This window comes from Arachis hypogaea, chromosome 1 (assembly GCF_003086295.3).
Source record: "Arachis hypogaea cultivar Tifrunner chromosome 1, arahy.Tifrunner.gnm2.J5K5, whole genome shotgun sequence".
Taxonomy (NCBI): Eukaryota; Viridiplantae; Streptophyta; class Magnoliopsida; order Fabales; family Fabaceae; genus Arachis; species Arachis hypogaea.
The window spans coordinates 104,850,595-104,921,834 of NC_092036.1; the positions used below are offsets into that span (position 1 = coordinate 104,850,595).

The following is a 71,240-nucleotide window of genomic DNA, read 5'->3' on the forward strand; positions in this document are numbered from 1 at the left end:
CTAAGATGGAAAGATTGGTTTTCACGCTATAAATTCACAGTAAGACACATCAAAGGACACCACAACACCATAGCTGACTACCTTTCCAGACCAACCAAAGAACCTCCACCCAAAGTTCTTCACATCCTAGCCATGGATAGAGCTTCACCACCAACCTTCCCTCTTCCAGACTGCCCTCAAGACCACAAGTTCTATAGAAGAGAACCTGGACCTTTTCCTTTTTCCCTTCGACCTAGGACTGCTGATGAGGTCAAGACCCTAGCTGAAGAATGCCTGTTTTACTGGTTACACAGGCTCCTCCTTGTTACCCAAATCACAGCAAAACCTCAACACTTTCACCCGAAAACACCTTATCATATCATACCCATCATCAAAGGTGAAATTCCTGAAGAAATGCTGTGGTTCATGTGGGCGCTCACTGTCCAGTATGATTGCGCCATCATAATTCCTGGAATTGCTATGTACAGGTTTCTCTGTGACAAGAGCTTCTCAGGAACAAATCTTGAGAAACTTCTTAAGATGTTTGCACCTATTCCTTTTTGGAGAGGAAAACTCTTCAGTGCACTAACAGATCATGATGTTTGGAACATCCCTGATAGGCTGAAACACAGGTTTTATTATGCCTTTGTCTTAAGAAGGCTATTTGCCTATCGTAATGAGATCCTCTACACCAGAAATAACTTTAACATTGTTGGTTATTCAAAGATATGGCCAACAGATGAGAAACACTGTCTCAACAATCTGGCCAAACATCTCACCTTCCACAACAATCCTAATGTTGATGTTCTCACAGGAGCCATTGAAGGACTCTCACTTCCATCAGAAGAGGAAGCTTCCTCTTCCAGGACCATACAAGAAGAATTAAGAGAATTCCAATCCAATTTTCTTGCTTCATCTGTGATTTATCCTACCCCGCCACTCCACCAGAATGAACACCCATGGAATTCTCCTCTTGTAGATCAAACCACGTATGGCTATGAAAACATTGACGATGAAGAACCAGGATCAAGGGTCTATCCACTACTGCCAAGCCCTACATATGTGGATGCTGGAATTGAAGATGATGACACTGAGAATCAATACACAGAAGGACCACATAACCTTGTGGATAACATTGATGAACATGAGCCCATTACGAAATACAGTCCGTGAAGAATGGGACCCAGCAACAACTATGATGTCCAAAAATAATTATGGTATTTTGTCTTTTATAATCATGTAGAATATGGTGTGACATAAAGTAAGTTTGTCCTTTTATAATCATAAAAAGGAGTGATGTGAGATAAAGTTGTCATGATGTGACCAAAGATAAGATTCCTTCTTATCTCTTAGTAGTGCAGTCCATGTGTCTGTATTTGAGTAGTTTGCTTAAAGTTGTTTGTCTTGTTGTAATGATGGATAAGATTCTTTCTTATCCTCCACTACCTAAGAGCCTCTATATATAGAGGGCTCTCCCATTGTAAAAATCAGAACTTGATCTTTCAATATAACCATTGTAAGATATTCACCATGAATACTCTCTAAATCTATCTCTCTCTGAAATCTTGAGTCCCCAATATGCTTATCTTTGCTTACTAGTTTCACGTATGCTCTAGGCTTGCCTCGTTCTTGAGGATCCTGCCTATCAGAAATGAAACTGATCCGATCTATGAGAAGTTCCAGTATTGGAAAGAAAGAACATATCGGCATCCATGACACTCTTGTCATAAGGTCCCTTGAATCCCCAATTGAGATGAGTTTAGTGGGAAATCGGGATAGAGATGACAAGAGGTATTGGTCCCTTGGTATGTTCTTTCAGAAGTACGTCTGGATGCACCCCATGGTATCAGAGCCTAATGAACTAAAGCAAAGAGAAGGTATATTGGAGATAATAGAGAGTAAGAGAGACTTTGAAATATTCATGTCAAACCCTGAATCTAGCCAACCTATCTTTCATAATATAGAGCTTTCTCTTGATCGTTTACCACCATCTGTCCATAAAACCCTATCCAACAAGATAGAAAACCTTGTTGAAATCACCCATGTACCAGAAGACTCAAAAATCCCTGCTACTCAACAACCTCTCATAAATCCATACTCTTTCTACCACCGAAAAAAGCAGTTTAGTATTCGCCACCTCAATGGCCATTTCATATGGGATGTTGATCACAATATGTGTGACTCAGATTGCGACTGTGACGCTTGGGGAGAATCAGAAGATGAGGACTACTACAAAAAGAAGAAGTCCAAGAAGAACAGGAAGCAGAGCTGTACTGCTCCTCCAAAGTTCTATCCACCAGATGAGCCGGAAGAACCACCAAAGTTTTATCTAAGGAAGAAGAAAAAGAAGATCCTTAGGCCCCAGTTCTCAGATCCTATTGCTGTACCATGCATAGCAACTCTCAAGCCTTATGAACAAGAGTTTCCTCCTCTACAGGTTTCCACTGACAGTCAAAGGATTACTCGACGGCCATACATAGCCCCAAGAGGAATAACTCCACAAGGAGTCCAGTCAACTTCACCTCAAGATGAGGTCCTGAATTGGCAAACGGAAAATGCTGTTAGCCAAAACAAAGTCCTGTTGAGAATCGACCACACTTTGGAAACACTCGTTGAAAAGACAGACAACCTGTCCTCACAAGTGTACTCAGTCCAAACACAAGTTGAGGAGCTAAAAAATAGATTGACCACACAAGCCCAAAAACTCAACCAAGACCTAAAAGCTTACATCCAAACCCATTACTTTGGCCCAGAATTTCAAAAAAAGGACCAAGAGCTTACCCGTATCAAGGCCCAGATCAGACAGATTGAACAAGATCAAGCCAGACAACCCAAGCCACAAGCTTTGGCCACAGATCCATTAGCCTTATATCCACCACAGTATCCCATGTACACACCCACTTACATTCCTCCACAGCAGCCAACCATAAATGAGCCTGACTATGACAACATCTTTAAAACCCATTACCATCTTGCCCGACGACTTCACACAAAGCCTAAGCCACACCCGGTTCAACCTACAGGACCTTCACAAAAAAGGATGCATAATCCACCATGGTCAGAAAGAGAATTTCTCAGAGGAGAAATCTCTGGAGAAAAAACTGAGGCAATTTCCAAAGGAAAAGAAGAAGAGGTACCAGAAAAGAGGACAATCGGAATGATTAATGCAGACGTCACTTCAAGTGACTCGTTTGAAGAAGTAACGTCTGACTCGTCAAACTTTTCGGTTGAAGAATCATCTGAAGAAGATCAAATTGCAGATCTTTCTGCAATAGCAATGGTTGATCAGGCTAACCCAACCTCAGAAGAAGAAGGAGAGGGAATAGTCGTAGAAGAAGAAGATGATGATCTCCCACAGACTAAGCCCACTCAGACGAAAGCAGGCAACCATTATTTCACTTTCGATAACCTTCCTCCTCACAAATACAGAGAAAGGTTGAATGATTTTGGAGCCTGGATTGATACCAAGATGTCCATCCCTAATGCAGATATCCAGCAAGTACTCTCTGAGTTTGTCACCAGGATGACTGGCAATCTTAGAGAATGGATAAACACGCTAAGTGAGTATGAGCGTATGCAACTCACTGGTGGAAGTGCTGCTCAGTTTCTAGGAAGATTGCATAGAGAATTCCTAGGAGACATTGGGATTATCCAGCAGAGAAATTCCCAAGAATACTATGAGATGAAATGCTGTTCACTTAATAAGAAAGATCTGGAAAAACATTTCAAAAGAATGCAGGCCAAATACTACCCTCTTGGAGGACAGAGCAATTCAACACTTAAGGAAGTGTATCTTGCTTCACTCCCAAAAGAGCTCCTACCAGAGATACGAAGAACAATGGCCATTTACCAGAAGGATATTCCAACGATAACCTTTGGAGAAATCTATCAATTGGCTCTAGCAGCTCTTGACAAGCTCTGCAACCAGCAAGACTTGTTCAAACAGCTAGCCAAGAATTCCCTTAAACTAAAGGGAGCATGTAAAAAGTCTTATCTGCAGATCAAATGCAAGGATAAAGACTCATGTGATTGCCACACAAAAAAGAAGCACCACTACAGAAGAACCAGACGATCAGATTTCGATCAAAGCTATTTCGGCAGAAGAAGAAAGTTCAAAGGAAAGAAACGGTTCTTCAGAAAAAAGACTTTCAAGGACAAGCGAACTAACAAATGCTTTCTTTGTGGACAAACTGGGCACTTTGCCAAGAAATGTCCCAATAAGAAGCAGACAAGCAAAAGAGAAATCAAGATGCTTCAATCTTTACAAGATGCTGTCTTAACCCGAGATGATGAAGATCTTGAATCGATCCTTGAAGAACAGTCAGAAGCAGATGAGTACACAAAGTACATGCTTCATGATCCTGAAGATAGTTCTTCTGATGATGACTACAGACCAATCCACTATATGGCACCTGCTCCGCCTCAACAAAGGATGACAGAAGGAGGATGTCTAGGAAGCTTAGGTTCCAAAAGAATTGATGGAATCCAACGACCCCACTTCAAACTCAAACTTTTGGCATCCAAGTATGATGTGCCAAAAAAGGTCGTAGCACTGCTTGATACAGGATCTTGTGCAACTGTAGTCAGGCCCGATCTGTTACCTGATGAAATTTGGGCTCCTCATGACAAGATCTACACAACAGCCAGCCAAGGAAGATTTACCATTGACCATATTTCTAGAGGAAATGTTGGGCTACAAATATTTCCTGAAATGGTGATTTGGCTGAAGGTTCTGGGAAGCTACCTCCCTGAGAAAGATGTACTGTTTGGTTTTGATGCATATTACCAAACGCAGGAGATGTCAATATGGCCTGAAGGTCTGAAATTCAAAAGGAAGTTCTTGCCATTTCTCGAAAACAGAGGTATTTATGAAATTAGCAAGGCTCCTCCAGACTATGAGGCTATCCAAAACAGGTTACTAAAAGCTTGTTGTGACAGTCATGACAAGTTTGATCACCCTCTTCCTTTATGGAAGAATCAAGAGTTCTTCATTCAATTGCCTTTCAAGAAGAATGAAGACATCAACCCTACCAAGGCAACCCATTCAGGAATGAATCCTGAAGATTTGAAGTTAGCAAAGGAAGAATGCGCTTCGTTACTGAAGCAAGGTTTAATTGAACCAACAACTTCCAACTGGGCATGCCAAGCATTCTATGTGGAAAAGAGGTCTGAACAGATTAGAGGAAAGAAGAGATTGGTGATTGATTACAAACCCTTAAACCTCTTCTTGCAAGATGACAAGTTTCCACTACCAAGGATTGACGCCATAACTCCTCGCCTTAGTGAAGCTAAACTTTTCAGTAAGTTTGACCTTAAAGCAGGATTTTGGCAATTGGGTATTCACCCCAAAGACAGATACAAGACGGGCTTTTGCATACCTGATGCACAGTACCAATGGACTGTCATGCCATTTGGACTAAAGGTAGCCCCATCATTATTCCAAAAAACTATGATCAGAATCTTTGAGCCCATACTCCACTCAGCTCTCATCTACATAGATGACATCCTACTGTTCTCAAAGGACGGCCCAATTCATCAGGCCCTTCTGATTCAGTTTACTGAAATTGTGGAAAAATATGGAATAATGCTATCTCAAAAGAAAAGCCTTATTGGTCAAGCCCAAGTTGATTTTTTGGGAATGACTTTCAATAATGGGTTTTTCCAGCCTGGAGAGCACATCTCAAAGGAACTGTTAAACTTCCCTGATGACCACCTGACAACAAAACAAGTCCAACAGTTCTTAGGCATCATCAATTACATCCGTGACTTTATTCCGGATGTGACAAGACACACAAGCCAATTGTCAAAGCTACTAAAAAAGCAACCCCCACCTTGGGGTCCTGAACAGACGACAGCTGTCAAGCACCTGAAAGAAGTAGCACAGAAACCCCCACCATTAAAGATTCCTAGCAATGGACAACGCATCCTGCAAACTGATGCTAGTGACAACTACTGGGGAGCTGTTCTCCTTGAAGAGATTGATGAAACAAGACACTACTGTGCACATGCTAGCGGACAGTTCAAGGAGTCAGAAAAACACTACCATGCTACATACAAGGAGATTCTTGCAGTCAAAAGAGGAATCGAGAAGTTCAGCTTTCACTTGAGTGCATATCACTTCATTGTGGAAATGGACAATACGTCTTTTCCATCCATGCTGGATACCAAAGGGAAGATACTACCAAACTCACAACTTCTAAGATGGAAAGATTGGTTTTCACGCTATAAATTCACAGTAAGACACATCAAAGGACACCACAACACCATAGCTGACTACCTTTCCAGACCAACCAAAGAACCTCCACCCAAAGTTCTTCACATCCTAGCCATGGATAGAGCTTCACCACCAACCTTCCCTCTTCCAGACTGCCCTCAAGACCACAAGTTCTATAGAAGAGAACCTGGACCTTTTCCTTTTTCCCTTCGACCTAGGACTGCTGATGAGGTCAAGACCCTAGCTGAAGAATGCCTGTTTTACTGGTTACACAGGCTCCTCCTTGTTACCCAAATCACAGCAAAACCTCAACACTTTCACCCGAAAACACCTTATCATATCATACCCATCATCAAAGGTGAAATTCCTGAAGAAATGCTGTGGTTCATGTGGGCGCTCACTGTCCAGTATGATTGCGCCATCATAATTCCTGGAATTGCTATGTACAGGTTTCTCTGTGACAAGAGCTTCTCAGGAACAAATCTTGAGAAACTTCTTAAGATGTTTGCACCTATTCCTTTTTGGAGAGGAAAACTCTTCAGTGCACTAACAGATCATGATGTTTGGAACATCCCTGATAGGCTGAAACACAGGTTTTATTATGCCTTTGTCTTAAGAAGGCTATTTGCCTATCGTAATGAGATCCTCTACACCAGAAATAACTTTAACATTGTTGGTTATTCAAAGATATGGCCAACAGATGAGAAACACTGTCTCAACAATCTGGCCAAACATCTCACCTTCCACAACAATCCTAATGTTGATGTTCTCACAGGAGCCATTGAAGGACTCTCACTTCCATCAGAAGAGGAAGCTTCCTCTTCCAGGACCATACAAGAAGAATTAAGAGAATTCCAATCCAATTTTCTTGCTTCATCTGTGATTTATCCTACCCCGCCACTCCACCAGAATGAACACCCATGGAATTCTCCTCTTGTAGATCAAACCACGTATGGCTATGAAAACATTGACGATGAAGAACCAGGATCAAGGGTCTATCCACTACTGCCAAGCCCTACATATGTGGATGCTGGAATTGAAGATGATGACACTGAGAATCAATACACAGAAGGACCACATAACCTTGTGGATAACATTGATGAACATGAGCCCATTACGAAATACAGTCCGTGAAGAATGGGACCCAGCAACAACTATGATGTCCAAAAATAATTATGGTATTTTGTCTTTTATAATCATGTAGAATATGGTGTGACATAAAGTAAGTTTGTCCTTTTATAATCATAAAAAGAAGTGATGTGAGATAAAGTTGTCATGATGTGACCAAAGATAAGATTCCTTCTTATCTCTTAGTAGTGCAGTCCATGTGTCTGTATTTGAGTAGTTTGCTTAAAGTTGTTTGTCTTGTTGTAATGATGGATAAGATTCTTTCTTATCCTCCACTACCTAAGAGCCTCTATATATAGAGGACTCTCCCATTGTAAAAATCAGAACTTGATCTTTCAATATAACCATTGTAAGATATTCACCATGAATACTCTCTAAATCTATCTCTCTCTGAAATCTTGAGTCCCCAATATGCTTATCTTTGCTTACTAGTTTCACGTATGCTCTAGGCTTGCCTCGTTCTTGAGGATCCTGCCTATCAGAAATGAAACTGATCCGATCTATGAGAAGTTCCAGTATTGGAAAGAAAGAACATATCGGCATCCATGACACTCTTGTCATAAGGTCCCTTGAATCCCCAATTGAGATGAGTTTAGTGGGAAATCGGGATAGAGATGACAAGAGGTATTGGTCCCTTGGTATGTTCTTTCAGAAGTACGTCTGGATGCACCCCATGCCAAAACAAAGTCCTGTTGAGAATCGACCACACTTTGGAAACACTCGTTGAAAAGAGAAAGACAATCCCCATCCCGATAATAACAGTAACAGATCATATACATAATGTTATGGATAAGATTAAGGTTAAAGTTAAAGTTAAAGTTAATCCTGTGGTGTTTCACTATGTCCAGCGTGGCATACTTACTAATGATATTCCGAAAATACCCCGGGAGAGAAATTTCAAAATAGTATTTTGACACCACCCTGTAATGACCACAAACCTGTCTGTGAGATGAGCCAAAATAGGCAAAGCGAAATGTACGTCGCTGCAGATTTATTCAAACACATTGTCAAAGGGGAAGGGTCCCTGAAGCCTTCGCATACGTGTATAGGAGGGAAAAGCTTGGGCTCAAAGGAACCTCTTCCTCTTCTTCTGGGGAGTTCTTTTGAGTTCCTACCTTCCCCGGGCCCCCCCTCTCTCTCTCTCTCTTCTGCCTTCTTCATCATCTTTGTGTCTTTCACGTAAGATATCATATTATTTGTACATAGTAACAAGAAAATGCCGTTTGAAAAGCTTGCATATTTTGTTGTGCATTTTTTATATCATGCATGTCAAGATCTGTGTGCATAGAAACGGTTATCAATAAAATATTATATGAATTGTGGTGTGGTGCAGGTAATTAGAAGGATCAAAGAAAATGCACGCCGGGTACACAAGGAAGGCAGCTTCTCCAAGAGGAGAGGTGGGAGAGATTGACACAACGGCTCCGTTCCAATCCGTCAAAGCTGCTGTTAGTTTGTTTGGAGAAGTAGCCTTCCATAAGGACAGATTTTCTATCAAGAGAAGATCTTCAGAGGTATTCATCAATTAAGATACCAAAATTCAATCATTACATAGATAAATGATATGCAATGTTCTTGGATCTGTAGGCAACTTTACAAACTCACAATCTAGATGATGGATGTTGAATAAGGAATATATATTTATAGATATATTGTTTGGCTCTTGTTTTATGGTTGCAGAATGTGTTTGAGAAGGAGACACAGCTTGTCTTGGCACAAAAAGAGTTGAGCAAGATAAAGAAGCAGCTGGACAATGCCGAGACGGCGAAAGCGAAAGCGCTGTCCGACCTTGAGAAGGCAAGGATGACACTCAAGAATTTGACAAGAAAGCTGTCCAACATGAGAGAATCCAAGCAATCGGTGATCAACGCTGCTCAGGCTGTGCAGAATCAGGGAAAACAACTCGAGAAGTCGCTAAAGTCGCTGTCCGTAAAAGCCATAGGATTTGAGGCATGGAAACGTGAAGTGGAAAATGCAAGGAAGAAGTACACGGTAACCATAAATGAACTAGATGCTTCTAAGCAAGACCTCACCAAGATCAGGCAAGATTTTGATGCAGCTTTGGAGGCAAAGCTGGCAGCACTGCAGGCAGCAGTAGACGCTCAGCGTTCGGCAAAACTCAACTCCGAAAGGATCAGCGAACTCTCGAGTGAAATCGCAAACATGAAGGTGAGAGCATCAATTGAGCAAATGAAGCTTTCATCTGAAGCAGCAGAACAAGAAGAACAGCAATCAAATGTCACAGGACAAAGAGAAGCCCAACTAGGCTTCTACAGAAGTGCTAAGGAAGGAGCATTGGAAAAATTGCAGGCCTTAAAAAGCCAGTATGATCCAGAGCTAGTGAAGAGTCTAGATGCCAAACTTGCTGAAGCAAGTGCAGAGATTGAGGCTCTTCACGAGCAGATGAGAAAGATCCATGCTTCTGAGATGGAAACTGTGAGAATTGTAACTGCAGAGCTCAAAGAAGCAACAAAGACACTGCAGGACATTGTTGCAGAAGAAAACTCCCTCAAGAACCTTGTGTATACTCTGAGGCAAGAACTAAAACATGTGAAGAAGGAGCAGGATGAAGTGAGGGAGAAGGAACAGGCAGCAGCAGATCTTGCTTCTTCCCTTGCTGAAGAACTGCAAGGGAGCATGGCAATGGCAAAGCCTAAGCCTGGTTCTGAGGAGGAGAAGGAAGCTGAAACCTATTACGAGCAGAGTCTGCAAATCCGGAAACTAAAAAAGGAGGCAGACGAAGCGAAGAGAGAAGCTGAAGAGATGAGCAGAAAGGCTCAAGAGCTGAAGCAGGAGGCTGAAAATTCCCGGGCAGTGTCTGAAGAGCAAGGGATTAAGCTCCAAATTGCTATGAAGGAGGCTAAGGAAGCAAAAGCATCAGAACAAAGAGCCCTTGTGGAGATGGAGCATCTGGCTGAAGTGCAAGCCAGAGTCACAAACTCGAAAACCGGTGCTAGGATCAAATTGTCAAAGAATGAGTATGAAACAATGAATGAAAAAATCAAGAAGTGTGAAGATTTGGTTCATGAGAAAGAGGCAGCTGCCAAGGCTGAGTTACAAGCAATTTGCATGAGGAAGAATGAAGTGGAGATGAAGGTGCAAGCTAATCTGAAAGCAATTCAGGAGATAAAGGCTGCAACAGAAATGGCTTTGTGGCATGCAGAGATGGCGGATTCTGCAAAGGAGGCATTTGAGAATGAACTAATGAGGTGGCGCCAACAAAAGCAAAAATCAGATGTTTCCTCCAAGATGATGGATTTCTCAGAGAGCTCTTCAAGATCAGTGTCACTTAGCATCTAGAAAGTGAAATCCACCAACAGATGCTTGTGAGGTTGATTGACTCATTCTTTCATTCATTCATTATAACAAAGGAACACTCCTTGCAGTGAAACACCACTCACTTTATGTATCAGCATCTCTCATAGTACGCTTGGAAACATTTAAGGCTTCCATTTTTTCATTGAAAGAACATTGTGCAAAAAATGCCAATTATCATTGTATACATACTCTTGCTCCTAGGTGATAACTTTAAAGTAAAGTTTCTGCCTCTTCAGTCAGGTAAACTTAAAATGTAGACATAGTTGTCTATCGTTCCTTACTGCACATTATGTAGACTTTTGCAAAGTCAACGATGGTTAAAAGTACCATGTGTTATTTCAGGAAGTAACAAAACATCATCAACATCACAAATTCACAATCTAGTCGTACCAAATAATCAGGATTCTTAGAATGCTTCTAAAACCAAATCAACTCGCCTAATATATATTGAGACATTAGGAGGCTTGAGCATCAAACATTCTCATTGGAGAAATTCTTGTATGAAATATAAATCTAGCACTTCATATTTTAACACAATAACAATCAAACTCACTCCACTAGCTTTGTTTAAACTACACTTCACTGCTGTGCTTAAATTAGGAATGTCATGTCTATCAATTCAAGAGCCTTTTTAATTAACGAGGACAAAGGACATGATTATTTTATATTGTAATAACGAATGGGAAACAAAACACTGGCGCATAAATGAATTGGATGTGATGAATTGATTATATTCTGAGACTAACATTAATAGTAAAGTATTATGTAAACAACAATACTTTAGCCACAAATAAGAATGTATTTTTATTCCTACTTATTTCTCTATACAATACTTTCAATTTAATATATTATATCTGCAAAGAAATGGACAAATGATATATCTAATCTGGCTACTACCTCTGAATTTCTAAAACAAACAAAAAATATGGATGATTAGTAGTACTGTCAAAGATCAGATGATCAAGAGATTCAACAAAGCCTTAGATGTTAACTCATCAATGCAAATCCTGAACGCAAGTATTAGTCATCATTGATTTTGAGGTCTGAAACTCCATTGCCATTATGAAACTTCTGTAACTCTGACTCTAAAGTCTTGGCAATTGATGCTTCTTCACCTTCGGCCGGCGGCTCCGGAAAATCTACATGAAAGGATCCCTGCTTGATGGGTTCAACAGATTCACGGAGTCTGGCTTGCTGATTGATGTAACTGTAGAGCTGTTGGTGAAAGGGGTGATCCAAGGAATAGCAATTTTCACTTCCTCTCCCTGAATGCTTGGATGATCCAGAGCCTTCTTTTTTGCAGAAGTGTGGCAGAGATGAGTAATCCATGATCTACATACCAAGTTTTCTTTATTAGATTCAATTAGGCAACGTAGAAAAAAGAATGCGGAAACCACATAACCAAGACTGTCTCTACCTTCAACAACTCCTCTCGCCCACAGCCTGGTAACACCTGCACTTTTCTTTTTGTCCTCTCTTGTAAAAGTGGCTTCACAACCTGCTAATGCTAAGTGTTTAACATCATGCTGGTGTCTCAATAGGTGCTCAGCAGAAAGCAACTGCCATTTAAAGTAGCAATTTCGCACAGGAAACAAAGTTGTAGAGAATAATGTCTTCTTACCTTCCAACAAGCTGAAAATATGTATGGGGTATTTACAACGTAATAAGTTTCTGTCTTCTCGGGGTAGTTCAGATCATCAATGGATGATATAATAGTTAACAACTGCAACAGCATAAACAAGTCAGCAAGATATATAGCCATTAAACTCAGGGAAGGGAGGAGGGAAGAAACTTCATTATGTCATTTTTCATAAAGCAATGAGCAAAGACTCCAATCTGGAACAAAATTTTGTGCATGTTAAGCACTTTCAGATATACTACAAGTTACTAATCCTGATCTGATAACAACCATTTTTATATGAGCACAAACTTCTCCAGCATACCAATTCTTCACAAGCCATTCTATTCACAATCCATATATAACTTCAAGAAGGAACATAAATAAATTCAGTGCATAATTAATCATGGGCATGCTAGTCTTGCTGGATCAAGTGGCCATATGAACTAAATAAGTACCTTAATCTGGTTCAGGGCTGACAGCTTCAATCCTGTCATATCTAAAACCTTTATACATTTGGTAATAGGCCGCCCATGCTTCTTCGACGCAGAAGGCTGCAGCCATATGTGTCAAAACAAAAAGGAAGAAAGTCTCCTATAACTAATAACTGGTTAACAGAAGAGTATTCCAAAGACTACTGCTCACCAAGATTACTCGATCACGATATTCATTAATTTGAATGTGAGACTGCACATAATAATGAACCTGCACTCAAACAAACATACAAAATAATGCCAGAAGAGATTGGAATCAAAAGCCTGAAGATTAATGTATACTGTACCCCAAAAAATAAAGCAGTGTCCTTTTTCTTTTCTTCTAATAATTAAACTTACAGATGCTTTATCTAATGTGCTAAGCCCAGCACCAATTGCGAAGACAGGAAGACCCTAGAGGAAAATAAACAGGGAAATAAGTCAACTAAACAATATTATTTAATCAACATAAATGTAAGTATGTGGTCATAAAACCAATGTTTCACTAACAATTGCAATAATGTCAGGTTGCTTTCTGTTTTGAAGCACAACTATGATGAAATGGAATGAGAAAAAGAATATGTTTGAGAATGAGTACCTCTCTTGAGTACCCTGACAAACCTATGAGTTGTGAATCACGCACTGCTCTGTATAAATCAGGAGGAATAATTGGTCTCTGAAAAGAATCACCAAAAAGATTTATGTGATGAAAAAGAAAAAACCAATACAGTACTAATGAGACACACTGTATACTTAGCAAAAAAAAAAAAAAAAAGGATAGCAGGAAACAAACCTCATTCAATCAAGCATTGAACTTGGAAAAAAAAAGAATATATATATATATATATATATATATATATATATATATATAAACTATTGTGTTAGAGATACAACATAATATGAACTTACAGATAAGATGTTGTCAATATCATTTTGAACTCTCCAGTTTAAACAATCAACCAACTGAAACACAGTACAACATCATGTTACTTAGTTTTAACTTACAGTGAAGAAGATATTAGCAAGCAAAAGATTAAACAAAAAGGACACTTGCACTATCTTACCATTTTATGGGCCTTGGAAGGATTCCACTCTCTTGCTTTTAAAAATCGCACTAGAGTTTGAGTGACATATCCTTGATGAACATTCTATCCATGAAAGCAAGTAAAATCAATGAGAGAGAGAAAAGGAGAAGGAACAAATGTATTATATCGAATTTAGAAGGAAGAGTTATTAGCTTTTTCAGCCAACTTTTAGTCAATACTAATATAGACAGAAATTATTACTCTTGTGTTCATCAGTATATAACTAAGAAACTGAGTGAAAGTGTGAAACACAAGAAAGACTATAGATACTTAAAAATTGAAACATTTTACATAGTGTGCCAAATATTCAAATCACCAGCAAAGACAAAGATTTCACTTTCAGGGACTCAAGCTATGTAAAGAGAACCCATTATCTCACAAAACCTACAAAGCAGCGAGCTTTCTAACAGGCGATACAAGAACACAAAAATTAATGCAGATTAAAAAAAAAACAATATATAAACTGTCAAAATCAGCATAGTTTCCTAGTAGCAAAACCCAGGAAGTGATTTTAATTCAAAGTCAATAACTGTGGTCGGGAGAAAAGTTGAAAGGTCAAAAAGTCAAGGAATGAATTTGACTTGAAGAATTTGGAACCGATCGGTTAGAGCAGAAAGAAAGGAAGGAAGAAAGAAAGGATGAAGAACGAAAGCAGAAGGAAAATAGGAGAAATGCTAACCTGGAATGTTTTCTTCAATGGCTCCTCAACTGCCATTGTTGGGAATGAAGTTCAGCAAAAGAGAAAACAAGTGAGGAGCCCATAATGAGAAGAAAAGGAAGAAAGAGAGGTAAAGGAGAAACCTTGATCCATTGATGCTTGCAACTCTTTGACGGCTTCCTCAGGAACAAGCCCCATTTTCTTGTGCTGAGAATGAATGAAGAGCCAACAAGCCCAGAAACTGGTGTCGTGAATGTGAACACAACACAAACCCAATTCAATTGGGGATAAGCCTTTGTTGCAGCTTGCTTAGGTTCAGTTTTTTTTCGCACTTTAATTTGCTAATTTCCTTCAATGTTACTGATACCGCTAACGAGAAATTTGAAGAACGGAGAGACACACACACGGAGAGAAAGGTCTAATGAAGAAAAGGAGGGTGCATTATATATATAATTAAAGAGAGGAGAGTCAAAACTCAAGATTCAAGAATGGCGGGCCTAACCTAACCCCGCTCTCACCTGGAAACAAATTCTCTGTGAATTAAATTTACATTTGATAAATTGAATCTTCTTGAGAGAATAGTTAATTCAAAACACACACACTCTCTCTCTCTGGATTGAATGTTCTCGTGATTAGTGGCATGGTTGATGTTTATTTTTCCCTTACTACTATTATATGTTAGAAATAAAGATGCAGAAAAAAGGGAAGCTTCCGAATCTAAAGTATCAGAAGACTTTTCAGCATAATGCAGGAACCCAAAGTATCTTTAATTCTTGAATAAAGTCCCAGCCACGTCGCGGAAGATTTTGATTTCGGATAATTAGTGTCCGAAGAAAAAAAATTTTTAATTTGGCCATTTACAATAATAAATGCCTAAATGGTGATAATTTTTTATTAATTTATCACATAAAATTTAATAATGATATATATCTTTATTCGTATCTGAATCAAAGTTATGAATTTATGAGTTTTGGAAATTTTAATTGGCACAATATTATTTTTAGGTCTGTAAAAACACTTTAATACTTAAGTTAATAGTGTTCTTAAGTGGTAAAATAGATAAATATCTACTTGTTAAGTTTTCTCTTTTTTTTTATATCGTTTTTTCGGTTCGACGTTATTAGATATTTATTGTCTTCGATATCTATTTGTTACTATCATAATATGGTGACTTAAAGAGGTTTTGACGTTTTCTTTTCCTTGTGATATATTCTTTAGCTCGTAACGTAGTATTCTCGTTAAATGTTAATAATATCCTTTAACTTGTTGTTTCGGTAAAAAAAAATCTATCATTGTTTGATCTTTGATAGCAGAACGTGATTTATATTATATATCAAATTAGGATAACTCTATGGACTAACTCAACATTCGACCTGTCAAATCTGGCTTTTGCAAAACCTTTCAAATCGGCTTATCGATTCGTACTATAATTAAATAACTTTGAAAATATTGACATAAGTGACGCACCGACGTAATCAAACCAAAAGCCAATTTTTCTAATTTTGAATATCTTAATTCATGGAATTGAAGAACCTTACTTATAAAATAGACAGGCCATTGGTGTTTACTGTTTACCCTCGTTTTCCAATACTAAAGTGGAAGCTATAGTTTCCTCAATCACAGACAAATACAAATAAAATGGGTTTTCAGGTTCTAGTTCCTCTAAGATAGGAGGAGACGATAATAATTGTTTAAAATATTGGAAGGCAGTCTCACACTCCTCTGTCCAAGTAAAATCTATGCCTTTTTCATTAAATTAAAAAACGGCTTCGTTTTTACAGTAGAAGTACCCAAAAATCTTGATAAAGCGACTAACCAACCTGTTAGCTCTAAACATCTTTAAGGCTCTAAGGACTTGATATGTCGGGTATAGCCTAATACTTCTTAGAATGAGCTTTTATTTCCCTTTGAGTTACCATAAAGCCTAAAAATTTACCTCTCCAAACTCCAAAAATGCATTTCGCTAGGTTCAACCTCATCTTGTAAAGTTGGAAGCAAGAGATTTCTTTAAATCAGTAATCAAATCGGAGTCTTCTTTAGTTTTTATCAACATGTTGTCAATATAGACTTCTATGTTCTTTCCAATTCGCTGCTTGAACACTTTAGCCATCAATCCCTAATAAGTGGCCTCTATTTTTTTCAAACTAAAAAGTATTACGGTATTAGTAAATCTCTTTTGGGATAATAAAAGAGGTTTTATCTTCATCAGGTTTATGCATAAGTATCTGATTATACCCAATATAAGCATCTAAGAAACTGAGTATATGATATCCTGAGATAGAATTTATCATGTTATATATATTAGGCAACCACGTAGAATAAGTTAATTCTCTGATAAATCCAGCATCCAACAACTCTTGAACCTGTTTCTTGACCTCGAAAGCTAGGTCAGACGACATCATTCGACGTTGTTGCGCAACAGACTTAAATGTAGAATCAATAGCAAGTTGGTGGGACATGAATGTGGGATCTATCCCGCACATATCAAAAGGTTCTCATGCAAATAAATTTACATTACCTCTCAAGAAACCCTAAAGTTTCGACTTCAGGGGATAAAGTAGATCCTTATTAATTTTGGTGTATCTTTATACAACATCTCCAATATGAAACTTTTCCAAATTCCCATTGGGCTTTGGTCTCAACTTCTCTTGAATTTGGGAGTCCATATTAACAAGAAATACGCCAGTAGAATCCTTAGCTTTGTCTCTCAAGGACAAACTCGCTTTATTGCACTTCATGGCGGCTACCCAATCTCGTTGAATAGTTGCCACCCGACCTTCTGAGGTTATATACTTCATGACTAGGAATTTTGTTAAAATAAACGCAGACAAATAATTCAACGTCTTCTTTTCGAGGATCAGATTATAAGTTGTTGAATCCTTCTGAACGACAAATTCTTCTGGAACCACTTTAACATTTGGACCTTCCCCTACGGTAAATAGGAGATCAATAGCCCCATGAAGCTTGATGTAGTGATCTCTTAATCCCACTATCCCAGGAAGGTATGACTTCAAGTGCTAGTCCTTCAACCCCAATGCATCAAAAGTGTTTCTAAAAAGCAAATTCGAATCTGCCCCAGTGTCTACTAGGATTCTTCTTACAATGTAATTTGCTAATTTTCCAGTAATTACTAATGGCTCATCATCATCTGATATGGTGAACTGAAAATCATCCGATGTGAATTGTACAGTAGGGATGCTGTTTACTTCTAGGACCTCCGAATTTACTGCTTTAACATATCTTTTAATGGCATTCTTAGATTTAGGTAATCCATTTCTGCATATTTTGGTCTTCATAATCATTTTGCCGTCTGAGCGACCTAACGTGTTGAACAAATTTGGAAAGTTTTCCATCTTGAATTGCTTGTTTCAATGTATCCTTTAAATAGATGCAATCTTTAGTTTGATGACTATAGGATTTATGATAGTCACAATATTGTGACTTATTCAAAGAAGCCTTTAATCGTATTTGTCTTGCTTTAGGGAGGATACCCCTGTGAGACACTTGCTGATAAACTTCCACTAATGAGGCCACCAACGGAGTATAGTTTAAAAACTTTCCAACTCACGGGGTTGACGGTTTTGGAGGTGTAGCTTATCCCGACGTCCTGACCTTATTAGGTGATGGAGTGAGGTTTTTCCTCTTGGTCACAATCACTTTCGAGACATCTTCATCCCTCATATACTTTAAGGCGATATGATAGATTTCTTCCATAGATTTTACATTCCTGAAATTCAAGTGTCTCCAAAAATTCCCTTCTAACAAGCCTGCAACTAGGAACAAACACACAACCTCAGGAGTTCGTGTGTTGACTTCTAGTAAAGTCTTATTAAAGCGATCCAAATAATCCCAAATGCTTTCACCCATTCTCTATTCCATACCAAGTAATGAGATCGAGTGTTTAGCTTGAGTCCTCCTAGTCGTGAAGTGTGCTAGAAACTTTATCTTCACATCATCAAACGATGATATAAAATCGGAAGGAAGAGTATTGAACCATCCCATGGTTGGTCCAGATAGTGTGACAGGAAAAGCTTTACATCTAATGGCATTTCCGATCCCTTCCAGATTCATTCTTACTTCAAATATATCTATATACTCCTGAGGATCTGACTTCCATTTGGACTTCAAGTTAGTTAGCTTATCAAAGTGTTTTGGTAAATAGACCTGAAGTACGTGTGAAGCAAATGGAGTCTGTTCCATAATAATGTGTCCCTGGGGTATCCTTATGCCTTTTAGGACTTGGGATCTTTTCTGGAGCCTGCCTCTTTCTAGATTGGGAAGAACGAGAACCAACTCTATCCCTTTTCCCTGGGTCACGATGTTGCTCCTCACATCATGGGGAGTCCCTCCTATGTCTATTGTTACAATCTAACGACCTTCTAGTGCGACTATCTCGTCGGTCCCTTGTGTGACTCCGGGATCGAGAGTGTTGAGACATAGACAATTCTACCAATCGATGCTCCAGCTCCTGCATGTGATGTTGCATTTCTTGGATTATTTGCACATAATTTCCCCTAACCCTACCAGATGTTATTCTCCAACATTCTGGATTGGTTGTTGCTCATATCCAGGGGGAATTGGCTTCTTTTCAGTAGTGTTGGGATCAATTTCATGCCAATCTTCATGGAGCTTCTCATTGTGAGGAGCGTTTCGGTTGATAATTAATTGTAACTTGAGGTCGGCCATGGAAACAATGATGTAGGATTCCCACATATGACACCGACTATTTGTATCTGAGTTTGGGTTACAAGCTTATGAGTTTCGGAGATCCTAACTGGTACAATGTTGTTTCCAGGATGGGAGAGCTACCTGCGAAAATAGTCCAACGCTTAAGTTAGTAGTGCTCTTAGATGCTAAAGTGGACAAATGTTTACCTACTAAGTTTCCCTTTCCCTTTATACGGTTTTTCCAGTTCGGCGTTATTAGACATTTAATGTCTTTGATATTCGTTTTTTAATACTGTAAAACCTGCAAAATTAATAAAAAGATGGTCAATAAATAAATTATTATTTAAATAAATTAGAAAGTTAAATTTTATAGTTTGTAATGGAAGAAATAATTAAATACAAATTTAGACACTAATTTTAAAGAATTTGGCCTAAGATTGGACCAAACGGACCAAATCGATTGAACCGGACCCGTACTGGGCCCAAGGCCCAACTCAACAATACTAAAGTGAAGAGCACAGCTCTTCTTCCCCAAAAGAAAGGGGGAAACACGCTGGACAAGGGTGAGAGAGAGGAAGAGGGTTTCATGAAAGCATAACCTTTAAAGTGGGATAACTTTTGCTCTGGTGGTCGGAATTGTGTATCGTTTGTGGCCACGCGTCGGGCTTGTCGAGCTCTTTCAATTCCATCCAAATAAAACTGTAAGTAACTCGTGTTTTCCTAGATCTATTTCTGCTGGTGTGTTAAATTTGGGTTTGGGGTTTGAGGAACTCAATTCCTTGATGATTTTTATGTTTTAGGGATTTGCTAGCCTTGATTCCTTGTGGGTATTGCTCAAGGATAAGTGGGTGAAGGTAAGAACCTTAAACCTTTTGTTGATTAGTGAATTAGTAAGCTTGAATGTTGATTATAGTGATATGTTATGGGATTAAATTGAATATTGTTGATTTGGAGTACATTAATGATGTTGGGAGCTTGATTGTTGGACCTTTGATGGCTGAAATCATTGGGTGTGGATTGGAGTCTTTAAAGCTTGAATTATGGTGGTTTTGAGCTTAGGGAGGAATCGGCCAAGGTATGGTTTTGATTTCTCGTAAATAATATAAATGTCTCGTAAAAACATAGGCTAGATGACCATAAGATAGGTTGAAGCATGTATGTATATGATGAGCGGATAATTTATACGCTTTTTGGCATTGTTTTTAGGTAGTTTCTAGTATGTTTTAGTCACTTTTTAGTATATTTTTATTAGTTTTTATGTAAAATTCACATTTCTGGACTTTACTATGAGTTTGTGTGTTTTTCTGTGATTTCAGGTATTTTCTGGCTGGAATTGAGGGACTTGAGCAAAAATCTGATTCACAGGCTAAGAAAGGACCGCAGATACTGTTGGATTCTGACCTCCCTGCACTCGAAGTGGATTTTCTGGAGCTATAGAAGCCTAATTGGCACGCTCTCAATTGCGTTGGAAAGTAGACATCTTGGGCTTTCCAGAAATGTATAATAGTCTATACTTTACCCGAGACTTGATGGCCCAAACTGGCATCCAAATGCCCACCAGAGACCCTTTTCTGGAGTTAAACTCCAAGGAAGGCCTATGCACGTGAAAGCTTCAAGACTCAGCCCAAACACACACCAAGTGGGCCCCGGAAGTGGATGTATGCACTATCTACTCATTTTTTGTAAACCTAGTTTACTAGTTTAGTATAAATAACACTTTTTACTATTGTATTCGGAGTTTTTGAGCTTTTGGGGAGTTCTTGGAACCTTTTTTGGAGGCTGGCCATTCGGCCATGCCTAGACCCTTTGTTCTTATGTATTTTCAATGGTAGAGTTTCTACACCTCATAGATTAAGCTGAGGAGCTCTGCGGTTCTTCATGAATTAATGCAAGTACTATGGTTTTTTCATTCGATTCACACCTACTTCTTCTCCAAGATATACTCTTATACTTAATTCAGTTAAATCAGACTGAAGGGGTGACCCGTGACAATCACCCTCTATCTTCAGTACTTGTTTAGCCAAGATACGCGTGCCTGACAACCACAAAGCGGTCTACATGATGGTCAACATAGTCATTGGACGACAGCCGGAGTATATTCTCTTGGGTCTCTAATCAACGATTCACATCGTCTCTCCTGACAACAGAGCATCTAAATCTGAGATTAGGATCTTCGTGGTATATGCTAGAACAATAGACAGCATTCCTGAGATCTGGAAAGTCGAAATCTTGTCCGTGGTATTTCGAGTAGGATCTAGGAAGGGATGACTGTGAAGAGCTTCAAATTTGCGAATGTTGGGCACAGTGACAGTATGCAAAAGGATCAATGGATCTTATTCCAACGCTAGTGAGAACCGACAGATGATTAGCCTGCGATAGCTGTGCCTGGTATTTTTCATTCGAGACGATAAATCCGACATTTGATTAGCCGTACAGAGACCGTGGCCGGACCATTTTCATTGAGAGGATCATACAGCTTGCCATGGAAGTAGGGGTGTTTAAATTCAAACCGATCCAAATTAAACCACTCATCCAATCCAATCCAAACCAAAAATCGATTAAAACCGCACTAATTCGGATTTGATTGGATTCTATTTTTTGCAAATCGCTGGATCGGATCAGATTTCGGATCTAATTTTCATAACCGATCCAATCCAATCCAAACCGCACAATGTACTATAATATTATTATTTTATTATTATATTTACAATTATACTTATAACATGTTCAATTTTTTGTACATTTTTATATTATTCATGTATTATTATTATTTAATAAATATTTTATGTTCAAAATGTTATTTATTAATTATTTTAACTAATCTATAATTTTATTTCTATTGTTATGTTATTGTTGGCATTTTAAGATATTGTTAAAACTTGTTATATCATCGTTGATTATTTAAAATTTGATGTTGAGACTTGTTATATGTATTTAATTTTTTTAATTTATAAAACCACAAATCCAATTCAATCCAAACCGGTTGAAATTGGATCGGATCAGATCAAATTTTTTTAAAATTAGCATCCAATCCAAACCGTACCGCAAGTAAAATTAGTGTTCGGATCGAATGAGTTTTTGACTCAAAACCGATCCAAACCGCACCGTGAACACCCCTACATGGAAGGGAGCACGCATGATTGGATGAAGACAATAGGAAAGCAGAGGTTCAGGAGTAACAAAGCATCTTCAAACGCTTATCTGAAATTCCCACCAATGAATTACATAAGTATCTCTATCTTATTTTATATTTTATTTATCTTCTAATTATTAAAAAACACATAACCATTTGAATCCGCCCGACTGAGATTTACAAGATGACCATAGCTTGCTTCAAGCCGTCAATCTCCATGGGATCGACCCTTACTCACGTAAGGTATTACTTGGACGACCCAGTGCACTTGCTGGTTAGTTGTGCAGAGTTGTGAAAAGTGTGATCACAATTTCGTGCACCAGTATGTTAAAAAGTTAGTAATCCTAATAAAAAGATTGATGATTGATGATTTTGAAGAGGATAATGAATGTGAATTATTGAATGAATGAAGGAAGCAAATTTGGATTATGTGTTGGTGTAAATTTAGTGGTTTTAATTAATGCAATATGTATTTGAGTTGATGAATGATGATTATGTTGAATGATGATTTTGTTGGTGTTTGATGATGATAATATATTATGATGAATATATGTTGTTGATGTGTGTTGTGGTGAGAGTTTGGCTATGATATGAAAGTAGTTATGTGTATGGTGGAGAATTGATGTAGCTTTGGTAAGATTTTGGAAGGTTTGGAATGGAAAGTTTTGAAAGCTTTGAGGTTTGGTACTTTTATGAAAATTTAATTTTTAATAAACTTCGGTGATTTATAACTTAAGCCTCAGTCTTTAAATTTGAATGAAACCTATTTCAAATTAAAGATAATTTCAAGAGTTTTAAAATGGTATAAAGTTTGTGAAAATCTGAATTTTGTAGAGGAAGTTATGGACGTCGGAAGTTAGGTGCAAAAAACTATTTTCTGCAAACTTAACATTTTTCTGGAAACTGGATTGGATGCATACGCGACGCACGCACACGACGCGGGTGTTGGCCTCTGTCTAGCACTTCCTCGTATGCAGCGCATAGCTGCGTACACGGCATGGTCCAATTTTACCTGCATGCGTGCGCACACTCCCCTGTTTTGCTCCAAAACTCTATTTTTCACGGTTTGACCTTCCCGACAAGCTTGTAAACCTCTGAAACTATTGTTTTGATGAAAACTCATTATTTTTGAACTATTGAACAATCCTCTGATGTTCCAAACCTCTAGAAACTCTTACTAAAATGTATTAGTAAGGTTTTAAGTCACGGAGTAAGGGTTAGCGAGTTGAAGAAGGGGATACCTAATTTGATGAGACGATAAAGGCAATTAATGAATGAGATGATAGTGAAAGAGTTTGATTGAAAGGATGATGAATGATTATGTTTGAGATATACGTGACCGTGTAAGACGCAGTGGTGTTATCCACTTGCTCCGGGTATAAATTGAGAATGAATGGATGAATGAGAGTAAATTGTAATGATAATGAAAATGTGTTTCTGTATGTGACTCCGGGTAAGATGCAATGGTGTTATCCACTTGCTCCGAGTAAGAGTCAACAAGCTGGGTAAGATGTAGTGGTGTTATCCACTTGCTTCAGGAGAGTTCGAGACTTCGGGTAAGATGCGAGGGCTGTGTTCTGTCACCACTTGCTCCGGGTCGAGAACTATAACACCACTTGGATAAGAGGTAGTGGTGAGGTTGTCCCCTACTTCTGGTACGCGGATAAGATGCAAGAGTTGCGGTGTTGTCCCACATGCTCCGTGTTTGGTGTTTTGTCCAGAGTTTGCTACCAAACATGTCGGGTTTGGCTTTATAACCGACAGATGAGACTCATCAGCTATAGGACATGCATACATCATATGCATATGTTTGATTTGCTTGTTTGTGCATTAATTGGGAGTGCCTATGTGAATTAGTATGACTAATTGTTATACTTGCTACTTGCATTACTTGTACTCTAATTGTGTTTGCCTTTGTTTGTTTGTTTGTCTGTGTGGTTCCACTGGAGTTGGGAGGATTGGAGGAAGGTGAAGGAGTAAGGATTTTGGTTAGAGTTAGAAAACTACCCCTGTTTACGATTTCTATTTTAATTCTTTAAGTTTTATTATTTGAGTGTCGGAGTTCTAGGATTGCCTCTAGCTTTTTCGGGACCTTATATACTATTTATGCGGGCACCGTTACCATGCTGAAAACCTTCGGTTTTCATACCATATATATGTTGTTGTTTTTAGATGCAAGTCGAGAGACACCTCGGTAAGCGTTTGGAGTTCATTTTGCAAGCGAAGTGCTATAATTGGGACACTGTATTTTGAGATTAGGCTTTATATTCTGTATTTAGAATCTCCTCTATATGTATATCTTTATTTTGTCCCTCTTAAAGGTCGATGTGGAGAAACAAGTTGTTGTTTTAATTTGTTTTAGGATATTTTGGGTTATGTATATCTAGGTATTTATACTCCGGCCAGCCTTAACTTCGCAAGTTGAGTCAGCAGTTCGGTATCTTGTAACTCTTGGCATTCTACTCTTTATATACTTATGTATTATCCTTTTATGTTTTCTCAGTTTACGTTCACGCGAGCAATACGCTTTTATTTTTGTGACTCTTGCTTAAGCTTTCTTTCAAGGTTCCTCGAATATATATTCATCTCAACTATACTATGTATATATATATATATATATATATATATATATATATATATATATATATATATATATTATTTTTAGAGGTCGTAGTACTTCGCCACCTCTGCTTTACGACTTAAGCGTAAGGTTCTGTGTGATAGGGTGTTACAAATGCCATAATATGACGACTTGAAGAGATGTTGACGTTTCTTTTCCTTGTGATATACCCGTTATCTCGTAACATATTATTCTCATTAAATGATAATAATGGTATTGATTCTTTTCCAAAATAATACTGTTACCTATTGTGACGTGTTTATTTATAAAAAATCTTCACTTGTTTTAGTTGGATTGATAAATAAAGAGCAATTGATAAAGGTTATTTGAAAAATTAAAAGATAATAAATGCTTCACTATCAAAAACTACATCATTTGTATGCTCATGTGGCAGCAATAAAATACACACCACTGTAGATAATAAAATACATGTCCACCGTTCGTTATCATAGAGGACCTAATTGATACTATTCTTCAATGAGTGATTAGTCCAAGGTCGAAATTCTCGAGGATCTAATTGTCAATTTACTCTTAATTTTTTATCTCTTCTTAATTTTAGTATTTTGCTTTAGTTTTTCACATGACAGAGTTTTACAGTATAGCAAATACGAGATACCTAAATGTCAGGGTAAATTTTAGAATGATAGGTTTAACATTGTTTATATAATTTTCTATAATGTTTAAAAATATTCTAGATGGTCTCGAAATATTCTAAAATACCACGAAAGGTCTTAGAATACTCTAGAAGATTCTAGAAGACTCTAGAAGGTCATAGAGTATTCTAAAAACGTGTAGATATATGTAGAACTATGGACTTGAGGAGTTGAAGAAGCAACTCAAGAATCTGTTAAATACTAAGTTCATCCGTCCATCAAATGTACCATATGGCACACCAGTCTTGTTCCAAAAGAAACATGATGGCTTGTTGAGACTATGCATCGACTATCGAGTACTTAACATGGTAAACATCAAGAACAAAAACCATATTCCTTTGATATCCGATCTATTTGGTAAGCTTGGTAGAGTCAAGTGGTTTTTAAAGTTTGACTTGAGGTTTCACCAAGTGAGAATTGTTGATGGTGATGAGTTTAAGACCACGTGTATCATGAGGTATGGATCGTATGAATGGTTAGTGATTCCTTTTGGATTAACCAATACTCTTGCAACATTCTATACTTTGATGAATGAGATCTTTCATCAATACCTTGATTGGTTTGTAATGGTCTACTTGGATGACATGGTTATCTATATTAATATCTTGGAGGAACATGTAGAACACTTACGAACCGTATTCAAGATCTTGCGAGAGAATAACATATATATGAAGAAAGAAAAGTGTTCTTTCGTAAGGGACAAGGTCAACTTCTTGGGACACATAATAAAAGATAGAACTTTATGCATGGATTAAGAGAAGGTGAAGGTTATCAAATAGTGGGAGCCTCCAAACAAGGTGTCTGAATTGAGGTTATTTCTTGTGTTGGATAACTACTATCAAAGGTTTATCAAGGGATACTCCGCCAAAGCTGCACCATTAATCGATCTTTTCAAGAAGAATCAATCTTGGGATTAATCAGAGGAGTGTCAAAAGGCTTTTGATGAACTGAAGACTACTATCATAAAGGGACCGGTACTAGATTTGTCCAACTATTCAAAGGTGTTTGAAGTCTATAATGCTTCTGACTACACTATTGGAAGGGTTTTAATGTAAGAAGGACATCCTATTGCCTTTGAGAGCTGTAAGTTGAATAATACAAAAAGGTGATATACTGTCTAGGAGAAGGAAATGACTGCATTGGGTGCATTGATTGAGAAGTTGGCGCCATTACTTTCTTGGTTCACATTTCATTGTCAAGACAGACAATGTAACTACAAGCTACTTCTATACTCAGAAGAAGTCAAGCCCTAAACAAGTTAGGTGAGAACATTTCTTAGCTGAGTTTGATTTTGAATTTGAGTACAAGTCCGGCAAGACTAACGTGGTAGCAGATGCACTGAGCCACAAGGATGAGTTGGCAGCCATTTTCACTGTCGTGGAGCTTGGCGGTCATCGTCTTTGTCCTACCTTTTCTCAACTTCTCCTACCCTTGATCTGCTTCATGCCTTTGTCTCAACCGTCTAGTCGGTCTCCGTTGCTACTTCCCCTCGCCATCGGTGGTGCCTCCTTGTTGTCCCTATTGGTCGTCGTTGCTAGGTATGTGGTTGTTGATGTCGTTACATCTGCTTCTGCTTTAGCCACTCACAAATTGGGACTTGTGATTGGAGCTCCTAAGTTATGAATTATGCAGGTCAGGAGCTCCCTAATTTGAGTTTCTAGTCACTGTTTCTCCCTTAATCTAACTATTTCATATATTTTTTTCTTAAATTTTATTTCTTTTAGGTTTAGCCTATTGATTTTGGTTGTTTATATTGTTGAATTAAACTTGAATGCGTAACTATGTAGTGCCCCTGATTTGATTATTTTATATTGTTATAAGATAGAAATAAAAATTTTAAAATAAAACAGCCAAAAGAGTGGTTGACATAAATCAAAATATTGACATAGCAGCACAATGTTATTAATGATGTGCAGTTGAATTAGAACTGCAAGTTGAAATTGAATGTTCAAGGGTTGATTTGTTGTATTCTTTTATACTACATGCTACATGATGCTTTTATTGTCTTTGAGTGTGTTTTATATTGTCCTAATTTAGACTCTTAAAATGTTTAATTATAAGCACTTATTGCATAGTTATTGAGGATTTGAATGTACTACTTCTTATAATTTCTACTATTATTTTAGTTTATGATGTATTTTTGGGTTGACATTGTTAATTTTGAAATTGTATTTTAAAGAATCGTAATAGGTAAAGTCGAGTCTAGGTAAGCTCTATGAGTTTACTTAGACTCGCAAATTTGACAATCTTGATATGAAATTTTCCAAATCTTACCTAATTATAAGAAATTTTATTAGTGTTATTGTGGCATTCATTGTTCTTGTTGGCTTCTTGGAGGATCGTTTCTTTTCAAAATCAGCAAGCATAAAAATCTTCAACTTATTCCTTGTTCTATTACATTAGAGTATTGTTGATGTTCTGTTGCATTATAGTTTGTTCATTGTTACTCTGAGGGTTATCTATTAGGAATTAGGATGAGCTTTTAGATCTGTCTTGATTCAATTGCAACTCAAACTATTTGAAATCTTGAGTTGAAGTGCTGCATTTAAGATTGGTTTCTATATCCATACATTAGAACTATATGGAGGTGTTTGATTTTTTAACAGCTTCATATGGAATTCCACCAATACCCGCCAAGACACCGTGCAAAAGAATGGAGGCTAGTTTAAATCATCTCTAAGGCCATGGAGTTTATTCTCAAGCTAATATAGTGATGTTCAATAGTCACTATTCTATTAGAGAGATAATTAGTTAAATATTTTTTTTGTTAAAGTTGATTAAATATTTATTAATATGTCTGTTATGTGGAGTTTGAGCATAAAAAGTTATAGAAGTGGCATTTATTAACTTTTGGATTTTAAAAAATGAGGTCTAAGTGACATGATATTTTGTAAGAGAAAGTGCTTATTTTGTTTTAGTGTTTTATTGTAACCTTTCAACTTTGAATTTGATGGAAAATTAAAGATTAGGTTGGACTATTTACCGATTACCATTGATTATTCTATATCCAATTCCAAAGCTTGGACACTCGATGGTAATACTTGAACCTTGGCTTCATTCTATTTGGAAAGCATTGAAAGTTATACTTGGAAGACAAAAGAATAGTTCTACTGTTAACTATAATGGATCATTGTCTTTAGATTGCAAAGTGAACATTTCTTTGGCAAAGCTTGAGTTTGAATCCAATGCTATTTTAAGGTGTATATGTCAAAACTTATACATAATTGTATGTCAAATTTACAATGTGTACAATGTTCTGTGAATAGATTTCTACTAATGTTTTTTTTCTACTTCAATTACAGGAGAAAAGTTGAATTGTTCACTAGACCGAGAATTTTTTAAATATACGAAGAGATTACAAATATAAAGAATTTTTCTATATATGCCAAGTTTAATAATATTAATTATACTTAATTCTTAAAGTTGAAATATACGCTATCATTCCTTATGTTTTAATTAGATTACTTGTGAGGAGAGAATAACAGTAGTTGATTTTGATTTTATTTTTTCTTTTTATTTTACCATTTTATTTTGCAATTGAGCATATCTTGAGTGAAAATCTACTTCTTGGCTTTGATTCAAGATTTTCAGGTTCATGCTACACCACTGAGTGAGTAATGAACATTTTATTTTATGTCTTTTTAAATTAATATTTTAAAATGTAGAGTATTTTGTTTAGTTTGATATATTCATTTTCATGTACTTTAGTATTTTAAGTAAGTACCTTGTTGACTTCACAACCTCTTTAGATATAGTAGTTTTGTATTGTTTAATATTTTGAGTAAATAATTTACAAATAAGTGTTTTTTTTTTGTTAACATTTTGGAAGTATCTACAAGTTTAATATTGGTTATTTAGTATTTTTTTATGTTAATATCTCAAGTTTAGTAAATATGATGTAAAAAAAAAATAGATTATAGTAAAAAAATAGTATAAACTATTGTAGTTGGTCAGTTTTTTTTTAAGTTCGTGTATGAAATTGCGACCGTTCAAAACCGTCGCAATTTTTTTTGAATGCATATAAATTTGCAGCGGTTGTGTAAATCTACTTACTAAAATAGTGGCGATTACAGGCCACCGCAAAATCATCAACCTAATTAGCGGCAGTTATACCAGCAGTTCTTAAAATTACCACAAAATCAAATGTTTGCATCCTAAATCGCAACGGTTATCAAACCGCTGATATGTTATTTTGCAGCGGTTCAAAACCGCCGCAATTCCCAAAAAACCACCGCTATTCGAGTGTCCCTTGTAGTAATTTTAACAAAGATAAATTCATTTCTTATGGTGTAACTTTGTATTTTTTTTTTTTACAAATATTGCATAGTTTAACGTTTAACTTAAGATATAAGTATAAAAAGTTAATCTTTTACAATTATTAGAGAATATAATTTAATATATTAAAAAGAAAGATTTAAGAATGATTATTATTACATAATTATAAGACTTTTAAAAATCATTAATCAAAATATATGGACAAAAAAACTAATACAAATTAAAATAAAATTAATTTATTTATTCCAGTCAAATGAAATAATTAACATACTTGATTAGTTATTATAGGGGAGGCAATAGAGGAGTTTATGACGATGCTAGCTCACAAAAAAATGAAAGTATGGAAGATAAGGTGTTAGTTGAAAAGGGAGTTTATGATGGAAGGGATAATGGTTTCAGCAAAGAGTCTAGGGGACGTGGAGAGGAATAGAGGAAAATGGTAAAAGCGGAACCTGATTATAATCGGGTGGATCTTTTGAAAAGAAGTTTCTTTGGTACTAACATCTAGCCAATTAAATTTGTGTATGTTATGGAAACGATTAGAGATAGATGGAATGGTCCTGAAAAAATTGAGTGTAGGGATGTGGGGCCGTTTAATTGCCTTATTAGTTTGGAATTAGAGGTGTTTAGAGACATAGCCTTTGAAGACCACATTGTAGTTTGTCAGGAGCAGTTTGCGACGTGTATGGGTTAAGTTATATGTTGTTCCTATTCATGTATGGTCAGAGAAAATTTTCAATAGTATTAGTAAGCTCTGGAGGAAATATGTGATGTAGGATGATGTTACTGAAGGATGTTATTCCTTTTCGGCGATCAGAATTCTTGTTGACAGCTATCAATGAGAAACCATTCATGAATGGGTGACACTCAAGGTAGGGAATGCGGTGTTTGAAATCTTTGTGACATAGTTTGGCAGTGAGGTTTATAGTCTTTAGGTCCATCTTGAAAATAGCAGCTCTAGTGCTAGAGTGGTGGTAGACGTGGATGAAAGTGAAGAGTAGGCCTCTAGAAGGAATAATGGTGTTGAAAAACAAACTAAAAAAGGCCAGAATTAATGGCAAAGATGGTGCCGGAAGACTCCGCAGTGGAAGAGACGGTCCAAGAAAGTCAAGGCAGGGAGAAGGGGGTGTGTTATGGGACCCGCTGATAGGTGTTTTAATTAAAAACAGCTGAAAAGGGATCATGTTATTGTAGATCGTGCATGAGGAGACCAAGATTTAATGGAGAGGGAATATTTGAATAATTTAAATAGAATTTCTACGGTGTCACGTGAGAAAGGTGATCTATATTTTTTTTTTTTGGTCAAGAAGGTGATCTATATTTAAAAGGGGATATGATTGGCAACCTTGGGCTGGAAAGGAATAAAGGCCCTGTCCCAGCTCTTAAGTACAAAAAGGATATATCATGAATCTGGACTTTTTAGAACAAAGGAAGAAGACGTCCTCAAATTTTATGGGATCATGCCCCTTTTCATCGGGGTTTGGCCCAAGTGTGAAAGGAAGGCATATTCATCATGAGGTAGATTCGGGCTGGGTTGGAGAAAATCTGGTGGGTAAAAAAGAACATACTATGAAACATAAGAAAGGGAGATATCAAATTGAAGTTAATGAGGATACCTATGTGTCTTCTGAGAGCTTTAGAGAGGAACTGTTGCGCACGCAACTCATCTATGAAGAAAGGGGTATGAGATTTTTGGATAGTAATGAAGACTTGGTGCTAAGCAAGCTAGTTCCCAAGATTTAAAGAAGGGGAAGCGAGAAGTGGAAAGGGATAGCAAGGAAGAAGGGCTGCAAGAAGAATCACAACGACTTCAGCAGCAGCAGAGTTCTCAAGTCATGAGATAAATTGCTTATCAAATGAAAATTTCTTTCTGGAATGTGAGAGGGTTAGAGGGCAGAGGAAGGTTGATATAGTTCGGAATAAATGTAGGAAATTTACACTGGGGTTTATGGGTATTATTTAAACAAAGAAAGAAGAGTCATGCATATCCTTAGTGGCACATATCTAAGGTAGAAATGGATTTCGATAAGATTGGGTGGGGTTTATGGGTCAGTCTGGTGGTATTATATGTATTTGGGATGAGAATTTTATGGAGTATGTCAGTGTTATCAAAGGGTTGAGATGGATGCTAGTGGTGGGAGTTTTGCAAGAGATTAGTCTAGAATGTGGATTTTGTGTAGTGTATGATTCACATGAAAGGGTGGAGAAGGAACGAATATGGTATGAGTTGACAGCAATGAAAATAGAGTGTGGTGTTCCGCTAATAACAGGAGGCGATTTCAATGAGGTATTGAATATTGATGATAGAAAGGGGGCTATTGCCCTGTCTCAAAGTAGCTGCCTGTTCAAGGAATGGGTGGAATCTGTAATTACCCAACTTCTAGCTTGTCATGACCAATACAAGCAGCCAGGCGCTACTATTTAGCTGACTTTAGATATTTTAGATCATATATTAAGTGTATACATATGAGCTTGTAGCGCTAGTCGAAAATCGTGTATCTAGACGCGCATATTGGAATAATTGTAAATTAAGCAGTTAATACAAGAAACGGAAAAGCATAGCGTAGCATACTCATATCATACATGAAACGTCCGAAGGCTTAAATCATCACAAAACATAAGTTCATACTTAATTACTTACTATATTATGTACATACTCCATCTTTAATGCTTACAGACTCCGGCTCATAAGAGCCACCCAATCTACATTATTAAATAAATAAAAAGAGCTAGCCATCTAAAAAGACTATTCAAGAGCGAGGGCAAGGACCACTATTATTAAGACTACTACCATTACTACTACTACTACTGCTGCTGCTGCTGCTGCTGATACTGGATCTCCAGAAACTGCTGTCACAATATGCTGAAGTGAAGGAATCACTCTGACGTGCCAGTGATGTTGCTGCTGCTCGCATCCAGAGGGAGTCCTCTTCCCTAGTCTCAAAAGAGCTAGAGTACAGACCCGCCATCATCTAGTCAATCTACGCCTCTGAGCTAAACTCGGTTGAAGGTGTAGAACCAGAGCTTTCAGGGACCCCTGGCCTGTTGAATCTTGGCTCGGCTACAGGGGATGGTGGTGGAGCATCGAGCATAGGTACGTCAGGAACTACTTGATCCTCTTCGGGGTTGAACCATGGTGGATACTCGGGTATGTCAATGATCCGATACTCCGGTATTGGCTCTGCCATATTCAGAGGGTAAGGCAGAAAACGATACTAGCCTCTGCCGGGGTGAAGCTCGAATAGCAATGTATCATCAGGAATGTTAGGGTCAAACTCTTGGCTGAGAAGAGGGTGAGAGAAAGGACGGTTGGGAAGATAGTAGGTGTATGTATGCAGACTACCCCAAAACACCGCGCTCTCCGTCGCGGGGTCCACGTATCTGCCGTACGCTGGGTACTCAAAGAAGATCACGCCGGTCCCCATCTGCGGACATGGGAAAAAGGGAGTGAGAACCTAAGGTTCCCAGTAGGTACTATACGAAAAACCTAAAGGGATCCACAGCCTAAGTCTAATCGTTTATAAGGTCACAACAGTAATCAATCATACAAACAGATGTAATTACAAGTATATAACAATATAACAATCACATATATAAGTAAGCAAACACAAGCAAAGAAATTTCGTAACCAAGTATGATGCATGTCTGGTCCTACGTAGGTCATGAGTTCATGTGTTGGTTGGCTACCCGCAGCCCGACATTACTCGGCCCAAGTCCGAATATGGCTACTCCATTGGGTCGGTCGCGTACTGGTGCCCAAAATACAATCGCGGCACTAATAAAGAATGGCCCAAAAATACAAGGTGCTCCCAGTGAGTAGCAGTTCATATGGCGGGCATCCCCACGTTCATATAATCTCTGGCCAGGTGGGATGGAAGTCCGCTCTGCCAGGTACTTCTTAGCACCTTAGGGTTTACAGTTTCTTCTTCCGCGGCATATCTCAATAAAATTTATTTCTAAGGGACTTCTCCTCCCTTCTTTTATAGAAACTTGTGCCTGATCTTTCTTAAAATGTCTTAGCCTTGTCACATTTTACCATTTTACCCTTTTTATTTACCTTTTTTTTACTGTTTTCATTAAGTTTTTAATGACGCTTTCACCCTTAATGTTATTATTTTACCATTGTATCTTCATATTTTTCCTAATATACCTTTTCTCCCTAATTAAGTTAATTATTTATTTTTAATTTGACTTTATGCCTAAAATTACTAATATGCCCTTAAGTACTCTAGATTTTACCGTTTAACCTTATTTAGCATCAAAATTTTACCGGATTAATCCTAATAGTTGCCTATGAGTAAAATTATTCCTAATAATTTTATTAAATGCCAATTTTCACCCTAAGGGACCTAAAATCAAATTTACACTTTATTAATTTATTTACTTATTCTAGTTACTGCTTTTTACCGTTTTACTTCTAACTTTTACTAAAAGTTTTATTTAGGCCCGAAACTTTTTTATAATTATAATTTTGATCCAACTAATTTATATAATTACTATTTTATCCCTAATGACACCAAATTTAGAATTTTACTTATTTTTTATTTAAATTACATTTTTAACTCTCTTTTTATCCAAAATGACCTTAACACCCTTTTTACTTTAGAGGTGTAGTTTTTATGTTTTTCTTCACTTTTTGTGATGTTTAATGCTTGAAACTTAAACCCCAAGTGCTTCCATATTTTTGGCTATTTTCACAAAAAATCCAGAGGCAATATAACAATATTTTACACATATTTAGCAAGCCAAAACAGTGGTAACTCACAAAATTTCTAGAAATTCAAAACAAGCACAAATTTACCACAAAGTGACTCATATAAGCATCGAAAACAAGGACAACCATATTCTAATTAATCCTAACCCTTATCTCTTATGTAATTCAGTTAGTAAACCTTTCTCACACTAGAAAACGTGCATATAAGGGCAGAAACACAGCTGGTGGCGGTGAGTTTCGTTTTTGGGCCTAAAGTGTCGCAAATCGTCGAAATTCAACCACTGTGAGCTCGAAACTCCTTAACTCCTTAGGCGTGCTCCATGGGTACTTCAAGAGGAGTTCTCTATATATGGAGGAGAGTAAGGATTCATCATGGTTACTGTTTCTTTTTAAAAGAAAAAAAGGAGAAAGAACAAGAGTTTATCTAGCCGAATTTGGTATAAATGCAAAGATTGGCGAAAACGGACAAGGGTTTGTGCTTGTATAGTTTGAGTCCTTGAAGAATAGTGTATGAATGGTGAGATAAGAGGATGAAAATACAGGTTGTGTGTACAGAATTTTCTCTGTTTTTCCTCTCTCACTCACGGTTCTTATCTTTCTCTTTATAGTAAAATATTATTGAATTTTTTGCTTGGTAATTGTCTTAAATAAAATTTGTATAACCTAATTAAATGTTAATTACAATTAATAGGCCGTAAATATACGTGGTATAGGGGTAATTCATGCAGCAAAAATGAAAGAATTTTTGTCGATAGAGAATTACTGGTGGTGTGCAACTGTATCTATTTAAAGGGACTCCCAAAGGCCTTATCAGACCATTGCCCTTTGTTGGTTCATACTAACAAAGTGGATTGGGGACCTAAGCCTTTTTGTACGCTTAATGCTTGGCTGGGTCATGGAAACTTTCTAGAGATGGTAAAGCGGGAATAGGGTGAGTTGGAAGAAGAAAATATAACACCATACCATATAGAGTCTTACCTGCAGTCATAAGTCAGAGGTGCGAGGCATTACGACACCTAAAACTTAAAAGCACGTACGTAGTATTTGAAAAACAATGATATATCAAGGAGCCTGTGAAGAAAAGATGACATAGCAAGCATCGAATTACAGAAATGAAAGAAATATATATATGAGTTCAAAGGAAATACATAGCAAATACTAGTCTCAATCTGTGAAGATAAGGCCGGTAAGAAAGTATAATAGAACCCCTCATGTTACAAAATACAATCTGTTTCTCCATAAATCAACCTCTAAGAGGGATATACAAGTATGTGTTTAAAAGTGGAACATGTAAATACACTAAGTACAAAATAAAAAAACTAAAAATAGTCTTTGCTTTCCACAAAAAGTCCAACACGCTCAACGAGGTACATCATGTCTTGTATTTGAAAATAACAAAATCCGACAACGGGTGAGAACCTGAAGGTTTCCAGTAAGATAATAATTCCAAATAGAGGCTATGTAAAAAGATATGAACCCGCTAGGCAATCCTAAACTCCAATCATTCAAGGTTCAAGTCTAGGGTCCTTTCTAAATCCGAACAGGATAATTAGACTAATTCTCAGTTAAATTAGTAATTTTTTATTCCTAACTCTACTCAATACAAGTTATCAATCATACTAGTGATCTCAAAATCTCAGTCTTTTCCAATACAAGTCATTATTTCTCTCTCTCTCTCTCTCTCTCTTTATCTCTCTCTCTGTATCATAATTATCCAAATTCCATAATTCTATATCAAGGCTCAGTCTTAATGGTATCAATTTATTCTCAATAATTAGTCTCAATCTCAACCCAGAGCAAATGGGGCAAATCATAACCCTTGCATCTACCTAGGGATTTCCAATCTCAACCCGGAGTAAGTGGAATAAAGCCACCATTGCATCTACCTAGGGAGTTCCAATCTCAACCTGGAGTAAGTAGGACAAAGTCACAACCTTTGCATTTACCCAGGAAGCTCAAATATCAACCCAAAGCAAGTGGGGTGAACCACAACCCTTGCATCTACCCAGGAAACTCAAAATATCAATTAAATTTATTTTCCATCATTCAGATATATCAATACATCGCATCAAGAACAACCCTCAACGTCACCATTGCCAGCATAAGGGATCTCTCAACTATTCAAACACGTACAAAATAATACAAAGAATACACAAATAGAGGGAGAAGGTAAAGCAATTATTTCAAATAGCAAGTAGATACAATTATTCAACAAGCGTGCCAAATACAAGATGCACACCCAATTAATACATACAAATACAAATGATGCTTGCCTGTCCTACTGGCCATGAGCTCACGTGTCGGTTAAACTGCCAAAATCTGACACATCTGGTAACTACCTGGACATTGTCTCTCGATTGCATCTCCAGGAGAAAAAACATATTCCGGATTATAACAAGCTAGTCTCGTCTCAGAGGGAGAGTGTCATATCACCTTTTTACTGGAGGTATCATTCTGTCTCAAAGCGAGAGTGTCTTATCACTTGTCTCAGAAAGAGAGTGCCATGTCATCTTGCAATCAGAGAGAACGTGGACAAAACAACCCGCCACATTCCCAAAAAGGAACACTCTCAGCTTATCACAAGCTGGTCTCAGAGGGAGAGTGTCTTGTCACTTTCTCATTGGGGGTACCATTTTGTCTCAAAGGAAGAGTGCCTTATCACCTTTCCCAAGTCACACCACAACCACGAATAAGAAGGATGGAACCACTGTCATTGTCCAGCACAGGTGCCAAATCAATATGCAAGCAGGATAAGACAACCGTGCTTGCCAATCCAGCCATTCAGGCCATAGTCAGTCAACATCAATGTCTTTAACCCATTTCACAAGTTATTATATTTATTAATCACAATCCTCTATCCATTATCAGATTTAGATTCGTTAATCTCAATTCGTCATTAAGTAATTAATTTCACTTCCTTGTGAGAAGGACAACACCAATATCCTTACCGTGGTCGGGACAAATCACCCTGTCATCCGGTTTAACCAAGCGTGTATCTGGAAACAATTTACTTTAATTCATTTTGTATACTCACACTAATTTCAGAGTCTAAAAACTAGGTATCGGACCTTAATTGGGATTTACGGAAAGTTACAAGCATGCCAGAAAAGTCAAACAGTTAAAAACAGAAATTATGTGAGAAAACACGACTTGTGCATATGCATCATCCTTGTGCGTACGCATAAATCAGAAAGACTTCACAGCTTGTGTCGTATACGCACAACTTGAAAATTTTCTAGGTGTGCGTATGCATACCCCTCGTGCGTACGCACGAGTACTAACACCCACCTTGTTGGGTGCGCACGCACCATATTATGCGTTGGCACGCGAACCAGAATTTCTGGTTTTTTTTTTTTTTTTTGCAAACTCTAAAATTTCAGATTTTTATACCAAATTTCAAATTTTCATAACTTTTTCCACAAAATTTTATTTTTCTTCATTCTTAAACTATTTTAAAGATCGTTTCACTAGCTTAATCTAACACAAATTTCATTTGATTTTGAACTCTGAGCGCCAAGTTATGGCCCGTCGAAGTTGGTCAAAAATTAGTTTTTACCAAATTTCACTTAAGTGCCAAATTCACTAATTCTCAATTCAATTCAACTCGAAATCAACCCAAAACCATTCCTAGGCATCCTCAACGCATAATTCTCAGTTCTCTATCTATCCTTACAATTCAAGACTTAATCAACTCAATTTCAACATCGTCAATTAATTCTAACATTTAATCCATCATTAGTCAAAACCAAACCATCAATCCCACAATAATTCACACAATACCAATATATCCAATATCACAAACAACCAAACATCAATTATCTCATACCACTTACCTCTACTTATCAAATAGGAGATTCATCATCCTATCACGGGCTCTGGCCTAATTTTGACATCAATCAACATCATAAACATTCATATCACTCAATCCACAATATTGTAACCAATTTTAATCCAACCCTATCTTAGGGGAAATTAACCTAGATTTTCACATAGTATTACACGGTGCTTATCCGAAATTAAGATCCGTACCTTCGTTGATGGTGATCTCAACCTCGAAAAACTCTTCTCCAACAATACCAACCTCCACCAAATTCTCAACACTTTGATATGCAACTCTACTCCGCACCAAATTAACGCCAATGCCAATTCTGAACGAGCCGAGATAATCCACACAATCTAATCACAATAATAACTCAACTTTCATACTAGGATTTTACTCAAAATTATGGAGAATGAAGGGAGTTAAGCTTCCTTACATTAACCTAGGAATCCATGCTAGAGTACCCCTAAAAAACTAAAATCACAAGATTTCAACTCACACGTACCCTAAAAAATACAAAACCGAAGAGAATGGAAACCTAGGCAGGGATTTCATGTTTACTTAGCACAATGCCTAGATAGAATTAAAAATGGATCCAAAACGAATGCGTGGCCACAAACGGCTCGTTAATCAGAGCTTCAGAGCAAAAATTATGGACAAATAAAGATGGTGATGAATAGTCTCTCTCTCTCTCTCTCTCTCTCTCTCTCTCTCTCTCTCTCTCTCTCTCTCTCTCTCTCTCTCTCTCTCTCTCTCTCTCTCTCTCTCTCTCTCTCTCTCTCTCTCTCTCTCTCTCTCTCTCTCTCTCTCTCTCTCTCTCTCTCTCTCTCTCTCTCTCTCTCTCTCTCTCTCTCTCTCTCTCTCTCTCTCTCTCTCTCTCTCTCTCATGGGAAATTTGATACTGAAATAGGTCAAGTGTGAGTTTAAATAGTGTGGACTTGGGCCCGGTGAAATCCGGTTCAATTGTTTTAACCCGTTTTTATATCCTAATTATTTTTATTCTCCTAAATTATAAATTTTTTATTTTCTAATCCTCTTTATTTTTAATTAATTTATTAATTAATTATTCAACATTTATAAATTTTACAGAAAATATAGTGAAGTTAAAATGGCTAAGAAGGCCACTTAGGTGTTGGAATAAGGATAAGTTTGGCTTGATTAACAATAATATTGAGAAGGTAGAGAGGGAGATGCAGAGGATTGATAAGCATATTGAACAAGGAGAAGTGGATGAACGCTCGTTAGCAAGAAGTAGAGCTTTACAGGTGTTAGCAGAATGTTGGTATACAAAGAAGGAATTTTATTCGAAACAAATGTCACGATCAAGATTTGCTTCAAGTATGGATCAAAACACAAGTTTTTTCATGCTATCACTGAACAAAGGAAGGGTGCTAAAGTAATGAACAATATATGAATACAAGGGAGGATCTTCAGTGGATCAAGAAGGGTAAAGAGAGTCGTGAGGGTATTCTTTAAGAAACTCTATACGGAGGAGTAATTTTCGAATATAGAGTTTGAAGCATTATTGGTGATTTCTATCACAAATGAGAAAGCGAAGGAGCTGGAGGTAATTCCGGATGAGGATGAGATAAAGAAAACAGTGTGGGAATGTAATCCAACAAGAGCACCAGGACCAGATGGCTTTAACTTCTGAGTATTAGAAAGCTATGAGGAGTGATTGGTGTGGAGTTCTGTAGGATAGTGACAATGTTATTTACAGATGGGATTTTACCAAAGAAGGCAAACTTGACTTGGGTGGCTCTTGCACACAAAGAAGGAGGAAAAGATGACCTTGGGGACTATAGACTAATAAGCATGGTGGGATATTTGTATAAGGTTATATCTAAGATGCTTGCAAATAGACTTCGTGGTTTGATGCCTAGTCTTGTAGGAGAGGCCCAATCGGCTTTTGTAGAAGGAAGAAAGATTATGGATGGTGTTCTTATTGCTTGTGAAACAGTACACTAAATGAAAAAGAGAAAGGTCCTAGCATGGCTAATAAAACTAGACTTCCAAAAAGCATACCACAAAATAAGATGGAATTTTGTAGATATGATTTTAGAAAATATAGGCTTTGGTGAAAGATGGAGGAAGTGGATTAAAGTACATGTCACTACAGCTAGTATGTCAATCTTGGTAAATGGGATGGTAACTGAACCATTCTCCATGCAAAGGGTCTGTAATAAGGAGATCCACTGTCTCCTTTTTTCTTTATATTGGTGGGAGAGGTTTTAAATAAAATGCTGGTTAGACTTAGTGAGATGAGGAGAATCAAGACGTTGGAAAAGGGAAAGAAAAAATTAGCCTGTTTCGTCTGCAGTTTGTTGATGATACAATTTTATTTTGTCTCGGAGATTTGGAGTCTGTATGAAACTATAAGAGAATCCTAAAGGATTTTGAACTGATGACAAGACAAGGTTGAAGATCAATTTGATAAATATGCAATAATTGGGATGAACTGTAAAGAGGTGGAAACTCTCCTGGCATGTGCTATTTTGGGTTGTAAAAGGATTGATCTCCCTATTTGGTATCTAGGAATTCCCTTTGAGGCTAATCCTAGAAAAGTTGTTATATGGATTTCGTTTATTAAGAGAGTGGAGGAAAGATTGAAGGGGTGGAAGGGTAAGTATCTAACAAAGGTAGGAAAACTAGTTCTAATAAAATCAGTTTTGAACAACCTCCCAATGTACTACTTAAGCATATTTAAAATCCCAAAGAAGGTGACAAAGAAGATAAATTTCTTACAAGTGAGGTTTTTTTGGGAAAAATCGGATGGAACGAGGGGAATGACAGTTGTAAGGTGGAAAGTAATTCAGCCCGAAAAAAAATGAGGGCTCAGGGGTAGGAGATATTGAACTAAAGAAAATGACGTTGCTCTTTAAACGGTGGTGGAAGTTTGATAAGGGGAATTATCCTCTTTGGAAAAGGATAGTGTGCTCGTGTAATGATCTATGTGGGGATGAACGACTCTACGATCAGGGGCTGAAACTTAATACAGGACTTTGGTCGGATATAAGGAGGATTGAAGAGAGAAACGAGAGGTTGGCTACTTTATTTTTAGACAAGTTAAAGATATCAATTGGAGATGGAATAAAGACAAAATTCTGGTCTCACCTGTGGTTAAAGGAAGGAGTTTTAATGAATAAGTTTCCAAGATTGTATATGATTGCAGCAAACAAAGATAGCCTCATTAGTAGATGTGGGGTGTGGAATGGATTAAAGTGGCTGTGGAGAATCCATTGGAGAAGGCCGCTTAGGAAGTGGGAAGAAGAGATTTTTGAAGAGCTGTTATCAAATAAGGTGGGGATGCAACAACATGATGAATACTCATTGACTTAGTAACATGAAAAATCTAGTTGTTTCTCTATTAAATCTTTATTGCAGAAATACTATGAAGATCTTTACTCGATTCAAGGAAGTGGGAAGAAGAGATTTTTGAAGAGCTGTTGTGGTTTTTATTTACGTTAGCTGTCTTGTGTTCCTCACCTTTCTATTAGAAATTTGTGAGAGGTGGAACTATATAAAAAAAAAAAGATATAACTGAATAATTGTATAAAATGTTATTAAATTCAAATTAAATAAGACACCAAAAATTCAAATTAAATATGATAATTTAATTCTGTTTTATTAAAAAAAAATAGACCTCATTATGTGAATTACATATATATATGATGACACATCATTTTGTTGGAGATGAAATGCTTTTATTTTTCCGTTGGAGACGAAATATACAGCAATAAATCCCTAATTTTAAATGGAGAAGAACTCTATGAAGAATATTCTAACATCTATACAGTATACTTATTAATAGCACAATCTTTGTAGCAGGCCATTATTTATGTGTAATCTCAATTCTTTACCATTTTTTTCCAAGTCCTGCGTCTCTCTGTTTGTCTATCTGTTTTTCTATTCGACTTCTTAATAATGAATCTATTGTCTATCTATATATCTATACATTCTATTTCTTATAAATGTGGTCAATAAAGCATTGAATGCCTTCAAATCTTTCCAAGAAACTGTTAATTATTAAAAATAATTATTTAATAATTTAATGAGTAATCCATAAAATAATAGGATCAATACATAAATGATAAATAATAAATTTAAATATTTCACTTATGATAATAACTAGATAACTATAAAAAATAAAATAACAGCATTTATAAATAAATATTTGATAAATTATTTTCTTTATCAATTTAATTTTACCTAAGCTATTAAATCTAATTTTTATGGTGTGATTTTTTTTTTTTACAAATATTGTATAGATTAATGCTTAACTTAAGATACAAGTATAAAGGGTTAATCTTTTACAATTACTAGAGAATATAATTTAATATACTAAGAAAAAAGTTTTAAGTATGATAATTATTACATAATTATAATATTTTTAAAAATCATTAATCAATACATAGACAAAAAATTAATTTAAATTAAACAAAACTAATTTATTTATTCTAATCGAATCAAATAATTAATATAATTGATTGGTTATAGTTAATGTGGTTAAATAAAATATTAAATAATTTAATATTTTTCTCAATCAAATTAAATAAATAATTAATTATGACACTCTTAAAAATTAATAATCAGAATATATAAGACAAAAATTTAAGATAAATTAAAACAAAATCAATCCATTTATTCCAGTCAAATTATATAATTAATGCAATTGTCAATTATAGTTAATATAGTGAAATAAAATATTAAATAATTTGATATTTATTTTAATCAAATCAAATAAATAATTAATTATTTAACGCATTTAAACGAATCAAATAAAATAAATCAATAAATACCTTTAAGAATATGTCATACCAATTATGTTATTAACTAAAGAAACTTGATCCGAATAATTTATTCTTTGAAAACTTAATGTGAGAGTATATCTAATAGAATAGTTTTATAGTATTATTTTTAATATTTTTAAGAAATAAATTGATTTAAAATTAAAATTTGTATGAAAATTAATTGACAAAATAAAACTGGTCAAGAGATATATATTATATTATTATTTTAATAAAAAATTAATAAAATTTTTCTGCTCATATAATTATGTTGATAGAATAATTAAAAATAATATAAAATTTTAATTAAATTAAAATTAAATATTAAAATAATAAATTTTATTTTTAATTTTAAATTATTATTTATAATATATAATCTTATAAATATTTATATATTATTTTATAAAATTTAAAATAAAATAAAAATTAGAATTAGTATTGGAGATATTTTGATGTCAATAAATCTTATCCTATGTTACGTAATCTTAAGGGTTCGTGGCATTTGACTTTAATATATATATATAGACCGGATCCTAGTATATACTCTGTTCGTATTCTCACTTAACATTTTCCAATGTAGAATGTTACAATCTTTCTTTGCAAATGATTGATACGTACAACCAATAAGAGCACATAGCCCAGGGTGATGTTACTTACATGAACCAACCACGATACGAGTAATATTAAAACTTCAAAGTCCACATCAATGAAGTTTCTTGGTTGAGGAGTTTACGGTTTAGTTTGTTTAACTTAAGCCAGTCAACTCAAGACTTTTTCTCATCAACTTAATCAATCAATCGTCACTAGCTAGTTTACTAGTCTTAATAGTGGATAGAGCACGAAAGCCTGAAGCTGCTCTATCAAGAAGTGTACGGTCAACTCTTGTTTTCGTGTTTATTACGTATTTACCCTCGGCTACTCAAGAATTCATCAGCTATATATGCATTTCTGTGTTTCAATTTTTTGGTCCATATAAAATATCTGATCATGTCATCAGTTACAAGATCCGTAGAAACGGACTACAACGATGAAGAAGAAGAAAGTTTCGCTGCGTGCAGCTGCAGTAGCTTTATGTCTAAGGGGTTCAAGAGAAACCAAGTGTATGATTGCAGCAGTGAGATAGGAGAAGAGGAGGAAGAAGATTACTATTATTCAGAGGAATTGTTTGAGATCAAGCTGATGAAGGAGGCTTTGGATACCATAACAGAAGAAGACGACGACGACATGAGCACTGTCTTCTCTCTTGATTTTCATAAATGCAATGAAGAGGAGGAAGAGGAAGAGAACTTGGTATATGTGGCAGTTGGAGAGGATGATTCAAGCATGGAAGTGTTATCATGGGCGTTGAAGCACGCCGTGACACCCTCCACCACCACCCTCTATCTCATACACGTTTTCCCTATCATCAAGTTCATTCCAAGTCCACGTAAGCAGCCATCGATCTAACCATTTTTGCACTTAATTTCAATTGAAAAATGCTATTATTTTTGTTCATTACTTCAATTCTTTAATCTATTAATTCAATAATATACTTTATCACATATTTTTAAACTTTGATGGATTCTAATGACTCTCTAGTGTTCTTTGTTTCGATTCCTACCAATTAATTAAAGTACTTGAATGTTCACTAATAACAGTTGGAAAATTTCCAAGGAGTCATGTAAACAGAGAGTATGTTAACCACTTCTTGACTCAAGAGAAAGACAAAAGGAAATTGATGCTTAAGAAATTCATTGACCTATGCATTCATTACAAGGTAAATGGATCCCTGAACCCTCACCTACCTAGTAACATTAAATCGTTAATCAATATATTATAAAACATACAGGTTAAGGCGGAGATTATGCTAATAGAGGGCGACAAGGTTGCTGAAGCCATCGTTGACCTTGTTGGGACACATGATGTAAGGAAACTGGTAATTGGGACAAACAGATCTAATTTAAGGTACACCAATTTAGAGACAGAGAGAGAGAGTATATTAATTAATAATGATAGCAAGCATTATATTTTAATTTACTAATAATTACTTTGTGGTATTTGAATGATGTAACAGAAAATCAAGGAGTGGCATAGCGGACAAGGTACTCAAGAATGCACAGGAAACCTGTGATGTTAAAATCATATGCCAAGGAAGGGAAGTCATGGACAAAATGATTATCCGCAACTCAAATTCATCACGCTCCAGAGACAGCACCACCAACTCACAGTCACAGTCACAGGATGAAGATGAACCCCGCAGCAGCATTGTCCCTCTTCCGCGTTTTGTGCCCAATCCCATTCCTAATTGGTTATTTAGGCTTTGATTTTTATCACCTCAATAACATGACCAAACATTAAATGTGTAAAGAAAGAAAACAAAAATTGTGTATATCTTTTTGTACTATGAGATATTAAATTACTTATTACTTATAGAAATAAAGAGTGGTAGTACTCTTCTGAACTTTATAATTCTTTCCCCGAAGCCTTACGATGATTTCAAAATCCCATAACTTTTTTGTCTGAATTTCGATCACTGTACTGTTTGTAGTCAAGTATTCATTGTGTCAAGTTTTACGTTTTTACTGGAATAATTTCATAGGTAACCTGCTTATTCACTCTCAGCCTCTTTTTTCCCAATTTTTAAAAAATTAAGTGGAGATATTAAATTTCTTTATTCTTTGATGTTCTAGGATCCAATTAGCTTGAGAAAAATGTTTACTCTTACTTATGTGAAATTTGGGTAAGGTGAGGATATCATAAATCCTATTTAATTTGCTAAATTTATGTTTCGGATATTAAATTGGGTATATATGTATTATAAATGTGTATTAGGTTGAGAATAAATAATTTGAACTTGAAATTGTGGACATTGGGATTTTGGTAGAGGCTGGACATTAGTATTTTGATTGAGTTTTGTGGCTGTGTTTGTGTTGGGTAAATTGTTTTGGTCGTTACGTAGGAATCTGCCAAGATATGATTTAAGTTTCTTACATTTAATATATAATGTTTTGTGAAAATTTAGACTAGACGATCATAGGATAAGCTGGAATGCAAGTGTATACTTACTGTTTAATAACTTGATGATGGACATGTTTGGTTTGGTTTGGTGATTTGATTATATGATTATAAGTATATTGAAGGAAAGCATGAAGAAATTGTTGAAGTATAAAATTGTGTAATATTATTAAATGGTGGTTGATGAAATGATGTACAGTTTTATTGAGTTTTGTTGTTAGCATATTGTATTGGTATTGATAGGTTTGGTAAAGAATGGAATGGAGATTTTGAATGAAAAATAAGGTTTGAAGAATTTGTAAAAGTTGGTTTTCGGGTTAAATTTTGGCGGGCTATAACTTGGCTTTCGAAATTTCAAATTGATTCCAACTTATTTTAAATGAAAATTGGGTTCGTGAAGTTTATGTCGTTCGAAGAAAGGAAGAAAAACAATTTAAAACGATTGATTTATGCCCGTTGAAAATTTTGGTATAAAATATGTGGTTATGCAGGTGCCATTTCCTCATTATGCAGTTCTCTGGTTGATCTATTTTTTTTGGAGAACGACGCCCACGCGTACGCGTGGCATGAAATTTTCAAATGTGCATACGCGTATAACCCCATGTGTACACATAGGGGATCAACATGCATGTCCACGCGTGTGCATGACCCACGCGTACGCATGACATGAAGTTTTCACCCACGCGTACGCATGACAAAGGGACGCGCGTGCGAGCTGCAATTTCACACTCTCACGCGTACGCGTGGTCTCTATTCCAGCAAACATGATTTTTGAGTTTTAAACCTTATTTCAAACTTCTAAACCTCTATTTTCATTCCTTTAGTCATGAATAATAGTATTAAACCTGATAATCAAATGAAACTAGGAAATGGAAATAACTTGGAGGTGAAGTAAAGCTGAAAAGTGGTGAATTGATTATAAAATGTTACGGATGATCATGTATAATACTTGACTTGATAATCAAATGAATGATCATGTACAGGCACGGACCCAAGGATAATAAATGGGGGGCACTTGCCCCCACTCTGATTTCATATTTTTAAACAAAAAATTATTATTATTATATATATAAAATATGCCCCATTTTAAATTTTAAATGTCACTACAGATAAACTAAACCCAATTATTAAAAGTCTCAAATTCATTTTATCTTTCTATTATTTTTTACTATTAGTTAACCTAATCAAAGTTAGTCTTCTTCTATTCTCAAATCCCAGCCATCACTCGTTTATTCTTTTAAATCCTCTTCTTAGTTTTATATTTTCAACCTTCTTTTTCTATTCTTTATCTAGTGGTCATCTTCGCTTCATTAAAAGGTAAATTTTAAATTCTCTATTTTGTTTTTTATAGCTCTCTATGACTCTATGTATCTTTCAATTTTATTGTTTCTCTTTTTGATATTTTCAATTACAAATTTTAATTCAAACAATTATAATTTAGGTACTAATTTATTTTTTATTCTCTTCATGAATTTATATATTTTATTTTATTCTCAACTTAGTGATCCTTATTATTTATTTGTTTAACTTTCGTTCTATTCTATTATATGTAATTATGTTGCATATAAATTTTTAAAGTGAATTGATCAATTTACTAATTTAGAATATATATTTTTATTTTTAGAAATAGTAATGGAAAAATATTTCAAAAGAAATCTACCACTACAATCTAAAGTCACTCCATTAGTCTCTTCTAATAAAAAGAAGTTATTAGAATTCAATGTGAAAAGTCTTGTAACTGATCCTAGACAACAGCATTTAGCTGAGAGAACATTTTTTGCTATGAATATCATAAAGAGTCAACTTCGTAATCGAATGGGAGATGAGTGGTTGAATGATTGTTTGGTTACATATATAGAAAGAGGGACATTCAATCAAGTTGATAATGAAACAATTATTCAACATTTTCAAAATATGAAAACAAGAAGAGAAGTACCTTTAAGATTTGAAGCAAAGAAACTTAGCGGCTAATGTAGTTTTTTTTTTGAATAATTAATGTGTATTTTTATATTTTTAAATTTAAATTAGTATATCTTTTGATAGTAATGTGTATTATTTTTGCCCCCCAACATAAATTTTCTAGGTCCGTCACGGATCATGTATGATACTTAGCTTGAATGATTATATGATCTGAGATACGAGATTTCTTGGATAAAGTACCGTGGCTTGCCACCACGTATACCAGGTTGAAAACTTGATACTCTGTTGACCTTACGACGTAAGAGTGACCGGGCACTTATAAATTCCCAGGAATGGTACCCCCATTGAGAGATTTGATATATGTATGAGAAAAAGCTATGCATAGACTTATGGGGATGCACGTCGGGGGACAGTCCAATGGTTTAGCAAACCGGACTTGTCGAGTTGGCTGTATAATCGACAGATGAGCTCATTAGCCATAGGACAGGCATGCATCATGTGCATATTGCTTGAATTACTTGTTTGTGCTATAACTGGGTTTGCCTAAGTGCATTTACTATGTTAAGTGTATATTTTATACCTGCAGTACTTGTATCCTACTTGTGTTTGCTTTTATCTGTTTATTTGTCTATGAAATGCTGACGAATATGAAGGTATAAAGGAATGACGGTATGGGACTTAGATTTAAGATTAAGTTAAGTTAGGTTTAGATACTCTTAAAGAACCACCTTTTATGGCTTCTGTTTAATACTTTAACCTCTATAATCTAAGTGTCGGCGTTCTAGGATTGCCTCTGGCATTCCCAAGACCTTATATATTATGTGTGTGGCACCTTTACCATACTAAGAACCTCTGGTTCTCACCCCATACTATGTTGTTGTTTTTCAGATACAGGTCGAGAGGCATCTCATTAGGCGTATGGACACTTGAAGCGAAGTGGTTACTAGATTATTTTATTGTACAGTGATGTATATATATGTACTTAACTTTCTCTTCGCATAACTTGTTCTCTGGCCAGTAACTTCACAAGTTGAGTTAGGAGCTTGTTACTTTGTATCTTTGACCTTCTGTTCCTGTTTTTTGTTACTTTATACTTAACAGCTATAGCTTTCTTAGTATGCAAGATAACTCATTTCTTGAGCATTGCACTTTTATTTTGCAATTTTTATTTCCTCTATTTTTCAAGGCTCCTAGTATAATATAATCCTTCTGCTATTATATGTACACATTTTATTTTAGAGGTCGTAATATCACCCCACCTCTGTTTTACGACTTAAGCGTAAAGCTCAGTGTGGTATGGTGTTACATTATGGTATCAAAGCAGTTCGTTCCTATAGAGCCTAAAAGACGGATTGATTATACTTCTGTGCATTCTCTGTATACGTGTTTATGTGCTATTAGGATATCTGACTGATATATATGGCATAAATGTTCGTGAGCATGCATTTGGAACTTAAAGCATTAGACATGTGATATTGAGACTGATCAACTTAATATCACTTGTTTGGTGTGTATAGGGACTAGATGTCGACTCGCGGGCGAGGTAGAGGTAGGATAGGCACCGTTACTCCTGGCTCGATAGGGAATGGTCCAATAGACTTTATGGCTGCCCTGAGAAATATGGCTATAGCTATGCAGGCGACAGCCGAGGCACTGGTAATAAGATAAACCAGGGTAATCACGGGAACAATAATGATGAGGACGACCCTATGACACTTGCTACATTTCTAAAAGTTCATCCTCCAACCTTCAGGGGAACCTCAAATCCCACTAATGCAGACAATTGGATTCAGGCTATGGAACCGGCGTTGCAGGCTCAATAGGTTCCTGAGGAGCAATGGGTTGAATTTGGAACTTATCAGCTGCACGGTGAGGCTCAGTATTAGTGGCAGGGAACACGACGTATCCTGTAGCCTGATGGCACTGCGATTCCTTGGGAGGTTTTTCGAACAAAATTTTATAAGAAACACTTTCTGTTCCGAGGGTTACCTGAAACAGTAGGTCGATCTCGGATGAGATCTTCTGTACTGGTCGGAGTTGTTTTGTCTGACTTGTTGGACTTGGTGGTGGCGCTGATCCTTTGTCACCGGAGAGTGGGGGTACCTGCAAGGGACTCCGATGCTTAAGTTAGCAAGGGTATTAAGCAGGTTTTTAGTATAATCAGAGTATGAGTTATACCTGAGTGCTCCAATGTATTTATAATAGTGCGGAGTGATATTTCTGGAGATAAGATAGTTATCTTATCTTATCTTATCTTTGAGGGAAGTCATCTTATCTTCAAGGGAACCGCCCTTATCTCTATAGGCCTGGAATGCCTTTGGATTTGGGTCGGGCTCCTCTGTTTGGGCCATTTTTTGGGCTTCCCTGGTGATTTGGCCGAGCTCTTTGGGAAGAGGTCAGATAACCCTGACCTGAAGAGGTCGGGTGAGTTGTCGTTAAAACATCCCGGGTCGGACAGTTCGACCCAGGGTATGAACAGTGCCCCTACTCGAGTGTGGTCTTCCTTTTTGAGGTCGGGTCCTTATTTTTAGGACTTCGATCTTTTCTGGTGGATTCGAACTCGAGCATTTGTTTGACTTCTTCTTTGTAGTGTTTCCCTTTGAATGCGGAATGTTTTCTTTCAATTTAATTTTTTTAAACAGGCGCTCCTTTGTTCTTTTGAAACGCGCATCTCTCTGTTTTGGAAAAGTGCGAGGGTTTAATAACCCATTAACACTCCCCTTTGATTTTTTTCCTCTTTCTTCATTTTTGAATTTAGTTTTCAAAGATTTGGCTTCCGTTTCTTCTTTTCCTTTGCTCACTGCAACTCCATTTTCGCCCTTCTATTTTCTGGTTTGCCTGGGACTCTTTGTATTTTACGTTTTTGCGCCTCTCCTTGTGGTGCCGTTGGTGATTTGTTTTGTGCTTCGTTCCTTCGGAGAGTGATCTTCGACCTTTTTTCAACCTTTCAGTGTTTCATTGTCTCCTCTGCTTTTTAGGTCTATTTCTTTCTTTCTTCTTTTAATGTTCTTCTTGCATTTTATTTTTGTAAATAATTTGCGCCATTTGCTTGATTCCATGTTGGAAAGCTTGAACCTTTTTGTATCATCATGCTTGATTGTTGCTGTGATGAAGGCTTTTTAGAGTTCCTTTTGACTTATGTATGCCTTTTTAGTGCTTTTACTGATAGTTGATGATTTTTAGGGTTTTTACATGCTTGTTTATTGCTTCTGATTGTACCTTCTCATTTGAAGTTTTGGGCTGATAAACTGCTTGACTCTGTGGAAAGAATTACGCCTTTGATGAATTTGCCATGTTGGTAGCTTTCTTTAATTGATAGACTTATAGAAGATAACGTTTTTCTGATGGTTCGCTTTGATTTTCTTCTCGTATTTGTTGTTTGCTTGGAGGGGAATTTTCTTCGCTGAGAGTTTTGGGGTGTAGCCTTGTAGACTTTTTCTGGGTCCTTACTTTGTTCCTACCTCCAAAGGATGCCCCTGGACCTTGGTGTGCGTCTTGGGGGTTTTTCTTTTACTGTTTGTATTGCTCTTGAGTCATGTTTGTCCGAGCTGTTTTGGTTAGTAATCCATTCTCTTTTTCTTTTTGTAGGACTAGTTGGCCATGTCTTCTCGCAAAAATATTGTTGAGACGTCTTCTAAGGTTCCTGAGGGGATGTCCGACTGGTTGGACTCCCTTGTGTTGATGTGTCTCTCCATGGTAAATGCTGAGTTTTGTGTGGAGTTTAGAAAACATCACCGACTCCGTAAAAATAGGGATCAGGAAAAGAACTATGAATTGGTAGCGCCCGATTCTGATGAGAGGGTTTGCTTTCCTGCTCTGAGCCGGGGGGAACGTCCCTTCTTTTATGCTTATGACTATTTTTTCAGCCAGCTGAACATTACTTTTCCTTTACTTCCTTTGAAACCGACCTGTTGTGGTCGTGTAACGTAGCTCCATCCCAGCTTCATCCGAACTCCTGGGGTTTTATTAAGATTTTTCAGTTTCTCTGCCAAGAGTTGGGCATTACGCCTTCTCAGACTCTTTTTCTTTATCTTTTTGTTTTGACTAAGCCCGGAATTTCCTCAAAAAAGAAAGCCTCTTGGATTTCCTTTCATTCTGCCCAGGGACACAAAGTGTTTGCTATGTATGACGAGTCCGTTAGGGACTTTAAGAATTACTTTTTTAAGGTCCGAGCTGTTGAGAGTGACTGAGAAAGGGTCTTCTCAGGTTTCTCAAAAACTACCTGTGTTGAACTCTCCTGGACCGAAGAGGATGATCCCTATTTCTCGGGTTCATGTGCTTGATCCTCCCCAAGCTTCTGCTGCTACCTCTTCTCCTTCAGCCGTTCCTCCTTCAAAAGGACCTCGTACTGTTGAGCCCTTCAATCTAGATGCTCCTGATTTTGACGCTGTTGGGTTTGTTGACCAGCAGATTGCCACTTATGGTATTATGCCTACTGACGATGTCTCTCTTTTTCGTCATTTAAATTTTATTACTCGGAGCAGTGTCAAGATGGCTCATATGGGAGCAGCTTTATATCGGACTGCCCAGGATCTTCCTATCCATGCGACAAAGGCTTTTATGGAGGAGGCCAAGTCGGAGTTTGACCAGATCAAGGGTTTGAAGGAGGAGCTCGAGGTGAAAGTGGCCAAGCTGGAAAAGGAGCTGGAGGGTGAAAAAACTAGGGCTATTGCTTTGGCAGCCTCTGCCAAGTTGGCTGAGGATACGGCGTTGAAGCATAAGGAGAGCTATGTCACCACTTATAGAGAGATAATGGGTCTCAGGGAGAGTTTGGAGTTTGTCCGAGCTGATAATACTGAACTTCAAGGTCATCTTGTAGGCAGTGTCAATGCTGCTTATGAGAATTTGAAGGAGCAAGTTTGGGTTCTTGCGCCCGAGCTTGACCTTACTCTTTTCAGCTTGGATAACATTATAAAAGATGGTAAGATTGTCCCTGATGACCCTGATGATGATGACGATGTCGAGCCTCCTCCCGTGCCTGCTGCCAAAGTCTCTGTTACCTCTGCTTCCTCAGCTCCGACAGCTGAAGTTGGTCAGCCTGAGTCGGATCTTGACGTCCAGATCCTGAACCGGGATGATGGGACGGTAGATGTTGTACCTCTTCAGACTCGTCCTCCTTCACCCCGTGATGCATCTACGGGGAAGTCTTTGGATCCTCTATGATTATTTTTGGTATATTTGTGTATAGCCTGACCTGTGGGCTTTGAACTCTTTTTCTTTATAATTTGTAGTCTTGGTTTCTGGATACTTTGGTTGCTTTTCTGTTAGCAACTTTATTTTGGAAAAACAAAGTAGTTTTTCAGGCTAAGGTGTTGGAATACTGTTTTCCGACCTCTTTTGATTGCCTTTACACTTTCATACTTGTAGCTTTGCTTCTTTTGGGTCATAGCCTTCTGGGTCCGATTTAAAGTCCCTTCTAGCACATGCCTCCTGTTTGTCTGACTCCTTCTAAAGTTATTTTAGTAATCCATTTTGTTTGGATCTTTGTCAGATCTCTCCTATGGATTACCTTGTATAACTTTTTGTAGGTTTGTTGGGGGGCTAACTTCATCATGTTGGTTCCTTCGAAGTTATTTCTAGTAATCCTTCTGAGATCTTTGTCATATCTCTTTTATGGATTACTTTTATAACTTTTGGTTTGTGGGAGGCCGACTTCATCATGTCGGTCCCTTCGAAGTTATTTCTAGTAATCCTTCTAGGATGTTTGTCAGATCTCTTTTATGGATTACTTTCATAACTTTTGGTTTGTGGGAGGCCAACTTCATCATGTCGGTCCCATCGAAGTTATTTCTAGTAATCCTTCTGGGATCTTTGTCAGATCTCTTTTATAGATTACTTTCATAACTTTTGGTTTGTGGGAGGCCGACTTCCTCATGTCAGTCCCTTCGAAGTTATTTCTAGTCATCCTCTTTTTTAGGGCTGGCTAGGCCTCTTTCCAGGGATTTACTTTTTATAACTTTGTTGTGGTCCAATGGTCTGACTTCTTCATGTTGTCCATCTTTTTAAGTTATTTTTTAGCAACCCATTTTTATTAAGACCTCGTCAGGTCCTTTTCTATGGGTCACTTTCGATAACTTCTTGCATTTAATCTGTTTTGTTGCTTTTCATCTTTGCCGATTTTGTAGAGAATGGGATTTGATCCTCGCTTGGTTGACCTCTGATGAATTCAGTTTTCATCTTTGTTGGTCTTTATCGTGATCGGGCAATAAATTTAGTTTTCACTTTTGCCGATCTGTAGCTTTATAATCGGGCGATGAAATTTTGCGTTTCAGAGTAATACATCTTGATAAAGGATTTGTAGAAAATCTGAAAAAACTTTATTCAAAAAGAAAATATGCAAATATATACATGCGGAAGTTTTACCCCTCTAAGTTAGGTATTTCATGGATCTTGGTTTGGTGCCTCGTTAAAAAACTTTTTTAAGGAAAAAGAGTGCACCTCGTCCTAAGATCCTTTACTACCTCCTAAATATAGTACCTTCTTAAGTTACAGGCGTGCCATGACCTTGAGAGTTCTCGCTCCTCGAGTTCGGATAGCTTGTAGTAGCCTCTTCCGAGTACTTCTATGACTCGGTAGGGTCCCTTCCAGTTTGCTGCCAGCTTTCCTTCTCCAGGCCGAGTTGTTCCGATGTCATTTTGGATTAGTACGAGGTCATTCTCGGCAAAACTTTGTGGCACTACTGATTGTATCTTGAAGTCATTCAACGTTTTAATGTCTCTTCCCTGATCCGAGCTCTTTCTCATATTTCTGGAAGTAGGTCGAGTTCTTCTCTTTGAAGTTGGGAGTTGGCCTCTTCATTGTAATGGATCACTCTAGGTGATCCTTCTTCAACCTCCACTGGGATCATTGCCTCCATTCCATAAGCTAATTGGAAAGGTGATTCCTTTGTGGTGGAGTGTGAAGTCGTCCGATAAGCCCATAGGACTTGCAGGAGCTCTTCAACCTAGACTCCTTTTTCATCCTATAATCTCCGTTTTAACCCGGCTAATATGACTTTGTTAGCAGCTTCTGCTTGTCTGTTGGCCTGGGGGTGTTCTATAGATGTGAATTGGTGTTTTATGTTCAGATCGGCCACCAATTTTTTGAAGCCTGCATCTGTGAATTGAGTGCCATTGTCTGTGGTGATGGAGTATGAAACCCCAAACCTTGTGACAATATTTCTATATAAGAATTTTTGACTTCTTTGAGCAGTGGCGTTAGCTAGGGGTTCTGCCTCAATCCATTTTGTGAAATAGTCTACCCCCACGATGAGGAATTTAACTTGTCCGGATCCTTGAGGAAAAGGACCGAGAAGGTCGAGTCCCCATTTTGCGAATGGCCAGGGTGAGGTTACGCTAATAAGCTCCTCTGGTAGGGCGATGTGAAAATTGGCATGTTTCTAACATGGTGGACATGTCTTTACGAATTCTGTTGCTTCTTTTTGTAGAGTCGACCAATAGAATTCGGCATGGAGTACTTTTTTAGTAAGAGCCTGTGCTTCGAGATGGTTGCCACAGATGCCACCGTGTACTTCTTCTAAAACTTCCTTTGTGTTGGAAGTCGGCACACACTTTAACAGCGGTGTTGAAATCCCTCTCTTGTATAGAATATTGTTTATGATGGTGTAGTATTGTGCCTCCCGTTTTAATCTCTTTGCCTCCTTTTTATCTCTAGGGAGTGTTTCTGTTTTGAGGTAGTTAATTATGGGAGTCATCCATCCTTGATCCAGACCTGTTATGACTAGGACCTTTTCTTCTTCCGAGATTGACAGGTTCTGCAACATTTCCTGGATGATGCTTCTATTGTTGCCCCCTGGTTTGGTGCTTGCTAGTTTTGAGAGTGCATCAGCTCGAGCATTCTGTTCTCGAGGTATATGACGGACCTCATATTCCCCGAGTTGTCCAAGCTATTCCCTGGTTTTGTCCAAGTACTTTTTCATAGTGGAATCCTTGGCTTGATAGTTCCCTATTATTTGTGAGGTGACTACTTGTGAATCGCTGAAGATGATAAACTTTTGAGCTCCAACCTCCTTAGCCAGCTTCAAACCAGCTAGTAGTGCCTCATATTCGGCCTAGTTGTTTGAAGCAGGGAACCCAAATTTGAAGGAAAGTTCAATTTGAGTCCCCTGATCGCTCTCTATTATCACGCCTGCGCCACTTCCGGTTTTGTTTGAGGAACCGTCTACGTAGAGATTCCATTTTGTAGGGATTTCTGGGGTGTCTATAAACTCTGCAATGAAGTCAGCCAGATACTGTGATTTGATGGCTGTCCGAGCTTCATACTAAAGGTCGAATTCAGACAACTCGACTGCCCATTGCAAAATTCTTCCTACTAAGTCTATTTTCTGTAAAATGCTTTTTATGGGCTGGTTGGTCCAAACCCTGATGATGTGGGGTTAGAAATATGGGCGAAGTCATCGAAATGTTAGTATGAGAGTATAGGCGAATTTTTCTATTTTTTGATAGTTCAGTTCGGACCCTTGTAGTGCTTTGCTGATGAAGTATATCGGTTGTTGTCCACTGTCGTCTTCTCAGACCAGTGCTGAGGCTATTGCCCGATTTCCTAGTGCGAGGTACAGTATAAGTGGTTCTCCTTCCCATTGCCGGGTTAGACTAGGTGGTTGTCCCAGGAATCTTTTGAAATCTTGGAAGGCCTGCTCGCACTCCATCATCCATTCAAACCTCTTTTCCTTCCTTAGAGTGGCGTAGAAGGGGAGAGATCTTATTGCCGATCCAGCTAAAAATCTAGACAAGGCTGCCAATCTTCCATTGAGTTGTTGTACCTCCTTGACACAAGTCGGACTCTTCATGTCGAGTATGGCCCGACATTTATCCGGATTTGCCTCGATTCCTCTTTGTGTGAGCATAAAACCCAAGAATTTTCTAGCTTCTACTGCAAAGGTGCATTTTGCAAGGTTGAGTTGCATGTCATGCCTTCTTATAGTGTCGAATACTTGGGTGAGGTCGGACAATAATGACTCTTCACTTTGTGTCTTTATTAACATGTCGTCCACGTAGACTTTCATGATTTTTCCGATGTGGTCTGCGAAGACCTTATTCATTAATCTTTGATAACTGGCTCCTGCGTTTTTGAGTCCGAATGGCATGACGATGTAGTAGTAGTTTGCTTTTGGGGTTAAGAATGAGGTTTTCTCTTGATCAGGTGGGTACATCGGGATTTGATTGTATCCCGAATAGGCGTCCATAAACGAGAGATATTTGTATACGGAGGAGGCGTCTACCAGAGCGTCGATACTTGGGAGTGGATAAGGATCTTTTGGGTAGGCTTTCTTGAGATCAGTGTAGTCGGTGCACATGCGCCACTTCCCATTACGTTAGCTAGCCATAGTGGGTACTTGACTTCTCTTATGAATCCTGCCTCTATTAGAGCTTGTACTTGCCCTTCCACAGCTTGGGATCGTTCTGATCCGAGCTTTCTACGTCTCTGCTGTACTGGTTGAGATCCTGGGTAGACTGCCAGCTTGTGGCACATTAACTTAGGGTCTATACCCGGCATGTCTCCGGCCTTCCAAGCAAAGAAGTCGACATTGCTTCGTAAGAACTGTATGAGGGACTCCTTTTTATCCCTTTTTATGATTGTGCCAATATTGGTCGTTTTATTTGGAGTATCTCAAATTTGAACTTTTTCCGTTTCGCCTTCAGGTTGTGGACGGAGTTCTTCCCGTCTTCAAACTCTCCCGAGCTCAATGGTGTAGATTTCTTTTCCTTTGCCTCTGAGGTTCAGACTTTCGTTGTAGCAGCGGCACGTTGTCTTTGGTCTACTTTTACTGTTGCGATTCCTTCTGTGGTCAGGAATTTCATGCATAGATGTGGAGTTGAGACTACTGCGCCAAGCTGATTTAGCGTTGTCCAACCTATCAGGGAATTGTAGGATGTACCTACGTCAACCACGATGTAGTCTATATTGAGTGTCCTTAACCGATTTCCTTTTCCAAAGGTGGTGTGCAAGGAGATATATCCAAGTGGTTGGATCGGAGCATCTCCCAGCCCGAATAAGCTGTTTGGATATGCTTTGAGCTATTTTTCCTCTAGACCGAGTTTGTCAAAGGCCGTTTTGCACAGAATGTCCGCTGAGCTTCCCTGGTCTACCAACGTGCGGTGGAGATTAGCGTTGGCTAATATGATAGTGATGACCATGGGATCGTCATGTCCTGAGATGACACCAGCCGCGTCTTCTTTAGTGAAGGTGATAGTGGGGAGTTCAGGTGCTCCTTCTCCTTCTTTGACGTGATATATCTCCTTCAGATGTCTTTTGCGAGATGATTTGGAGACTCCTCCTCCTGCGAATCCTCCATCTATCATGTGGACGTGTCTCTCTGAGGTGCGTGGTGGTCGTTCAGTTCGTCCAACCTCTTCTTCTCTTATTCTTTTTCTTGGCTCATCCGATTTGTTGGCTAAGTACCGATCTAGTCTTTCTTTTCTTACCAATTTTTCTATGATATTCTTTAAATTGAAGTATTCGTTGGTGGGATGTCCGTAGATTCGATGGTATTCACAGTACTCTGTCCGATCTTCCCCTCCCTTCTTGCTTTTGAGTGGGTGAGGTGGAGGTATCTTTTCTGTGTGGCATACTTCTCGATAGACATCTACAAGAAACACTCAGAGAGGCGTGTAATTGCGATATTTCTTGATCCTTTCGCCATGCTGGTCTTCTTTTTTCTTAGATTCTTTATGCTTATCCTGAGAAGAATAGGAGAGTCCGGATTTTGAGGTCTCTCCTAATCGGGAGTTTTTTTTTCCATGTTGATGTACTTTTCTGCTTGTTCTTGTACTTCATTTAGAGATGTGGAATGTTTTTTTGATATGGAGTGGCTAAAAGGTCCTTCTCGTAAGCCATTGATGAGGCCCATAATGGCTGCTTCTGTTGGCAGATTTTGTATGTCCAAACACGCCTTGTTGAATCTTTCCATGTAACTACGAAGACTTTCCCGATCTCCTTGTTTGATCCATAGTAGACTTGGGGCATGTTTAGTTTTGTCCTTCTGGATGGAGAATCTGGCCAGAAACTTTTTGGCTAAGTCGTCAAAGCTTGAGATGGACCTGGGGGGCAGTTTGTCAAACCATTTAATCGCTGTTTTTGTCAAAGTGGTTGGGAAGGCTTTGCACCGAGTTGCATCTGAGGCATCGGTGAGATACATTCTACTTCAGAAGTTGCTGAGATGATGGCTGGGATCTATCGTGTCGTCGTACAGGGTCATGTCGGGAGGTTTAAAGTCTTTTGGAATTTTGGCCTTCATGATCTCGTTGGTGAATGGGTCTTGGTCTTTGCGGGAGCTATCCTCATGGTTGGATCGGGTAGTTTTAGCTTTGAGATCAGCTTCGATCTTCAGGAGCTTGTCCTCTAATTCGCGGCGTCACCTAGCTTCCCTTCGTAAGTCTCTCTCGGCTTCCCGTTGGTACTCGACCTCTTTTTCAAGTTGTTTTAGACGATCCTGAAGTGTCTCCATGGCTCCCGTGCTTGGGGAGTTCTTGTCTTTGTTAGGTTAAGAAGTGTCATCTAGTGCAACCTCCACGTTCTTGTGTGGCGTTCGGTTCTCTAAATCAGAGTTGTGGTCATTGTCAAGGTTGTTCGCCATGATGTTGGAATGACTTCCAGGTTCCCCGGCAACGGCGCTAATGTTTCGAGGGTTACCTGAAACAGTAGGTCGATCTCGGACGAGATCTTCTGTACTAGTCGGAGTTGTTGTGTCCGACTTGTTGGACTTGGTGGTGGTGCTGATCCTTTGTCACCGGAAGGTGGGGGTACCTGCAAGGGACTCTGATGCTTAAGTTAGCAAGAGTATTAAGCAGGTTTTTAGTAGAATCAGAGTATGAGTTATACCTGGGTGTTCCAGTGTATTTATAATAGTGCGGAGTGACCTTCTAGAGATAAGATAGTTATCTTATCTTATCTTTGAGGGAAGTCATCTTATCTTCAAGGGAACCGTCCTTATCTCTATAAGCCTGGAATGCCTTTGGATTTGGGTCGGGCTCTTCTGTTTGGGCCCTTTTTTGGGCTTCTCTGGTGATTTGGCCGAGCTCTTCGGGAAGAGATCGGATAACCCTGACCTGAAGAGGTCGGGTGAGTTGTCGTTAAAACATCCCGGGTCGGACAGTTCGACCCAAGGTATGAACACTTTCCTAATTTAGTCAGAAATGCCAAGGAACTTGAATTGATACAATTAAAGCAGGACCAAATGACTGTTACTAAGTATACTAGCAGGTTTGAGGAGTAATATTGCTTTTCTCGTATCTGTCAAGGTGCACCTGAAGATTTTGCTGAGTGGAAATATATTAAGTATGAGGGAGGTCTTTGGTGTGATATTTTGGGCTTTGTTACACTAATGGAGATTAGAGTGTTTTCTGAATTGGTGAATAAGAGTAGGGTGGCTGAGGAATGTGTGAAAAAGGCGGCTGTAGAGAAAGGAAGTTTGAGGGTGCCTTTTCAAAGGACTTCAGGGAGGAACTTTGCTCCGGTAGGAATTTCAAGCGTGGAGGCTTTGTTCTGTAGCAGAATCAAGGCCACGATAATTACAGAAGACTGAATACTAATGTTAATCAGGGAAGAAGATTTGGAAAGCAGCCACAGCAGGATTTGAATTGTCAGAGGTGCGGGAAGTATCATCCTGGAGTTTCGTGCAGATCAGGACTTGGAGTATGCTATTTTTGTGAACAGCCCGGGCATTTGGCCAATAATTGTCCAGATAGAAGAATTATGAGACAAGTAGAGTACAGCAGCCAGGGAGAGTGTATACCACTTCTGCAGCAGGTGCTGAGGGATCTGAGACACTGATTAGAGGCAACTATGAAATGGTTGGTAAAATTTTAAATGCTTTATTTGATTCAGGAGTAACTCATTCATTTATTGCATTTGAAAAGGCTAATGAATTAGGATGGAGAATGGTGGTTTTAGATTATGATTTGAAAGTACATAATGCTACTCATGAAGCTATAGTGACTAGATTAGGATGTCCACAAGTTCCATTTCGAATACGATAGCGTAAAATTGTGCATGATTTGATTTGTTTGCCTATGACTGGTCTTGATCTCATCCTGGGATTGGATTGGTTATCCAAAAATTATGTTTTGCTTGATTGTTCTGAGAAGTCAGTATAGTTTATGCCGGAAGGATCAGAAGCGTCGGTTGTGGTGAATAGTTACTATTTGAACTCTATGATAGTAAACTGTTCTGGAACTGAATATCAGGGTATTATGTTACTAACTGCGGGAGTATCAGGTGATGATCAGAGTTTAGAACAGATTCCAGTTGTATGTGAATTTCCAGATGTATTTCCAAATGATATTAATGAATTTCCACCTAATCGGGAGGTTGAATTTGCAATTGAGTTTGTGCCTAGAGTTAGTCCGATTTTCATTACTCCTTACAGGATGTCACCTTTAGAAATGGCTGAACTGAAAGCTCAGCTGGAAGATCTGTTGGGTAAGCACTTTATTTGACCAAAGAATAAATGACTTGCTAAACAAAATATAATCATCCGCAAAGAATAAATGACTAATCTTAGGGCATCTGAGGTTCAGTCTCAAACCAGAAAACTCTAGCTTCTGTTCTCCTTTGTGGAGTAGACGGAAAAAACCCTCTGCACAGAATAAAAATAGATAGGGGGAGAGAGGGATCACCCTGACGTAATCCTCTACATGGTTTGAAAAAACCATGAGGTTAAACTTCCACAGTAACGGAGTAAGAAACAGTCGTCACACACTCTTTGATCCAGTCCATCCACTTTTTGCAAAATCCCATCTTGTTCATAATCTCCCACACAAAAGTTCACTCAACCCTATCATAAGCCTTGCTCATATCAAGTTTCAGAGCCAATTCATAGTCTCCATAACTCTTATTCTTCAGAAAATGCATAAACTCATGCATAACTAAAATATTATCACTAATCAATCATCCTCTAATGAAAGTGCTCTGAGTATCACTTATCACCTAATTCATTACATGTTATAGTCTTTGCCCCCAAAATCTTTGAAATGATTTTATAGAAAATACCACTAAGGCTGATTGGTCTAATGTGCTTCATAGTGTTAGCATTTCTAATTTTTGAAATAAAACAAATATTTGTATGATTGAAAGCTTTCAACAATTTACCTCTTGAGAAGAAACTCTTGACTGCATTAATTACATCATTTTTAACTAGCTCCCAATAAAATTGGAAAACCTTTCCTATAAACACATCATCTCCCGGAGCTGAAAATGGATTAATAGAAAACACTGCTGCTTTAATCTTACTTTCTGTTACTGTTCTAGTGAGCATTCGGTTTGTGCAAGCATCCACCTTCGTAGGAATTTCTTCTAGAACTTCCATAGGCTCCCTTGGATTATTAGAAGTAAATAGATTAACAAAAAATTCTTAAGCTACAGCCGCAATACCCTATTGATCAGAGGCCACATTACCACTTTCATCAACGAGTTCTTGTATTTTATTCCTCTGGCATCTTGACTGAAATTTTGGGTGAAAGAACTTTGTGTTTTTGTCACCCCAATTTAGCTATTGCACCTGATATTTTTCCTTCCAAAACCGTTCTTCCTGCTCCAAGTTCTCCTCTAACTTAGCTTCCAAAATTCTGGTTACTGCGCCACCTGCATATACTCCTTTTCCTTTTTCTTCTTCCAATTTCCCCTGAACACTTTAGATCTGTTGTTTTGAGCTTGAAGCTACTGATTTTTCCCATTCAACCAATTTATGATGCAATATTTTAGTTTTGCAGCCAATTTAAACATGGGTGAGCCCACTACTTCCAAGTCTCAAGCATGTTTAACAATTCCCAATACCTCTCTTTATCGCACCAACACTTTTGGAACCTGAATATTCTTCTTGACCTTCTTTCTTCTTTTTCTAAATTAATGAGCAAGGGAAAGTGATCAGATCATGTACCATCTAAATGAGACACAAAACTGTTTGGATATTCTGCTCCCCATTCTGTCGAAATAAGTGTTCTGTCCAGTCTTTCCTGAATAAAATTGCCTCCGAATTGTCTATTATTCCATGTGATCTTCTTGCCTTCATATCCAAATCCACCAACTCAGCTTCATTAATAAAATCATTGAATTTTTGAATGGATAAAGCTGATTTCATCCTCCCTCCCTCCTTCTGATGGTGGGCCTTTATAGCATTAAAGTCTCCTATCACCAATCGATGCTCTCCCAAATTAACTGTCCAAACTGAGCTTCTCTAATAGCTTCATCTGTGTGGAAGTGCACAACAAAAACTTCCCATATCTTTGTATTTTGACCATCCTCCCATGCAAAGTGCACAAGAAAAGACTCAAAAGCTCTGATTTGCACCTTCGTTTCCTCCTTCCAAGCAACCATTAACCCTCCTACCTGTCCAATCGAGTCCATGTAAAACAAATTCGAGAAACCAACATCCTTAATCACCCTCTCCACATGCAAGGTATTGTTTTTGGTTTCACAGAGAAACAATACCTCGAGGGAATGGGATTTAACAATACCTTTAATGTTGTGAACTGTACGAAAATTTTCCAAACTTTGAGAGTTTCACATTATCATATTCATGGATCCTTGGGTGCCAATTGTTGGGTGGCACCCTCCCCCTTCTCAGTTTAACTTGTTTCTATCGAATAATGCTTCTTACTTGCTGCCATATCCTCCTTTTTCCTCTGTTCTCCTTTTAACCCCTTGTCACCTTATTACCCATTTTACCTCTCCTTGCCATCTGCTTCAATCGCAACTTGCATTTTACTTTAGTCTTAGGTGCACTGGCCAAAGCATTAAAGGAAAATATGTCGTCTGAGGTAAAATTCTGTTCTAAATTTTCTTCTCTATTCTCTATCTGTATTGCCTTCTCAGTTTTATATTTCTTCTCAAGGACCAAAATTCTCCTCTCCTCCTTCTGTGTCCCACTCTCCATCTCATTGTACTCAACTCCTTTTTGTGTGTTAACCTCATTAACCGAGGAACTTGCAAAGCTTTTAATCAGGCTTAACAGAGTTGCCTTTCTATTTCTTTGGTATTCTTCTCTGGCTGCTGGTTAGAATTTGGATTCCTTCTCTTCTCCTTTCAACTCATTCTTATATTTATTATATAAATCAATATTTACTTCATATTTTCTTTATCTCCTCTCACATAATCTCATACCTCTTTCACTTTCTCCTTTTTCTCTCCATTCTTACTAATTTTTGTACAATAGGAATTTGGTTGATAACCATAATTTTTATTTTTATTTTTTTAATTTGTTAAACATATGTATTAGGTGATTGCGTGATTGTATTCATTAGTTTTTCAATTTCTTTGTGTAATTATATCATAAGTTATATAGTATTTTTGTCGTGTATATATCACTTCTTTTTTTTAACAATTTACATTTTTATTAATATTATTTAGTTGTAATAATATTGATGAAAATACATGTTGTCATGATTTATGAAAAATGAAATTAGAAAATTGAATGTTGGTTTTAATTATCAAAACATTAATAATATTCATACTTGTATTTTATCGAATTGTTTCATCATTGTACCATAGTATTTAAATATAACATAAAAAAAGAAAAAATAAAAAATAATTATATAAAATCAAGTGAATAAACCTCAATTAAATATTTTTTATTTATAGTTTAATTTATGCATAATTTTATTTTTTATAATTATTACATTTTGAATTAATTTTTTATTTTAAATTATCATTTATCATCAACCGTTATAAAATTTAAATTAATTTTGATATGCTACTAAACAAAATTTTAACCTTTTTAATCAATTAAATTTAATTCATATTATTATTCAATTGAATTATAAAATAACGGTTAAACACAATTATTATCTATATTAAAATGATATATTTTTTTATTTTTTTTAATGATAATATTATTAAATCATATATAAATTGCCAAACTAAATAAATATAGTATAATATTTTTACAAATTAACTTATAAGTTTAATATTAATTTACATATTATCTAATATATCCCTAACTAATATATATAATATTTTAAATTTATATTATATATAATATGATTAATTTAGCTCTCCGCACATCGTGCCTTCGCGCTGGTCTTAATCTAGTTTTGTTTTAATTTTATTTTAAAAATTTTTAATTTGCATTAAATATATATTTGGCGGCTAATTTTCAAAAATTTTAAAACTGATTTAGCAATAATTTCACAAAAACAACATTTAACATAAACAAATCAGACATAATGGAATTACAAAAAAAAAGATCAGATATATATCATGCATTGTTGCTGAATTTGTAAACTTAAAAAAATTTAACAGAGGTATACTTCAGAATTAAAATTGAAACAAAATAAAACTTAATAGAATTTTTAACATTTTCAACAATTTAAGAAAAAAATTTATTTTTCTCGTTAAATAATTAATTGAACTAATAGTACACATTATTTCTAAGCAATTTCCAAAATCATGAGTCAAGAAAAGGAACATTTTGAAATTTCACTTAAAGTTAGAACGACGATTGTTTTGAAAAAGTTTAGTTTAAAATTTTGATTGGAGTCATATTTATAATATTATCCATTCATTACATTATTGATTAGACTAAGAAATAAGAAAATAATACGAATGATGAAGGAAAAATAATCTTAGTCCGGGTTACCAAAAATTCAAATCAAGTTTCTAAATTATTGAAGGAAAATAACAATGTTATTTTTAACTTTTTTTATCTCACTCCTCACATGATTTTTTCAATATATGTTCGTATGAATTTAGGGAGAAAAGTAACATTATCAAAATAGGTCATTTTCCTAAACAAAAGACACCAAAAAAAAAAGTAGACACCAAAAAAAAAAGCTAACATGATGGTCAGTTTTAACTCGGGTGCTATTGAGGGATTGATTCTACGAGTGTATTCATTCAAAGATGATTATTTCTACAAAATAAAATGATACAAGCATATGGAGTAAAGGAATTTACAAGTCTAATTCATATATGATGATGTACTACTCTGTACAGTGCCCCACACTAAAACAAAACATAAGGGAGCAAAAAGTTAAGAACAAGTGAAAACCTAAAATCTAATGGGTGACTTGATCTACATTTTCTTCCAATACATATTTTCACATAACCAAACCATTATCTCCAACACAAGCAACATAATTTAGTGTAGTCAGTTCTACTCAAAATCTATTATTTGTTGTACAATGGATTTCAGCTTCAAAAGGCATTTGTGTCATCATAGGTGAATTCCCCATGTAAGCACACGTGGTTAATACTACAGGGAAACTTCAGCATGTAAAAATTAACATTTAAGTTCCGATTCACTTGCCACTGGCCACGTATCTGAGAAAATGGAAATCCATCTTGCGTATCTCACAAGTCATGACTAACAGGGCCGTTTCGGGTCAGGCTGATGTTCCGACCTATCCGCGTTATCACATCTTCTGACAAACTGGTCAAGAGTTCTCTGCCTTAAAGGGCTATGCTCAATAGTAGTATGCTTTGCAGGGCTACTCAATGGCTGATTATTTGACACAGCTAAAGTGTTCTCATGGCCATCTAACATCTGATTTTTCAATAACTAAAATTCAGAATGGTTTCTCAAAAACATCAAAAAGTAACTCTCAAATACTACTTGAGTATAAATCTTGACAAAATATAAATATAAACCAGAATAGAACCACCAGTTTATTTTACCATATGTTACATATGATAGTTCCAAGACGATGTAGAGATGTACCAGCCCCAAATTATCCAGTTTGAATTGCACCACATCCCTAAGATGTAAAAATCTAGAAGATCATCAATGCACAATAAATGTTAAGTCAACACTATACCAAGCAGCGACAGACTGCAGAAATGACAGCACTTACCATATGATGTCATCAACCGTATCATTTGCCAGCAAGTAATATATATTTACCGGAGAGACCTGTAAACAAGAACTAACTAGTCAAAGAACCATAAGAGCACATGTTGTCTTTGCAACTCAAAAATTTAGACATGAGAGTTCTTCTCATTTGAGATTATTTGTTTTCTTAATGTTGTCATGCAACTAGTAACAACTCCCTTCTTCTACTTAACGAGTGTGAGAATACCTTGCCAATTCTATGAGCACGATCTTCGGCCTGAAATAGGTAACCAGGAGTCCAAGATAGTTCTGCAAATATAACTGCTTGCAGCAGTTAAAGTTAATCCAACTCCTCCAGCATTAATGGATGGCTGCATGATAACATGTCACATGAAATCATTATCTCAAGCAAAAATATTAACCAATGCAACAGAAAAGATACTTTTCCTGGAAAAACATGGAAGAAATACACCGACAAAATATAACCATACCACAGCTACCTTGATAGAGTCCTCTTCCCGGAAATCTGTAACCAATTGTTGCCTTGATGCAGCAGGTCTACCTCCATCAATCCGGATGCAACCCACTTTTTTCCCCTGGAAATTTTCAACAGTTTTTGTAAGTGTTTATAATTTCCAAGTTAAAAAAAATGAGTAAAATTGAACTGGTCTTACAAGAAGGCACTCATGTATCGCATCTATCATTGGCTGATGGTGCGCAAATATAAGAAACTTAAAACCTGCCTGCCGTGATCACAACATATTACATGTGATAACCACCAATAGCCCAAACGAAGCATCAAGATGGAAGCAAGAGAAAAAAAATTGAAGAAATCAAACATTCAAACTAAGCATACACAATTATTTGGGGGCAACAGGAGGATGGATGAAATATAAGAAATAAAATATGATCTAGTTTACCATTCGTGTGTATGGTCACCACTCAGACCAGCCAACATTGACACCAATAATAGTTGTGGTATATGTAGGAAAAAGCCATATGCTGACATTTTCACTACACTAATCAGCCAATTTAATTCATTCAAGTTATGGTCCTACGTTAAGGGGCACCGTTTGCGATAAAAGAAATATGAAAAGACCAATTTAACCAACATTGATGCAAGCACACCAATCAAAGATGGGTGTGAAACTCGAGAAGTTGAGAACCTAACTTGACTTTCTTATAGTACATATAGCTGCAGTCATTAATTCTTAGTATTGGCTTTTTATTGCTTTGAAGCGGTCGAGGAGAGCAATACCTCAATGAAAGTTCCAAGATATTCAAGAACAGCAGGAATCTTGGCATCTGCAGAATCAGTACATATCTGGAATCGAATATATCATAACTCAGTTTTGATCATATACCAGTCAAAATGATTTAAACTACTCGCATATAGGCCAAGGCCTGAGAAAATGTTGCAGTAGAAACTATAAACCTATCATAGTTCTAGGTAATAAGAAAAACTTCCAAACAAATTGTACAAGTCAACATTATGTTCAGAGCTGTGCAAACCTTGTCAATCAGATTCTTATGAGTAAACTTAAGAGATTCACCCTCATCTTTTGATTTGACAGACTTAATTTTGGCTTTTACGGTTTTACCACCTCCAACTGCAGTATAAAAAATAAAAAATAAAAATAAAAATAAAAAAAAAAGAAAAAAGAAACTAATATTGGTTAGATTTTACCAAGACTCAAACTGAAAATGGAGAGTACATATTACCATTTCCAAGTCAAATAACCAAATTTTAGAAAGAAAAGTAGAAAACTTACCACAACATTACCAGTGAAGAGTGGTGAGAAATTTTTTGAACCGTTTTCAGAAGTGGAAGTTTTAGAAAATTACTCATAATCTAAATAACAATCACATAGTTCAAATAAATGACATCCACAGTCGAGAAAATACAAAAAAAAAAAATTATATGCCCAAAATAAGCATATTGTCAACAAAATAGGAATTGTATTCTATAACTAGCTCAAACACAAATAACAAGAACTGCATGATGCTATACTAGTCTCAAGATATAGATGCAAAACAAATATGTTGAATTACTTCACGGAATAAAGCATTAGTTTGCTTCATGTCCTTGTCAGCTAAGTCTAAAAAGACCTGAGTAGGGGTGTCAAAAATCCCCAGGAGGCGGGGATCCCCGCAGGGACCGCCCCGAATGGGGCCCGATTGTGGGGAATTTTCCCCGTGGGGATGGGGATGGGGAGCAAAATTCTCCCGAGACAGGCGTGAGGACCCGAGCGGGGATCCCCGCCCCATCCTCGATAATTCCCCGAATGTTTGAAATTTCTTAAATAACCTTACTTTATTTCTAACATAGGGGTTTTTTAGTAATTTCACCAATTAAAAAACCCTAACCCTATTATTCAATCTTCCCTACTCACTGTGTTGTTTGCTGCGCCATCTACTCTCTATTCCCAGTCCCAATTCTCTTCCATCTCCACTTTGTTCAAACTCCAAAACTCCCACAGCACTATACGCTGTTCTCTCCCACAGCCCCAACTCTCTCCAGTTTCCACTTGATGTTAAAGATTATATCTTATTTTTTTTTTTAGAATGGAAATTGTATTTTAAGATTTTATTTTATGGACTATAATTTACTATGTTGTATTTGTGGACTTATAATCTTGGATAAGATATGTTTGTGTTTGTAATAGTATTTTCTAGTTTGTTTTTTATTTTTTTGATATTTTTTACTAACATGAATGTTAAACATAAGGGGATGGGGAATGGGGCCCTGCGGGGAATACGGGGAACGCGGGGAATGGGGATGGGGACAATTATCCCCCCATGACGGGGATCGGGCGGGGATGGGGATTAATTCTGGGGGCGAGGACGGGGAGCAGGGAGGCATCCCCCGCCCCGCCCCATTGACATCCCTAGACCTGAGGATCAACAAAAAAAAAAGGTTCCAAGTTTCATGAGCATGCTGTGAATGCTCATTGATTGAAACAAACAATAGCAAAAGAGTGCACTGCAGATTGGATAGAAGAGATGGAGATAAACGAGCGCACTTGTTGCCTACAATTTACAGGAAGTTGAGAAAGAACAACTTTTTTAAGCCTTCGTATCATCACTGTCACCTTCATCAAATTGTGTAATTCTTCATGATTACTTACCCCTTGATAAACTCCAAAAACTCCCTAGAAGAGAAATGAAAAATTGAAAGTTAGAATAAACATCCATCAATAAAAGAAAACTGGCTGCTTTGAAGAATCTCATTAGTAAAGAAGAGACGACTTACATCCTTGCAATTTCGGTTACCATATTAATGAACACTCTTATATGCATCAGGATACAAAGCTTCCATCTGTCAAACACAATTACAAAGATATCCTCAAATGTCTCCACCAATGTCGAACATATACAAGGTATTACATATAATCAGACAAAAGGAATACCTGCTTGAACAGTTCTATTGGTCGGAATAAGGCAGGAGTTCCACTAAGCAATATTGAATATTGAGCTTTCTGACATTTTTAGTCTTCACTTGAAACAAAGCATGAGAGAATTAGATCAAGAAAGATTACTCAGCAGCTAGCAGGTGACTATTACAACTAAATGAACAAGAAAGTCAAACATGAATGATAATAAGTAAAACTATTTTACACGACACCGGACTCTCACATTGGGAAGAGGGAAACATGGGTTCACATTACTCGAGTACTTGCACACGATTCTGCATGTGCTTGAAGCTGGTTATTTATTTATTTAAAAGGAAAGTAAAATTAAAAGAATATCATCTTAGCTCTCTAAAAGGTTTTACATATGACACCAGACTCCCATTTGTTTGTTTGCTTATTTGTTTAAATACTTTTTAATTCTCTCCAAATTTTTCCCACAAATCTCTATGCTTGATAGACAGATGGATACTTTAAAGGCAAGTATACCAGAAGCAAGCATGTAATTGTAGCTTTGAAGCTTGTTACCTTTGTAACCGGAAGAGTTGCAATAGTCCTCTTTTCCTGAGATTCTTCAGATAGTATGATTCATATACAACCAAACCTGAATTGTTTTTTGACAAAAAAAGGGGAAATCACTCCTATGAGCATGATTTATTAGCAAAAGATGAAGTACTTTATCAAATTTCATGGGTTTCCACCATAATAACATATAGATATAGATTAATTCCTCTATTCATTGTGCTCTGCCCCTCAGAAATAATAAAAATAAAATAGCAAATGCTGACATATGATTAAAACAGACAAACCTCAGTGGAAGCAAAATAAACCTGAAAACAAATAACTAAAACATAAATGAGAGCATAATATAAGAGCTGATTACCAAGACAGAAAAAATATACCAAAAAATGGTCTGCTGGTGAAAAAGTTAGCAAACGTCTACATACCATACACCTTCTCTCTGAAATGGCAAAAACTTTGATTCAATGTAACTAGGGATCTTGTCCATAT

At 37.0% G+C, this 71,240-nt stretch overlaps 4 protein-coding genes across 23 annotated transcripts in view; 2 read left to right on the forward strand and 2 right to left on the reverse strand.

The window, feature by feature from the left end:
- Positions 1 to 7,643: 7,643 nt before the first annotated feature.
- Positions 7,644 to 10,859, forward strand: LOC112706511 (WEB family protein At5g55860). Its single transcript, XM_025757859.3, has 3 exons — positions 7,644 to 8,500; positions 8,655 to 8,835; positions 9,002 to 10,859. The coding sequence occupies exons 2-3, from the start codon at positions 8,677 to 8,679 to the stop codon at positions 10,619 to 10,621; spliced, it is 1,779 nt and encodes a 592-aa protein (XP_025613644.1). The 5' UTR covers positions 7,644 to 8,500; positions 8,655 to 8,676; the 3' UTR covers positions 10,622 to 10,859.
- A 559-nt stretch (positions 10,860 to 11,418) lies between these two features.
- Positions 11,419 to 15,264, reverse strand: LOC112706519 (phosphatidylinositol/phosphatidylcholine transfer protein SFH9). Of its 3 annotated transcripts, XM_025757869.3 has the most exons (12): positions 14,992 to 15,179; positions 14,617 to 14,891; positions 14,495 to 14,523; positions 13,795 to 13,878; positions 13,640 to 13,693; positions 13,329 to 13,406; positions 13,091 to 13,144; positions 12,903 to 12,962; positions 12,716 to 12,811; positions 12,261 to 12,362; positions 12,057 to 12,137; positions 11,419 to 11,971 (listed from the first exon to the last, which is right to left on the reverse strand). In XM_025757869.3, exons 2-12 carry the CDS (start codon positions 14,669 to 14,671, stop codon positions 11,660 to 11,662), a joined length of 1,005 nt encoding a protein of 334 aa, XP_025613654.1. In that variant the 5' UTR covers positions 14,672 to 14,891; positions 14,992 to 15,179; the 3' UTR covers positions 11,419 to 11,659. The 3 variants fall into 3 exon arrangements, with proteins under 3 accessions (XP_025613654.1, XP_072057907.1, XP_072057919.1); XM_072201806.1 differs by having other exon boundaries at positions 14,617 to 15,264; XM_072201818.1 differs by lacking the exons at positions 14,495 to 14,523; positions 14,617 to 14,891; positions 14,992 to 15,179 and adding an exon at positions 14,132 to 14,192.
- A 28,423-nt stretch (positions 15,265 to 43,687) lies between these two features.
- LOC112780265 (uncharacterized) lies at positions 43,688 to 45,585 on the forward strand. The gene is made up of 4 exons (XM_025824503.3): positions 43,688 to 44,568; positions 44,780 to 44,898; positions 44,971 to 45,086; positions 45,196 to 45,585. Exons 1-4 carry the CDS (start codon positions 44,130 to 44,132, stop codon positions 45,443 to 45,445), a joined length of 924 nt encoding a protein of 307 aa, XP_025680288.1. The 5' UTR covers positions 43,688 to 44,129; the 3' UTR covers positions 45,446 to 45,585.
- Positions 45,586 to 65,880: 20,295 nt separating this feature from the next.
- LOC112765750 (uncharacterized) overlaps positions 65,881 to 71,240 on the reverse strand; it is a 5,697-nt gene continuing 337 nt past the window's right edge. The window contains exons 2-14 of one of the 18 annotated variants that reach the window (XM_072201836.1): positions 71,132 to 71,190; positions 70,758 to 70,833; positions 70,230 to 70,312; positions 70,073 to 70,138; positions 69,854 to 69,971; positions 68,332 to 68,429; positions 68,078 to 68,143; positions 67,494 to 67,562; positions 67,311 to 67,415; positions 67,067 to 67,190; positions 66,842 to 66,900; positions 66,666 to 66,760; positions 65,881 to 66,534 (exon numbers count right to left, since the gene is read on the reverse strand). In XM_072201836.1, the coding sequence (XP_072057937.1) occupies positions 67,077 to 67,190; positions 67,311 to 67,415; positions 67,494 to 67,562; positions 68,078 to 68,143; positions 68,332 to 68,429; positions 69,854 to 69,917 (516 nt within the window). In that variant the 5' untranslated portion in view covers positions 69,918 to 69,971; positions 70,073 to 70,138; positions 70,230 to 70,312; positions 70,758 to 70,833; positions 71,132 to 71,190 and the 3' untranslated portion in view covers positions 65,881 to 66,534; positions 66,666 to 66,760; positions 66,842 to 66,900; positions 67,067 to 67,076. Of the gene's footprint in view, positions 66,535 to 66,665; positions 66,761 to 66,841; positions 66,901 to 67,066; positions 67,191 to 67,310; positions 67,416 to 67,493; positions 67,563 to 68,077; positions 68,144 to 68,331; positions 68,430 to 69,853; positions 69,972 to 70,072; positions 70,139 to 70,229; positions 70,318 to 70,757 lie in introns of all 18 variants that reach the window. The other 17 variants (XM_072201840.1, XM_072201837.1, XM_072201841.1 and 14 more) reach the window with 17 other exon arrangements.

Bases quoted from the DNA above. Each gene is read 5' to 3' on its own strand.
- LOC112706511 (XM_025757859.3), top strand. From the start codon at position 8,677: ATGCACGCCGGGTACACAAGGAAGGCAGCTTCTCCAAGAGGAGAGGTG. The intron at 8,836-9,001 runs GTATTCATCAAT...TTATGGTTGCAG, and splicing joins TCAAGAGAAGATCTTCAGAG to AATGTGTTTGAGAAGGAGAC.
- LOC112706519 (XM_072201806.1), bottom strand. From the start codon at position 14,671: ATGGGGCTTGTTCCTGAGGAAGCCGTCAAAGAGTTGCAAGCATCAATG. The intron at 13,145-13,328 runs GTACTCATTCTC...ATTTTCCTCTAG, and splicing joins TGTCAGGGTACTCAAGAGAG to GGTCTTCCTGTCTTCGCAAT. The intron at 12,363-12,715 runs GTACTTATTTAG...ATGCTGTTGCAG, and splicing joins CAGCCCTGAACCAGATTAAG to TTGTTAACTATTATATCATC.
- LOC112780265 (XM_025824503.3), top strand. From the start codon at position 44,130: ATGTCATCAGTTACAAGATCCGTAGAAACGGACTACAACGATGAAGAA. The intron at 44,899-44,970 runs GTAAATGGATCC...TAAAACATACAG, and splicing joins ACCTATGCATTCATTACAAG to GTTAAGGCGGAGATTATGCT. The intron at 45,087-45,195 runs GTACACCAATTT...ATGATGTAACAG, and splicing joins ACAAACAGATCTAATTTAAG to AAAATCAAGGAGTGGCATAG.